Source organism: Malania oleifera, chromosome 10 (assembly GCF_029873635.1).
Source record: "Malania oleifera isolate guangnan ecotype guangnan chromosome 10, ASM2987363v1, whole genome shotgun sequence".
Taxonomy (NCBI): Eukaryota; Viridiplantae; Streptophyta; class Magnoliopsida; order Santalales; family Ximeniaceae; genus Malania; species Malania oleifera.
Genome location: NC_080426.1, coordinates 44,337,093 through 44,409,181, shown reverse-complemented (window position 1 = coordinate 44,409,181; position 72,089 = coordinate 44,337,093). Strand labels below are relative to the sequence as shown.

The following is a 72,089-nucleotide window of genomic DNA, read 5'->3' as shown; positions in this document are numbered from 1 at the left end:
ATCATACTATGGCATTGCATTTACAAAACCTTAGTTTGGGATGACATTTATTATGATTACATGAATCACATGATGTATCATTCATTTTACATGTAAGCTTTATTCTCATTCCCATTGCAGTGGCACGATCTAACGAAATCAAAGAATTAACCGTCTTCCATTTCTATGTCTAAGACCAATATTATTGGCTTCCTATTGTAAACATGGCTATAAGCTCTTACCAAAGTTTCTTAAAAATAAATGTGGATAGGCTTATATCATATAGAAATTTCTAATGACAAACTCTTAAGCCATTATGCTTCCTTATTAGTCGGGCCAATGTCACAAGCTTGACAGCCATTGTAGAATTGGTTATGCAAATGACTGATTTTTGGGATCACGACATCAAGCTTCCCCAATATGGCGTTAGTATTCAACAAGTGAATCAACCATCTTGATCACTAATTTAGCGAGCATCAATAAAACATTCTAGAACCCCCAGAAGAATTAATAGCCTTGCAAGGCTGATGGCCACACTCAAAACTTAATTCAATAACTCAGATTTTCTTCTTATTCCTATTCAAGAAAATCTTTAGGTTGATTTAGCATGTGATTAATTGCTCCAATATTAATGTTTTAACACTTCACTTCTGGTTGGGTCACAGACACAGCCTCAGTGAATTTTTTTGTTTCATTTCTTTTTATTTGTGAGGAATTGAACTTCTGTTACCCATAAGAAAGAGTCAAAACCTATACCACAATGAACTGAAATACTAATTGTGGATCGAAATACTCGTTGACATATTGAATGATGCGAGATAGTGGTATCTTACACTGAAAGAAATGGTTATTCATCGCTGAAGTAGGTTTCTAGTGAAGCCCATAAGCAAGTTTTAGGGTTGGGCAGATAATTAAGTACTGTGTTAAAATTATGACATCATTGAACAGCTCATTACGACCCATTACACAACTGCTAAGAAACCAACTCTTACAAACTACTGAAATCCAACAAATACAAGGAGGTAGTTGGCATCAATCCACCTTCAGCACTTACTTACAATTTTCCAGAGTGCTTGTTCGATCATTCCTGCTGAAGCAACTGCTGTTCCTCGAAACTGCAAAAGGAATATCTTTAATCTAACATTTACTGACTGCTAGGGCAGAGCATTTAGATGCAACCAAAAGAAGAAACAACTTCTAATGGCCGTTACAGTCCTGGAATATGTTTGGGAAGAGGAGAATGTACAATGTACGTAAATGAAAATTAAGTATATCACTAAAAAATGGAAATCAATTTCAAGTTGTAAAAAATTATCTGGACAGTATTTTTGAAAATTTAGACAGGTAGCTAGTTTCAATAATGACGATTAGTAACATCTTTTGACCTCGAATTTTCCAATCAAAAATCATGTTAGTGGTCATTAGAAATCATTTCAACTTTAACCTCCATCAAACCCAGCCTAGGTGCAAAAAAATAAAAATAAAATGGAAACCTCATATTGGTTTAAGTACTAACCTTAGAATTGAGGGTTAAATTGAGAATGTCATTGATGTTAGATGATTGAACTGAGTGAGCATCCAAGTGCAGATTGTTTATAGCATCCATTATATCAAGCAACAAATATTCTCTCCAAGGACATCTCATCTCAATCAGAACCTCCTGCTCTTTGATGCTGACTTTCATATCCAATGGCAGGCCATCAGCAGGAACAATTTTGTTGAGCTGTGGTTCTATTTCATCAATGTCACTAGCTTTCCTCTTGTTTACCCAATGCTTCTTGCTATTTTCAATCTTTCTGTCATCATAGTTATCCGATATCTGCTCTACCTGGTCAGAAAATTTCCTTCTCGATTTACCATCATACTCTGTCAAGTCCATGCAAGATTCCAACTCTTCCACTTTTGCCTCAAGTTCTTTCAAATATTCTATTGTGTCATGAAGGATGGAGGCTTTGTCAATCTGCATGCATACAAAATGAGTGTCTTACCATAGAAATTAGCAAAATTTTAATTTTAGTTGTCCAACTAAATTCAGGAATTTTCAAATACACAGTATAATTTGAAAAATGCAAGTCAGCCTTAGTGACTGAAGATAGCAAAATCTACAAGACACTGTCCAAAATTCAATATGGATTTTCCAACAATTGCACTTCCTAAGGTTATTTGCAATGTGTTTTAAATGCCCCAAGGTCAAGATGACTTGAACCCTGGACCATGGGAACTACCACAGCCTAAGTGGGGGTGGCTGACCACTAAGGTCAACCCTACTTGTTGCTTATCTGCAATACCACTGTTATTTGTGGCTCTTATACTTCTGTTTTGATAAGCGAAGAAGGAAGGAGGAAAAACATGAAGGGGCCAACACAGCAGGCCTCATCGCCGAAGGCCCTATGTTCGTTGACGAGGGACAACAGAGGTTCGTCGACGAAGGCTCTGAAGTTCGTCGATGAATAATTACCGAGAGCAAGAAATTTCAGACTTCTGGTATCGTCGACGAAAGTCTTGTGTTCGTAGATGAAAGTTCTTCTTGATCTCGTTGACGAAACCCTATGTTCATTGACGAGATGCAGCAGTTTCTTCAAAAATTTGAATTTTTAAATGTTGGGTGGTTGGGCAAACGGGGGGACACCTCCGAGGAACCTCTATATATGTCATCTGGGCATATTTTGAGAGTGAGAGTGATCATTTGAGAAATGTATTGTGTACATTTTGATTTCCATAGTGAAATTTGTGTGTCATTGCTTCCATGGACGTAGGCTTTGCCGAACCACGTAAATCTTCGTGTTGATCTTGTTATGGTTGTGTGTTATTTACATTTACTTGTTGTTTATTCCGTTGTGCATCTTCATTATTCAATCTATATCACAACAAATTAGTATCAGAGTGATTGTTGTTATGGCATCGGGATCGTCTTCTGCAAGATTTGACGTTGTCAAATTCGATGGAACCGGGAATTTCGGTTTATGGCAGAGGAGAGTGAAGGACATTCTTGTGCAACAAGTAATGGCTAAAGCTTTGCTTGATACTCAACCAAAAGGAATGGATGAGACAACATGGATAGATTTAAAAGCAAAGGCAGCGTCTACAATACGCTTGTGTTTAGCCGATGAAGTTCTCTATCGGGTGATGGAAGAGGATTCTCCAGCAGCTATCTGGCAAAAGTTAGAAAGCTGATACATGTCTAAATCCCTCAATAACAAACTTTTTCTTAAGCAGCATTTGTATTGGCTTAAGATGGTTGAAGGATCAAGTTTGGATCAACACATTAATGCCTTTAATCAAATTATAAGAGATTTGATGAGGGTTGATGTGAAGTTTGATGAGGATGATAAGGCTTTGATGCTGTTAAATTCTTTGCCCTCGACTCATACCTAAGAAAATCTTGTGACCACTCTTACGTGGGGAAAAGAAACTCTTGATCTGGAAAAGGTAACAAGTGCCTTAATAAATTTTCATCAAAGGTTGAAGATATGTGATGAAGGAAAAGGACTTGTGGTAAAGAGTAGCAATGAGCGAGGCAAAGGAAAGTTTAAGAATGGGTCTAATCAGAAATTCCGAAATCATTCTAAGAAGAAGAACGAAATCTGGTGTTATAAATACGATAAAAAGGGGATGAGGAGATGTCAAAATCTGTGAATATTGTTCAAGAAGAAGATTCAGCGGATGGTGACGTTCTATCAGTTTCAGCGGAGTCAGATAATCTAACGAACTCTTGGATACTTGATTCGGCATGTTCTTATCACATGACTCCGAACAATGAGTGGTTCAGCACTTACACGTTAGTGAATTCTAGATCAGTTCTTATGGGTAATGATTCTTCTTGCAAGATCGTTGGCATAGGAAATGTAAAGATAAAAATGTTTGATGGTGCTGTAAAAACATTATGTAATGTAAAACATATACCTGAGTTGAAAAAGAGTTTGATATCTCGTCGTACTTTGGATTGTAATGGCTTTAATTACAAGTATAAATGTGGAGTCTTGACTGTATGGAAAGGTAATCTGACAGTAATGAAAGGACAGAAACTGGATGGGAATATTTACACGTTGCAGGAAACTTACCATTGTAGGTGGAGTTGCAACTGTGGATGCTAAATTAGATGAGACCGTCTTATGGCATATGTTTCTTAGGCATATGGCAGAACATGGCATGAAAGAACTACACAAGAGGAAACTCTTAAAAGGCTTGAAATCATGTCAACTGGAATTTTACAGGATGTGTTCTTGGAAAATAGAACAGGGCAAAGTTTAGACCATCTATTCAGAACACAAGGGGTATTCTTGATTATGTACATTCAAATGTTTGGGACCCAGTTAGAGTTACATCAAAGGGTGGACATGTGTATTATGTGAGTTTCATGGATAATTACTCACGGAAGGTCTGGGTTTACTTCATGCGTCACAAATCAAGTACGTTTACCAAGTTTAAGATTTGGAAGGCTGAAGTGGAGAATCAGACGGGGAGGAGAATCAAATGTTTAAGGTCGGATAATGAGACCAAGTACGCTGATTCTCGGTTTATGGAGTTTTGTACGGAGCAAGGCATCAAGAGACATTTTACAGTTCGCCGGACACGTCAACAAAATGGTGTGGCAGAACGGATGAATCGGACTCTTGCTGATAGGGTTCAGTATCTCAGATTGAATGCAAAGCTACCAAAGAACTTCTGGGCCGAGACAGCTAGTATGGCTTGTTTTCTAGTAAACCGATCACCAAGGGTATCATAAGTAGGTAAAGTGGCGGAAGAAGTTTGGACGGAAAATGTAGTAGACTATTCCGAATTGAAAGTATTCGGATGTCCAGCCTATGTCCACGTGTCTAGTGAGGAGAGGTCTAAGCTTGACCCGAAGTCTCGTCATTGCATTTTTTTGGGATATCCAGAAGGTGTAAAGGGGTATAAGTTGTGGGACCCAGTGGCAAACAAGGTGGTGGTCAATAGGGATACAGTCTTTAATGAAAAGGCTATGGTGAAGCGTACTTAAAAATGTGATGAACATAAACAATAGCCAGAAAGCTGGGGCAATGATGAACATATCGTGCAGGTGGAGTTCGAAGCTCGGGGCAACGGAAATTATCATGGTCCTATGGTTGTAGGGAGCTCTAACTTGGAAAGCCAGCAAGTTGACGATATTCTGTTAAGAAGATCTAGATGCACTATTCGACCTCCGCCAAGGTATGGGTTTGAAGAGTTAGTGTCTTATGCTTTTTTTACTAGTTGCAACGATCCAACTACATTTTAAGAGGCAGTGCATGACCAGAAGAAAGATAGATGGATGGGAGCAATGATTGAGGAAATGAAGTCACTACGTAAAAATCAAACTTGGGAGTTAGTGGAGCTTCCAAATGGGAAAAGACCGATTGGGTGTAAATGGGTGTACAAGAAGAATGAAACAGTATCAGAAAAGGAAGGCAAGAAGTTCAAGGCACGGTTGGTGGCAAAAGGATACTCACAGAAGAAGGGAATAGATTATGATAAGATCTTTTCTCCAGTAGTCCGACATACTTCTATCAGAGTTGTGTTGGAGTTAGTAGCTCATTATAATTTTCATTTGGAACAAATGGATGTGAAGATGACATTTCTTCACGGTGACTTTGAAGAACAAATCTACATGGTTCAACTTGAGGGATTCATTGAACAGGGAAAAGAAAATTTTGTTTGCAGGTTGAAGAAATCTTTTTATGAGCTGAAACAGTCTCCAAGGCAATGGTATAAACGGTTTGATTCTTATATGATAAAAATTGGCTACAAACGATGTGAGTATGACTGCTGCGTATATGTGAATAAACTTGATGATGGCTCACTTATTTTCTTGTTATTGTATGTCAATGATATGTTGATAGTTGCAAGAGATTTAACCGAGGTGAATCAATTAAAGGACATGTTGTATAAGGAATTTCACATAAAGGATCTTGGTTCAGCCAAAAAAATACTTGGAATGGAGATTCGCCGAGATAGGACTGCAGGGAGATTATGGCTATCTCAGGGCGGTTATATGCAGAAGGTGTTGGAGAGGTTTAGCATGGCTGATGCAAGACCGATGTGTACACCTCTAGTGAATCATTTCAAGTTGTCTACTGCAAATTGCCCAAGTTCAGATGAGGAAATCCGGGACATGTCAAAGGTCCCCTATGCTAGTATTGTGGGGAGTTTATATGTCATGACATGTAAGAGATCAAATTTAGCTCATGCAGTGAGCGTGGTGAGCAAATTCCTCTCTAATCCAGGAAGAAAGCATTGGGAAGCTGTAAATGGATACTCAAATACTTGCAGGGTATAGCAGATTATAGCATCATGTTCGGCAAACAACAGGGTTGTCCTTCAGTTATGGGGTTTGTCGATGCAGATTATGCTGGAGATATGGATGACAGAAGGTCTACAACGGAATACGTGTTTACCCTTGTAGGAGGACTGGTATGTTGGATATCCATGGTACAATTTCTGGTAGCATGTCCACGACTGAGGCAGAATATATGGTAGTTGCCGAAGCTGCAAAGAAGGTCTTATGGCTTACTGGTTTAGTCAAAGAGCTAGGGTTACAGCAAGATGGTGTGATGTTGCATTGTGATAGTCAGAATGTCATTTACTTGGAGAAGAATCAGATATACCATGCTAGGACCAAGCACATTGATGTGAGGTTCCGTAGGGTTCGGGAATTGATTGCTTCCAGTGAACTTGTGTTGGAAAAAGTTCACACGTCTGAAAATGTAGCGGATATTCTGACGAAATCAGTTACTTTTGAAAAGTTCAAGCATCAAGCATTACTTAGACTTACTCCATGTCTCCAAGTGATAGAAGAGAGACAAGCCCAAACCTAGAGTTTTTCAAGTTTTTCAAGTTCAAGGTAAAGCAGATCATGTTTTTCGGGACTCTCCTAAGGGGCGTATAATCGCCAAGGTGGGGATTCTTATACTTCTATTTTGATAAGTAAAGAAGGAAGGAGGAAAAACATGAAGGGGACAACACAGCAGGCCTCGTCGACGAAGGCCCTGTGTTCGTCAACGAGGGGACAGCAGAGGTTCGTCGACGAAAGCTCTGAAGTTCGTCGAAGAATAATTACCGAGAGCAGGAAATTTTAGACTTTTGGTATCGTCGACGAAAGTCTTGTATTCATCAACGAAGGTTCTTCTTGGTCTCGTCGACGAAGCCCTGTGTTCGTCGACGAGATGCAGCAGTTTCTTCATAAATTTGAATTTTTAAACATTGGGTGGTTGGACAAACGGGAGGAAACCTTCGAGGAACCTCTATATATGTCATCTGAGCATATTTTGAGAGTGAGGGTGATCATTTGAGAAGTGTATTGTGTACATTTTGATTTTCATAGTGAAATTTGTGTGTCATTACTTCCATGGATGTAGGTTTTGCCGAACCACATAAATCTTCGTGTTGATCTTGTTTTGGTTGTGTGTATTATTTACATTTACTTGTTGTTTATTCCGCGGTGCATCTTCACTATTCAATCTATATCACAACAACCACCTATAGCTACAAAGACCTCTCAGCTTAATTTATTACATGGTATAAATACCAACTATGCAAGCTGTTGAAGCTGGTATAGCTCACAAACCCAAAATTGAAAAAGAAAACTGTCAATGAACAAAGCCTCAACATGATTCCAACTGCATGAGCATTAACAAAACATTTTTTAACATACTATAATTAATTTACCTTGCTGACAGATGGTACCATTGATTTAAGGACGAGAAATTTATCATTCTCATTCCCACAAAGGAAATCTTTTCCACCAGTTTCTTTTTGTGAACAAGGAGAGCCATCACGATGCATACGGGGGACAGAAAATAAAATCTTCTTTAGCACTGTTTGCCCCACATGTGGCCTATGACCATCAATTGTTCCTCCTTTCTTCCAACTTACAAAGCAGGATTTGCAATAGCTAGTGCAGAAACATGGGTGTTCAATCAATCCATTTGAACTTTTAAGAATGGTAGAAAGAGTTCTTCTGTAATGCAAGTCATCATTAGTTCCAAGATCCAAGGAGTTGAGTTTTGTATGATTGCACTCTTGAAGATCTTTCAATTGTAGGCTGTTTTGCTTCTCAACCTTAGGAGAAGATATGCCATTCTCTTGATTCACAAAAGCTTGGGATATGCAATCACTAGAATTTATGGAATCTTGAGCACCATTGCTGAAATCATCATCCATGAAATGCCAGCTCTGAACCTGAGAAGCCCCGCCATTAATACCTTCAAGCATGAAGGAATCCTCTGTCACATTATTTTGCTCACAGCCATTTGAACATTCATTAGGGGAACCCATATTGGGTTCATGAATATTCCCATGCAACTCATTAATCCTGTCCTGATCAAATTCAATTTCTTCTTCTGGGGAATAAAAATTCCCCAAAACCATTATGCTGGCTGTCTCATGATTGATGTTGGCATACATGGGGTCCTTATCATCATCTGTGTTACATGGACCAGAACAAGTTTTCTCAAAGCAAATGGGCTTTGAGAGCTCTAACAAGCAAGTTTTGATGTGTTGAATGAGAGTAGGATCTTCCAAGACCTTAAAATAACACCCGCCAAGAAAACAAACAAACAAAGACACAAATTTCAGATACGTTAAAATGAGATGCAGTAGGCAGATAAACTGGAAATGTGATAGGATTCTGGTTTCAGAAAGAAAGTTACCCGCTCAGTTACACCTAGCTCAATCACACCTCCCAGATGGGGAAAACACACCACAGTCTGTACATGCAAAACAATAGATATTAATCTGTACTGGATAAAATGGTTCACAGCAAAAAAAAGATTAGTATTGAAGAGTATAGATTTGCCAAAGTTTTTCTTGCTAGATGATTATTTATAAACGTAGGCACAGAATACAATTTTGATCCAGAAACGATGTTTTGGATTAGCAACCCATCAGGTGAAAGATTTCAAAATGGGGTGATTTGTTTTCAAGTATGAAATCATGAATGTCGCTTTTTATACTTTTGTAGTGACTCCTCTCCAAGCAGTTTTTAAACAGCAGCTAAGAAACCAGAAAATCAAATTAAATTTCTGGAAACTCTCATAAATTTTAGAGCAGTACAAATGTTTTTTTTAGCAGAAATGGAAAGATATTCATGCCTGTTGTGTACAGAGAGTATCCTGCTCCAGCCAACAGACACACTCGTTGAAATTTAATTTGGCTGTAGCCCCCGCTCCCTCCCCAAACCCAACATGCATACATGAAGGTCCATGAAAGAGGCAAATTCATGTTTTGATATCATGACATGAGACATATCCTTTTGCAGTAAGTCATCATATGTGCTTATGTTTTGAGGTTTTTTATTCCTTCATTTTCAAAAGAATTCTTCCTTTTGGTTGTGGGGGTAGGGAAAGGGGGGTGGTTAACACATCTGTTTTGTAATTTTGCAAATAGAAACCACAGCAGGTTCCAAGAAATTGAGTGTTCTCCTTCAATTGCATGGACAAAAGCCACAAAACAAAGTAGTATATCACTATCGCAAGGTAATGAACAAAATTTGATTATTACTATTTCATCTTGATTCCTGTGCTTTCTTTTGCTTTTGAAAGGCTCTGAAACAGTTAACTGTCTACTTAACTGTTATTCCCATTTTCAAATTTGTGAAAACAGAAACATGTTGGAGTATCACTTTTCCATCTTTATTTTTTTTTTGAGTGGAGGATCACAACAATCTTGGCTAATGATTCATATAGAACCCTATACACATATGTCATTGCACAATACATTCAATGGAGGAATTGCAATACCTGAATGGATGCACTCTGAGGGCAATGATTGTTGACCAGTCATTGAAATATCCCAAGCAAACGTGAAAGGGTCAGTTCAATAAGCCACTTGTAAATAGCTGACCTTTGAAATAGATCTCAACTGAGGGGAACTAACCTTTGCTAGCAAAGAACGAGAGAATACTTTGCTTTCAGCATATTGAGCATTGCATAACCAGATTGGTTGACAATTTGCTAATGCTTTTCCTGGCAAACTAAGCAACAATGTGAAGGAAAATTATCACAATGTCATGGTATTAGACAAATGTACGAATGAAACTGTTACATGATTACATCAATGAAAAGATACAAGGAAGAACATGAAATGCAGCAAATTGATCCAACACGTTTGAATTTTATCTATGCATACTGTTAAGAATTTCACATGTGAGTTTGTCACACATTGGAAAAATAAAGTGGAGGATGGATGCTTAGATATATAGTTGGGCCCAAGCCCTAATGGCTTAAGATTTTGGATCTAGTGCTCATCCATATATATCAAGCCTGCCCATGAGGGCTCCCTAGTCCTAACAAGTGATATTGAGCCGAGGTTCGAATTGGGTTTGAGTATTCATGCATGTGTTCCTGTGGATGTTGACCTCGTAGAAGAGAAGCGGTCCATGCTACAGATGCTAATCCTATAAATGAGTGTACTCCCATGGTTTCTCTCCCATGGTTGAGTAATGACTCCTAATTGGTTGCGTAACAAGTAATGGCTTCCATTTAAGGTGGAATGGTTGGAAGTCACAAGTGAGGGGGAGATTGTTGAGAATCCTACTTGTAAGTTTATCCCACATTGGAAAAATAAAATGGAGGATGGGTGTTTATATGCATAGTTGAGCACAAGACCTAATGGCTCAAGCTTTTGGGTCAAGTTGATGCTCATTCATGTATATCAAGCTTGCCCATGAGAACTCCTCCGGCCCTAACACATACTAGGTCAGATTCTAAAGGCAGGGTCCAGATCAGATTCAGATTTTGTCACAACCTGAATATCAGAATAAGATCCAGAGTCCACTGTACGCTTGCTACTGAAACTGTATTAAGACCTTTGGCTTTATTTAAAACTGATAACAAAAACCACCCTTCAAAAGCATTTAGATAGTGCAGATCACAGCAAACACTAATTGGTTTAACTGGGAGTTAGCAGCCAGTTGATGGGGTATATCTGAATCCTAGTACTAAGTTCCGAGTAAACATGAGTTTAAATTCAATTCATCAAAGAAAATACGGAAACAGATCCACATCTGGATTCTGGAAACACAATTATCTGTGCAAGATTTATTCAACCTAATTCAAGATAGGCATACAAGAAAATTCATGGAAAGATAATTTCCATGGACTTCATCAGATTAGTTCTTGGAGATTAGCATTTAAGTTGCCTTTGTGAGTTAAAAGGATCACTTGGGAGGTTGGGAACAGTGGAACTTGAAAGAGACATTTTTCTTAGAAGCTAGCCATACCCAACTGTTAAACTATAATAACTATTTTTGGAGGGAAAAAAAGTGGCCATGGATGCACCACTCCTCCAGAATTTGTCCATTCCATGAAAGTGGATTTGGTTCTTGTGCTCTACATGCAAACCTATCATTTCACTAAATTCTGGAGGACCCCCCATTATCATGATGACCCACATCCATAATGTCTTTGTTCTTACAATTGAAATTTTTTTTCTTAAAATGCTATAACCATGAAGTGCAAGTGCAACCAATATCAACAGTTCAGCTATGAGGCCACAGCTGTCTTCCCTCTAAAGCCTAAGCACTTCAGTAATTACAAAAACCTAGCTAATTAGAGTTCATATGCCATGACCAATGTTAGATCGAAAAAAAGAAAAAAGAATTCTGGTCAACAGAAAATAGATCAGTCTAGATAATTAGAGTTTATATGCCATGACAAATGTTAGATCGAAAAAAATAAAAAAGGATTCTGGTCCACAGAAAATAGATCAGTACCATTGCCCAGGATTGAACACGAAGGACATGCAAACCAAGTAATACCATTCTGCATCTGAAAGATCTTCTGGGGACAATGCAGCAGAAGGCCTCTTTGCTTGCTGATCGGTTTCGTCTTCCAAAAGAGACCCATAAAGCTCTCTCAATTGCTCACTTCTCTGTAGACCGATTTTATCAGCTTGAAGTTCCATGGCCTGAACTGTCTTCCTTGTCTTAATATCACCATTGTAGTATCCATCACCCCATTCAAGTATCCTAGGAATATTAATCACACAAATTTTGCCTTGGTAAGCAGTGAACAGCAATTATGCAAAGCATTAATTACTATTTCTAACTAATGGTGTTAGTGATATAAAAACGTAGGCATTTTCACTTTAAAACAGGGAAATTTCACTTCTCATTTTCCATTTTCTTTTCAAAATTACTTTTCAACAGAGGGGAATTAAGTTCTATTTATGTTCGGCAAAATGGCCTATATTTTCTGTAAAATGAAAACCAATTGCCCAAATTTGCGGGGGTGAAAAAGAGGGGGTTGGGGAAGGATATACGCAGTGTCCCTCAGCTTCTTCAATTCTACAAAGAACAAACATACCAGAATGAACAGTGACAGAGACAAATATGCTTTTTTATCTGAACGGGAAGTCCCAGAATCAGGGCAACATTTTTATTCATGGAGCACCATCACGGATGGCGGTCATTGTAGGCAAGTTTCCAGAAAATAATTGCAAAATCCAGTTGAAGAAGATTAATAGACCAGGAAGAAAATGTGTGTAGGGTGGGATAGAGAAAGATGAAATGCAGAGAGAGAGAGAGAGAGAGAGGAGAAATGTTTACCCTTGTTGGCTAGTTGACATTGACCAGAAGATTGCATAGCTCCATTGGATACTCCTCACTGCAACAGCAAGCCGCTCTTTAAAATTCTCTGGTATACCCTCTTGGTTTTGGACCCCATCAGCCATCATCCTACACATTACCTAAAAATTAACAAGCAAAAGTGAGAAAGAAAAAAAACCCATCACCCATACTCGGTGGAATTCTCAACTACCACCGTGAATTCATCTTTTAAGCAAAACCCGGATGAACTTGCAGCTTTAGCTGGCTGGAACTAGTTAAACACAGCTCAAAGCAACATGGTCTTGCTTCGGGTAAGCAACCCCCCCCCCCCCCTCCCCCCCTTCACCCTTGCACCTTTAAAATTAACTGCGTGTGCGTGAGTTTTGCACGGCGACTTTCGATCAACAATTTAAGAATTCAACCGTGGCTCTTGGAGACTAAATGGAGTGATCAGGAAAAAAAAAAAAAAACAACGCAGTGAGGAGATACCTAAAATAATCTGTTTTTGCCGGGCTTTCCTCCCAGACCTCTGTTTTTATCTTTTCTCTTCTCTTCCCTCTCCTCCTCCCTCTACTCCTGAGATGCTATATCCAACCTAGGATGAATAACAACTTTCTTGGAACCAAAAAGAAAAAAGAAAAGGAGACCATTTGCGTTTACGGTTGAAACTTGAAAGAGGGACTTGTAACTAGTAAGACAAACCATGAAACATTAGCAGCCTTGCAATTACTTTTTTTGTTCGGGCGTTCTTAAAGGTGAAGGCTTTACTCACAGCTGGTTCTTTGTGCACGCCCCTGACAAGATGTCCCCACAATGGGCCATAGTGTTCATTATTCAATGTCTACTTTTAATTTTCTTCCAATAGTGAAACATGGTTAGAGTAGACTGCCTCTTGGAAAGAGAAAAGTCAACAATTGAAATGGATAAGATTTCAGCACCAATTACGTTTTGACACATGTTTGTTCAAGCTCACACACAGCCTGAGGCCTATTCCATTTCCATTTCCATTTCCATTTCTTCTACATTTGGGTATGCCAGGTGAGATGGGCATGAATCACTTAACACCACATGCATGCCCATCGTCCTGTTTCAATTGTTGGTATTCAAGGGAAGAGATAGGTTCCGTTACATCACCGAAGCAGCAGCTTTAATGAGCACACACGAGTTAAAAAACAAGTGTTGAAGGGGAAGGAGCCGGAGAACATTATTGGAGGGGTCAGGTTGAAGATGATTGATTGTCGTGACTCATGATGAACTTGTCTGCGAGTTAGTATGCTGCAATGCTTCGCTTTGTCCTCTTACAGGTTGTTTGAGCCCGAAAGGTGAAAAATATGCGAGGTCACTGCTCAGTCCAAAAGACAGTTCACAGAGGACTAGTTAATCAATCAGAGACACATCGCCTCACATGTATATTCTTTTTTGGAGAGAGGGGTTCTTGAATTTTGATTTAGGCTCGCTCTCATGAGCATTGCCCAAACCATAGGAAGAAAAATTTACGGCAGTAAATGGAGGAATTGAGGGAGGACCTGCAAGTTTGTCAGTCAAGTTGGTGGGGGACGCTGCAGGAGCTTGATAGGTTGATTCCTCCCGTCATTGGAGATTGAAATTTTCTTCAGGGCATGGATCCTCTGTGGTGGCATCTATCTGGTTCAAGAGTCATCTTTTCACTGGAGCTTGAAATTTATGCACGAGAAATTGGTTTGAGTTGAGTTATCCCGACATTAGTTAATCTTCGTCCATTATTTCTTCCCAAAATACCCTAATTTTTTTTTTCTTGTTTAGGAGAAAATTTCCTATTTTTGCCTTTCTAATGTATTTGAATTTATACATTTTCTAAAAGAAAAAAAAAATCACATTGAAAAGTTAAAATAAAAAATAAAAAATTGAGTTGGGGAAGTGTCATATTCTTATTTGCTTAAAGAAAAGAAAAAAAATTAAATTGCGTTTCCTACTATCATAGATCTAAAATTGAAAGTATATATAATTATTCAAAAAGAAAAAGAATATAAAGTTGTGCAAAACTTTTAAATTATAAAAATTCATTTCTTGATTCTTTAATAGGTGTTATGTCACAATAATATTACAATAAAAGTAATAAAAATATATTTTTTTTCCTAATAATTTTGAAAATAAGGTGATATATATAATATACATTTAAAAAATCCCTTTTCTAATAATTCCTTATTAGAAAATATATATGTTTTTATTATTATTTACCAATATAATATTATTTATTTATTTTATTTATTTTTAATGATTCATAGCTCTAACCCTTCGGACCCACCTAAATGGCACCAAACTGAAGAGAGATTTTCTTAAAACCAAGTAAAGTGGGGCTCAAGCAATTTTCTTAAAACCAAAACACCTAGGGCTCAAGCAACTACAACTACCTAAAGTCTCTCCAATCCAAATCTGCCATGTGCGTGCCAAATCGACTCCAATAAAAAAATATTGTTCAAAATTCTTGAGGCAGCTTCTAAGGATTGGCTAGACTGTTCCTTATATATTATTTTTTCGGATAAATATATACTCCCAATTTTATATCTATTCTACTCGATAACTTAATTTATTTTTTTGTAACTTAATTTATTTTTTTTCCTTTCTTCTATAGAAGAAATAATATTGCTAGTTTTCAATGAATATTTTCTCACGCTTTATTGATGTAATAAAAGCTGACTTATATACACAGCTGGGAAAAACTATTTACAGCAATGTACATCAATTTTGCTAAAACTATGCAGTAGTTACAGATTTGTCTAAGTCAATGTTGCATTTACAAAAATATACAAAATTGATTTTGAATGATCTTGCTTGGCTGTAGGCTAGATGTGCTCTGTTCAATCTTGGCCTTGATTCGTGCAATCTGTCTTTATACGCTCCCGCAAGATTGAGCTTCCATCAACAAGCCCAATCTTGTTTCTCAAGATTTTAACTCTGTCTTGACAATGCCTTTATCAACAGGTCAGCCAATTGGTCTTGTGTATGAACATGTCTAACTTGGAGTGAACCACGTTGAACAAGGTCACAATCAAAATGGAGATCGATTTGTATATGTTTCATGTGTGAATGTTGGACTGGATTGAAATATAGATGTGTAGCACCAAGGTTATCACATAGTAATAAGGGAGCTGCTTTTAGTGGAAAGCCCAGCTCATGAAGAAGTCTAAGAAGTCATATTGTCTCGGATGCTGCATTTGCAAGTGCTCGCTATTCAACTTCAGTGGTAGATCTGGCAACTGATCTTTGTTTCTTTGAGATCCATGAAATAGGGTTTGGGCCTAAGAAGCTGATATAGGCAGATGTTGTAATACCCTAGAAAATTATATGCGTAGAAGTGTTAAAAAAATATTATTAATTAATTAATAATTATTAAATTAAATTAATTAATTAAATAAATAAAATAATTAATGGTATAAACTTATTAGTATATATATATATATATTATATTATTATAATACATATGCTATAACCTGAAGCTTCCAAGGAAGCTTCAGGACATTTGCAATTTCACTTGCAATTCACAAGACCCAGCGTGCTTCTCTCTCCTCTGTCCCTCCTTCTCTCTCTCCTTGATTTTCTCAGCCAAATGGGCATCGATCGAAAAACAAAAGATACCATTGGGTTCCATTCTCCGCCACTGACATTCCTACCGGAGTGGATTTGTCGTAGGAGCGACATAGGCACCACTCTTAGGGTAAGGTAAACCATTTTTCTTTTCTAAGTTTTTCCTTAAATCTTTAGCCAAATCGACGATCGGACACCATCATGAGGTCCTAGCCACGATCGTCGTCATTTTAATCAGAGTGGATTTTCAATTTGGATTTCCTAGGCACTACCTCAAAGTTAGGGTAAGGTTTAGAGAATTAAGCAAATTTGCTGTTTTTGGGAATTTTGTGAGCCTAGGAATATTGAGGAAATTATAATTTTGGGAGCTTATGGAACTGGGAAAATGTAGTTTCAAGATTTTTGAGCTTCGTAGCACCATGAGTTTGGTTTTAGGGTCTTCATAGGAAATATCTTAGTAAATAGGTAAGGGGATTAAATTAAGTCAGGTTTTTATTAAAGTTGAACTGGTTAAACTGCTTTATGTGTGTGTGTGTGTGTGTGTGTGTGTGTGTGTGTCTACTTGATTTCCAAGATTATTTCGAAAACCAACCGTTCAAAATGGATTTTTGCAAATATAGGATATATGGTACGGTATTTTGAATAATATGAACGGTGGAAAGCATGTTTATCATATGGAGTTAAAATACTGTGTTTCTTAATTTTTTATCGGGCTATGTTCAAATATGGAAATTGTGTTATAGGTGAATAATTGGTATGGTTTATGGTAGTAACCGGATATGGAAATGGTTGTGAAATAGTGGAGCTGTTTGAGGAACATACTAGAACTGCTTGTGTAAAATACTGAGTTTTTATATGACGGCTAAGAGTCAGGTTTTTATATGATGGCTAAGAGTCGGGTTCTTTATTGGCAACTAAGAGTCGGGATTGATATGACGGATTAATACTGGATTTTGAAACATATATTTATACTACTGTTTTATTTTTTAAAATTGCATGATATGGTTTTAAAAACCCTGAGGACTTGTTGTATAGTGAGCACGATACTATAGCTAGGGGAATATTTTACCATGTGCGCCCACACTGTAGTGGAAGTGTAGGGTGGTCTCAGTAGCCGATTAACCTACGTAAAGGTGGAGTTCTATAAGGCAATCGGACCTGCAACGGGGTTGCAGATGTCTGCAGACGCACTTGAAGATGGTTACTTTGAGTTAGTTTTGAGCTGATCACCCAGGCTAATTCCAGCCTCTAGGCCGCACAACCCGTCATGGAGGTTAAACATGTCGTTAGACCTAGGGAGTATTTTTATGTGTATATATATATATATATATGTTAATTTATGTGAATGGTGATATTTATTAAACTGATTTACAGGTGGTATCATGGAAGTGTATTTTTAACTGTGTAGGTGGGAGTATGATATACAAATGCTATGTTTATCAGATATAATAATTTGGGTAATATATAAATGTTTACTAAAATTCATGCTAGCCACACCCTGATATTATTTAATCCGTCTTACTAACACTCCAATATACAATTTATCATTTTTCAAGACCGTATCGAGATCGAGCTTAACCAGCTCCGGGGTGGGGTGATAGCTAGTTCATTTTGTGTGAATGTCTATAAGAACTCTGATGTATTTTAAAGTTTTGTTTGGAGCCCTAGTATGAATTATGGTCGTATAGATTAAGTTAGCTTTCTTTCTTGTGTTTAGGATGTAATATGGATATTAGGAGACTTCTATGTATGTTAGCAGTTTAGAACTCTAGTAATGTATTTGGAGGATGTATCAATTATTTCCGCTGCTTTTATATAATGAATATGGGATCAGGAACATAGATGTCACTAAAGTAGCTCCTCGGGCCCCACGTGGCAGGTCGGGGCCTTACAAATGTGGAGGTTTGGTCATCAACATTTCCAGCCCAATCGGCATCGGAATAGGTGATTAAAGTTGGAGGTCCAGATTTTGTGAGTTGTATACCATGGAAAGTGGTTTGCTTTAAGTACCGAAGAAGCCTTTTTGTTGCAGTGAAGTGAGTGGTGGTAGGCTTGTGCATGAATTGGGACAACTTGTTGACCGCGAATGAAATATCTGGACGCGACAAAGAAAGATACTGCAGGCTGCCAATAATTCTTCGAAATTCTGTGTTGTCCACATTTGTTGTGCCATCATGTAACTTGAGAGACTGAGTTGTGGAAAGAGGAGTTGAGACATCTTTCACACCACTCATGTTGGTATTTGAAAATAGCTCTTGAATGTACTTGTGTTGTGAGAGAAAAAGTCTTGCCTGAGTAGGTACAACTTCCACACCGAGGAAGAAATGAAGTAGACCCATATCATTAAGAGAAAAATGATCTCCCAGTTTCTTGATAATTGAAGCCACAAAAATTTTTTTATTTCCTGTAATCACAAGATCATCGACATACACCAAGAAATAACAGATTATAAAGTCCTTTCTATAAATAAATAAGGACGAATCAGCTCTAGAATTTTCAAACTCAAGCTCTAGCAGTACATTTTTCAGTGTAGTGTACCAAGCCCGACGGGCTTGTTTAAGTCCATATATTGCTTTTTGTAGCCTGCAAACATGATTGGGTTTAGAAGGATCTTTGAACCCCAGCGGTTCCATCATATACGCAGTCTCAAATAATGCACCATGTAAAAAGGCATTATTAACGTCCATTTGCCTTAACTCCCAACCATTCACAATAGAAATAGACAAAACTGTTCTAGTTGTGGAACTCCCAACCATTCACAATAGAAATAGACAAAACTGTTCTAGTTGTGGCTGGTTTAACTACTGGACTGAAGGTATCTTTGTAATCAAGATCGGGACGTTGATTATAACCCTTTGCAACTAACCGGGCTTTGAATCGATCCACTAATCCATCAGATTTTCACTTCACCCTGAACACCCACTTGCAGCCCACTAGATTATAGTTCAAAGGGATTGGCACTAAATCCCAAGTTCCATGTTTCATGAGGGTTGTAAGCTCATTTGACATAGCATCACGCCACTGTGGTTGAGTTAAAGCCTGACTCACACAGGTTGGTTCAATGGTCGTAGGGAGTGGATGTTTAGACACGGAATTGAGTTGTTTGGGTTTAAAATTTTGATTCAAAGACCGAGTGGTCATTTGGTGTAGTCGTTGAACGGGTGGGTTTGAGGGGATTTGAGCATTAGTGTGACGCCCTGATTTTTCTACGATTTTTTTTTCATTTGTATATATATCTATTGTTATTTGTGGCTCTTATACTTTTGTTTTGATAAGAAAAGAAGGAAGGAGGAAAAACATGAAGGGGGCGGTATAGTAGGACTCGTCGACGAAAGCTCTATATTCATCAACGAGGGAACATCAGAGGTTCGTCGACGAAGGCTCTGAAGTTCATTGACGAATAATTACCGTGAGTAGAAAATTTCAAACTTCTGGCATCATCGAAGGTTCTTTTTGGTCTCATCGACGAAGCCCTGTGTTCGTTGATAAGAGGCGCCTAGGCTACTGCAGTTTTTCTGAATTTTGAATTTTTGAACATTGGGTGGTTGGGAAAAAGGGGGGAAACCTCCAAGGAACCTCTATATATGTCATCTGGGCTTATTTTGAGAGTGAGAGTGATCATTAGAGAAGTGTATTGTGTACATTTTTATTTCCTTAATGAAATGTGTGTGCCATTGCTTCCGTGGATGTAGGCTTTGCCGAACCACATAAATCTTTGTATTGTTATTCTTATTGTTTGTGTTATTTATTTCTTGTTGTTTATTCTGGTGTGCATCTTCATTATACGATCCATATCATGACAAATTGGTATCAGAGCCTTTGTTGTTATGGCATCAGGATCGTCTTCTACAAGATTCGATGTAGTCAAATTTGATGGAACCAGAAACTTTGGTTTATGGCAGAAGAGAGTGAAGGACATTCTTGTGCAACAAGGAATGGCTAAGGCTTTGCTTGATACTCAATCGGAAGGAATGGATGAGGCAACATGGCTAGATTTGAAAGTAAAGGCAGCGTCGACAATACGTTTGTGTTTGGCCGACGAAGTTCTCTATTGGGTGATGGAGGAGGATTCTCCAGCGGCTATTTGGCGAAAGTTAGAAAGTTTGTACATGTTTAAATCTCTTAATAACAAACTTTTTCTTAAGAAGCGTTTATATTGGCTTAAGATGGTAGAAGGATCTAGTCTAGATCAACACATCAATGCATTTAATCAAATCATAAGTGATCATATGAGAGTTGATGTGAAATTTGATGAGGATAATAAGGCTTTGATGCTGTTAAATTCTTTGCCCTCTATGAAAATCTTGTGACCACTCTTACTTGGGGAAAAGAAACACTTGATTTGGAAAAGGTAACAAGAGCTTTGTAAAATTTTCATCAAAGGTTGAAAATATGTGATGTAGGAGAAGGACTTGTGGTAAAAGGTAGTAATGAGCGAGGCAAATGAAAGTTTAAAAATGGGTCTAATTAGAAATCTCAGAATCAATCCAAGAAGAAGAAGGAAATTCGGTGTTATAAATGCAGTAAAAAGGGGTATGTGAAACCGGAGTTTCCGAATTAGAAGAAGGGAAATGCTAATAAGCATGAGAGGAAATTTGTGAATGTTGTTCAAGAAGAAGATTCAGCGGATAGTGATGTTCTATTAGTTTCAGCGGAGTCGGATAATCTAACAGACTCTTGGATACTTGACTCGGCATGTTCTTATCACATGACTCCAAACAAGGAGTGGTTTAGCACTTACAGGTTAGTAAATTCTAGATCAGTTTTTATGGGTAATGATGCTTCTTGTAAGATCGTTGGCATAGGAAATGTAAAGACAAAAATGTTTGATGGTGCTATAAGAACATTGTGTAATGTAAGACATATACCTAAGTTGAGAAAGAGTTTAATATCTCTGGGCACTTTGGATTGTAATGGTTTTAATTACAAGTCCAAAGGTGGAGTCTTGACGGTATGGAAAGATAGTATGACTATAATGAAAGGGTAGAAACTAGATGGAAATATTTACACATTGCAAGGAACTACCGTTGTAGGTGGAGTTGCAGCCGTGGATGCTGAATTAGATGAGACCATATTGTGACATATGCGTCTTAGGCATATGGGAAAACATGGCATGAAAGAACTACACAAGAGAAAATTGTTGAAAGGTTTGAAAACGTGTAAGTTGGAATTTTGTAGGTTTTGTGTTCTTGGAAAACATAACAAGGCAAAATTCATATTAGCTACTCACAAGACGAAAGGAATTCTTGACTATGTACATTGAGATGTTTGAGGCCTAGTTAGAGTTGCATCAAAGGGTGGACAAGTGTATTATGTGAGTTTCATTGATGATTACTCATGGAAGGTATGGGTTTACTTCATGCATCACAAATCTAGTACGTTTGCCAAGTTTAAGATTTGGAAGGCTGAAGTGGAAAACCTGACAAGGAGGAAAATCAAATACTTAAGGTCGGATAATAGGACCGAGTACGCTCATTCTCGGTTTATGGAGTTTTGTGCAGAGTAGAGCATCAAGAGAAATTTTACAGTTTGCCAGACACCTCAGCAAAATAGTGTGGTAGAACTGATGAACCAGACTCTTGTTGATAGGACTCGGTGTCTCAGATTGAATGCAGGGCTACTGAAGAATTTCTGGGTCGAGGCAGTTAGTATGACTTGTTTCCATTGACGGGTGGAACAAAATCGATTACAACACTCCTTTATTAAGGCTAGAGCCTGCCTTCTCCAAACGATATTCCCTCGTTCGGTCACTCCTTACATAGGCTAGAGTCTGTCTCTCTAAGTAATATCCCCTTGCTTAGCCAACGATCCAAACACCTTGGAACGTCAATGAACTACAAGAAACATAAGATAAAATCTACGTACAAGTATACTCTCTCAAAGAGCAAGTTAGTATAATTTCAGCACTATATACTTAAATGTAAAATATCAATAGGAAATAGAATGAAGCTCAAGTGTAGAATTCACCAATATCCTTCTTAGAAGAGGATTAGCAGTAGGAATTCAAAGGAAGAAGGATCAACCCTTCAGAGTTCTCAGCAAAAGAATTTTTCAATGAGTGAGCAAGAGAACTTAGGAAGAACAAGAATACTTTCAACTTCTCAAAACAGATTTTTCAATTCTTAGTATTTTATTTGTTTTGCAAAACCATCTATTTATAGGCTTTCAAACTTGCAAAAGTTTTCTTAAAGAATTTCCCTATTTATTAGAATATTTAAGGTTCAAACGGCTATAATTTAAAACATTGGAATTTTAAAAATTTGCCCGTTGAACAATTTTTAAATGTCTGATAGCAGTGACCCCGTTTCAGTGTTTTGGCCATAACTTTTTCTGTATAACTCCAAATTAGGTGGTCTTAGTGTCAAAAGAAATCTAAGAGAAAATACTACAACTTTAATGTTTACCACTATTTAAAATAATGAGTTTTTGATAGAGAAAAATTCACCTCAATTCGGCTGTATAAAAACTAACAGCATTTGGGAAAAAAACTCTTTTTGGTGCTCTTTATTCCAAAAATGATTTTAACCTTCTTAAAATAATTTTTGACCTTATAAAAATATTATTCAGGTATTTTAAAAAGTATCTAGGTCTAAGAAGTTAACCTAATAGTTTCAAAATATTTCAAATGATATTTTAAACATTAAAGCACTTACATGAGACTTCTAAAATATTAACATTCTAAGTTCTTGAGTCTTCATGCTTTGTCCTTTGATTGAATCCATCTTTTCTTCAAACTTCCATATTCTTTAAGCTTTCTTACTTTACCTTTCTTTGGATCTTTTGACTTTAATATACCTTGGCTTTCAACAACTTATTCATGTCCTCATGTTCTTCAACAAGTAATTCATGTCTTGGCTCATATAAGCTTCATTTGATCATTGTGAGCACTTTGACCTTGCTTCCATCATATTTGATCCTTGTGGGCACTTTGACCTTACTTTCACATATATGAACCCTGAAATATCATTACTCACACAAATACATTAAATTTCATTTGTTTGTTAGCATCAAAACAAGATAACAAGATTTTAAGCCTTGTAAGGCCAACAACCCGGTGTAATAAAATTTGACTCTGAACCCTGGAAGTTGGAGAACCCTCTTTGAAAAGCCCAATTGAGTCCCGATGCTTTAAATCGAGTCCCGGTATTGTAAATTGAGTCACAGTATTTTTAATCGAGTCCCGGTATTTTTATTTGAGTCCTGGTATCTTTAATCAAGTCCTGGTGCTATAAGTTGAGTCCCGATGTTTTAAATTGAGTCCCGGTATTGTAAATTGAGTCCCAGTATTTTTAAATCGAGTCCCGGTATTTTTATTTGAGTCCCAATATTTTAATTAAGTCCTATTGAATTTTAATTAAGTCCCATACTTTTTAAAGCAATCAAGTTCGGGTCCTTCAATGTCCGGGAACTAAGTTTTAATTTTCACTTTGGGAAGAATAATATTGGACAAACGAAAAGCAAAAAAATAATAAACAAAAAATATACAAAAAGAAGAATGCAAATGTGTGGATACATATATATATATATATATATATATATGTGTTAGGTATGTATGTATTTTAGAAAAAAATTGTACACTTAAAACAATAGGTCACCCAAGACTACTCGGGGGTACATCCAAGGGGGAGGAAATCCAAAAAAAATAATAACAATAAAAAGGGAAAGATTCTTCAGTTAGGATTTTCTTTGGCCACGCGCAGGAGATATTCTTCGGTTCCAACAATTTTTGGCACAAAAGGCTTCGCTGGACTCTCCTTAAGGAGAGCCTCAGCACACTGGGGGGAGGGGGCACTATTCATCTTCTTCCTCACCCACTCTCATTCTCTCCTATGGGTAAGCAACTCCCTCATCTCCTTCTCAACCTCTCTCGCAGCATCATAGCAACCCTCATCACTCGAGCTCATCTCTATGGCCACCATTGCAGCCATCCTCCCCACCTTCACGAAAAAGCCGAATGACCTCACCTGAATACATTCTCCATTTCTCTCTTCTCACTGATCATCAACCTCTCCCGGCTTCCATCTTCATCTCCTCCATCTCCCTTCTCTCGGTCCTCCCATCTCGACCCTCTCAGTTTCACCTCAACACCAACCTTCCACCTCACCGTCCCACAGCAATCACCCCTCTGTAGCTCCATTTTCACTAGCCTTCCAAAAATCTGCAGAGCCTCCATCCTCTCCGACCACCATCTTCACAACCACGACCACACCAGAACATGATCCAACATCCCTCACTCACCCATAGCCCCCACGACTAGCATGAGCAGCCACTAGCTCCTCACCATCACCGGCTACTAATAGCCCCGTAAACTTACCATCACCACCACTCGAACCATTGTCTCCGCCCTCCTTGGAAACCCAACTCCTCCCTGACCCTCTCGGTTCCATCCAAGCACAAGCTACCCTCCAACAACCACCACGGTAAATATCTCTCAACTGAGTTCTCTCATTTTTTCCGTTCCCTAATCTTCTTTTCATTCACCTCCGACCTCAACATCATCGCCCATGTCCTATCTCTCGCTGGCCCAACCGTGAACACCACCACAGAGCTCCATAACTCCAGCCATTCCCCATCGCTCCGATTATCCTTCACGGCCATTAAAAATAAAATTAGAGTAGTCAAAGCCATTCCTACATACCCGACGTGGCCGAACCCAACCAGCCCTCTCTGCCAATCCCCTTCCTCTCCCTCACACCAGCGTGGCCAACCGTAGAGCATCTTCATCCACCCCACTGATAGTGTTCTCTTTTCTCCCAACCTCTCTCGACTTCCACCTTCATCTCCACCATCTCCTTGTTCACCCCGTGACCACCTGCAAGCTTCAATGCCACCAACTCGCAGTGCTAGAATCTATTCAACCAGCAGCTTGGCCAGGTTGTGTCTATTGGGGTTTGTAGGTATTTGAGCGCTTAACGATTGCTCGATTTTGGCTATATGAACCACAGCCACCCACGCACCAGTCGAGGGGGTCTTCATACACATAGATCCACAACCACCCACGCACCAGTCGAGGGGATCTCCATACGCACAGATCCTCAGCCACCCTCGGCACTTCCCATTTCTCTCTATCTCTCATCCATACACAGAGACTGCTCTCCTAGGTACGTTCTATTTGTTGACATCTGAGTGGGGGATGCATCTCTGATTTTAACCTTTGAACTTATCATCACGGGGCATGGTGGAATTTTTATGGGTTATGAGTATCTATTATGTGCTTAACTAGTGGATGGTCTTTCAAAAACTCTGTTTCTCTATGCATGTTCTTGGATTCCAAATGTCCACCAGCTGTTTGATAAAATACCCAAACCAAATCTTGTTAACCTTGCCACTTTTATAGGGCATCTTCATATATGTTATTAGGGCTCTCGCTGCTTAGGAGTTTTTGTGTTAATTCGTTGTGGCTATTTTTGTCGAAATGTCTACAAATGGTCATTGTTTTGTCGAGTGGAAAAAAGAATTTATCTCCTAGGAATGAGGCAATCTCGTGATTCACTATTTCTTGAAAGACTCCGCTAGGGATTCAACACTTGCATGTGTAGACACTGAGGGGAGTACATGTTGGCCTCTTGGCTGGGAATGATGCCAATCACGTTTGCACTTATGTATGTCGAAACCACTCTAAAGGACTTTTGTGCTGCAACACATGGATGGAATGAAGTTTTACAGCACATTGGGTTCTCATAGCAGTGGGTCTTGTGATATCCTAAAAGATGTTTGATGAAATGCCCTAATTGGATGTTGTAATAGGGAGTGCGTTTCGCACCAACTGTTACAAACACAACCCACACTAACCCTATGCACACACCTGCACACACACTGGTACACGTACTGATACACACACCACTAACACACATGAATTTACACCTACACACACCACTAACACACACACCAACACAAACCACTAACACACACCTACACACACACCTGCACACACAATGATACACACACCACTAACACACTAATTTAAAATCACCCACACCCACCAAAACACACACGAACCCACCTAAGCATGCATGCAACACACACATGCACACACGTACACACCCATGCATGCAACCCACTTCATACACAAGCATACACATCCATGCTTTCGACAACCGTGCTCAGGTTCATGGACCTACTCTAAGCCCAATGGTCTCGACCAAGACCTTAAACTGGTTTTCTCCTAGGCCAGCCAATGTTTGACCGGTTCATCCCCCGAATCGATTCACGCTGGTTTTCTCCATTTCACTTATTTATTATTTAAATATCTAGAAAATTCATAGAAAATCCATAAAACTTCAAAAAAAACTCTAAAAATTTCTATAAAAAAAAAAAAATGATCTTTAACTTCCATGGTTTTTGTCTTAATTTTATTTGTGTTATTTTGATGTTCGGGAAAAAATATTGAAAAAATCATAAAAAAAATGTTTTCACCCTAAGAAAAATCACAAAAATATTTTTTACACCCAGAAAATAATTTCCATCCTGAACAAATTTCAAAAACCTCCCGAAATAGTATTTTCCTACTTAGAAAAATCCTATTAGATTTCAAAATCCGAGAAGAGTATTTTGTACCTTACTTTCTTGATTTTTACATCCCGATGATTGTAATGGGAGGCAATGAGCTCTTTGGAGCATTATATGCCCCGGTTTTGAGAGAATATCTATATAGTATTTATTTTGTGCATTTTCTTTGATTTTTGAAATGGAGTAATCTTCTAAGGCTTATTAAATTTATTTTGGGATAATTTTTGATTAATTTGGTACCGTTCGTAAGAACAGGCGCGTAGGGGGTGCTACTACCTTCCCCTCACGTAATCATACTCCCGAGCTCGACTCTTGTAACACAGACCAATTCTACCCCGAATAGGGTACCAATCAAGTGTTCTAACCGCACTCCAAAAGGTTAGTGGTGACTCCATCACACAATATTTTTCACAAAAATATACTTTTTCAAAATTCACCCATGTTTTCGAGTTTGCAGCCGCACCTTATGGTGGCGACTCCATCACACCATAGCAATAGAGTGTTCTAACAGCAATCAAATGTTCTAACCACACTCCAAAGGTTAGTGGCATAATTCATAGCATAAAAATCATGAAATTCTTACACTGTTTAACATAATATTCTAAAATCATAGTTCCTATACTGTCTTAATGGTTTTTCCTGAAAACTATTATAACATGCTTATCCTAGAAAAAAAACATAATATTTAATATAACATAATTTTTATGGAAATATTATACTCATGCCACACAAATGTAAGTAGCCTTCTAAGCTCATAATTTGTTCTGAAATCATACTTTCTTATAAAATGTGTTAAAACCATTTCCCCGTTCAATAACAGTATTCCCAAACATAATTCTATAACATACATATTTTTTAAAAAATAAATGTTGCATGACAATAAATATGTTGGCCTTACAAGGCTTAAAATCTTGTTATCTTATTTTGATGCTAACAAACAAGTGAAATTTAATATATTTGTGTGAGTAATGATATTTCAGGGTTCATATATGTACAAGTAAGGTCAAAGTGCCCACAAGGATCAAATATGATGGAAGCAAGGTCAAAGTGCTCACAAGGATCAAATGAAACTTAAATGAGCCAAGACATGAATTACTTGTTGAAGAACATGAGGACATGAATAAGTTGTTGAAAGCCAAGGCATATTAAAGTCAAAAGATCCAAAGAAATGCAAAGTAAGAAAGCTTAAAGAATATGGAAGCTTGAAGAAAAGATAGATTCAATCAAAGGACAAAGCATGAAGACTCAAGAACTTAGAATGTTAATATTTTAGAAGTCTCATGTAAGTACTTTAATGTTTAAAATATCGTTTGAAATATTTTGAAACTCTTAGGTTAACTTCTTAGACCTAGATACTTTTTAAAATACCTGAATAATATATTTTATAAGGTCAAAAATTATTTTAAAAAGGTTAGAATCATTTTTGGAATAAAAAGCACCAAAAAAAATTTTTCCCAAATGCTGTCAGTTTTTATACAGCCACATTGAGTTGAATTTTTCTCTATCAAACACTCATTATTTTAAAGAGTGTTAAACATGGAAGTTGTAGGATTTTCTCTTAGATTTCTTTTGACACCAAGAACACCTAATTTGGAGTTATATAGAAAAAGTTATAGCCAAAACACTGAAATGGGGTCACTGCTATCAGACATTTAAACACTGTCAACAGGCAAATTTTTAAAATTCTAATGTTTTAAATTATAGCCGTTTGAACCTTAAATATTCTAACAAATAGGGAAACTCTTTAAGGAAACTTTTGCAAGTTTGAAAGCCTATAAATACATGGTTTTTCAAAACAAAATAAAAAAAAAAGAATTGAAAAATCTGTTTTGAGGAGCTGAAAGTACTCTTGTTCTTCCTAAGTTCTCTTGCTCACTCATTGAAAAATTCTTTTACTGAGAACTCTGAAGTGCTGATCCTTCTTCCTTTGAATTCCTACTGCTAATCCTCTTCTAAGAAGGATATTGGTGAATTCTACACTTGAGCTTCATTCTATTTCCTATTGATATTTTACATTGAAGTATATAGTGCTGAAATTGTACTAACTTGCTCTTTGAGAGAGTATACTTGTACGCATATTTTATCTTGTGTTTCTTGTAGTTCATTGACATTCCAAGGTGTTTGGATCGTTGGCTAAGCAAGGGGATATTGCTTAGAGAGGCAGACTCTAGCCTATGTAAGGAGTGACCGAACGAGGGAATATCGTTTGGAGAAGGCAGGCTCTAGCCTTAACCAAGGAATGTTGTAATCCGTTTTATTCCACCTGTCAATGGAACAGGTTTAGTGAATCCTTTGGTGGTTTGCCAAAGGCGAGGATGTAGGCTGGGTATAAGCCGAACCTTGTAAAAATCTTCGTCTCACTCTCTCTTTCCCTATTTTTTTATTTTCAGTACATATTTAAAATTGCGTGGATGATTTAAATTGAAAATCAAATATACTACATATATTTGGAAATCAAGTAAACTTAAAGATTAATTTTGATTTGGGTTGCAGAAACCGAAAGGGAGTACGTTGGTGAAACCATATCTTGCGGAAACCATACGGGAGTACGTTTCTTGGTTAAACACTCAAAGATAAATTAACTGAAAGTTTATTTGAGTTTTGAATATTTAGAAAGAGTGATTGAATGTTGTATTGAACATCATATTAAGCAAATCCATATATACAGGGCTTGATTAAAATTTATATCTAGGACTTACTACAAAAGCTTATTGTGTTTGTGAAAGGATTGTTGAATATTAAATTACATTCTTCACAAGGTTTTCAAATTCATAATCACGGGGCTTATATAAACAAACAAACAATCTCAAGATTTTATATTACCAAAGTGCTAAAAACTTTATATCTTGGTTTGGTTGTTTGATGTTTAACTTGTATTTGGCAATTAAATTGATTGTTTGGTTTGAAGATTGTGTTTAATTGATTGGTTGTTTAATTGTGTTATTGATTGGATAAAAGAACTAAGTTCTTGTGTGATTGGTGAAATTAAACAAACAAGTTAAAGAATTGGTTAAGTGTTTAAAGAAGTTAAGGATTCTTAAAAGAAGTTAAAAGAAATTTTTAAAAGCCAATTCACCCCCCCTCTTGGGAAGCTATTCCTAATTTCAAAATAGTTTCATAGAAAATACTGACTTAATTTATCCCCTTACCTAACTTATTAAGAGCTCACAATTAAACCCAAATCTACACCTGTGGTGTTTCCAACTCAACACCCTGAAATTTACATTTTTCACAACAAAACTTCAGTATTATTTCATCTACTACACTTCCCTTAGTCCAGAAATACCAAATACCTTTTAAAACTCAAAATAACCAACTTACCCAGATTTTGGGATGGTGCCCAAGTTGGCCTAACCAACGAACTACTTCAGCAGACTTGAAGAGAAGCTTCCCAGGAGTAGCGTAGTGGCTTTTGATCATCAAATCGGCAAAGATTGAAGCCAAAAATCTAGAGAGAAGGAGAGAGAGAGAGAGAGAGAGAGAGAGAGAGAGAGAGAGAGATGAGGTTTAGAGAGAGAAAGGGTTTCATGCAAAAATTCTCCCTAAAAAATTCAAGTTCATCCTATTTATAAGGTGCGGATTCGTCTACGAGACACGTCACCTCGTCGACGAGTCCATAAAGGGAGTTCGTCGATGAACTCATAACTCTCGTTAACGAAATTCAGGCTCTGCTAAATCCTCTCGATAAGTTCTCGTCAACAAGACCCTGCTGAGTCCCTTTTGAAAAATCCTTTTCTCTCCTTTCTTTTATTTACTTAATTTCTATAATTTTTCAAGTCTCTACATTCTCCCCTCCTTATAAAATTTCGTCCTCGAAATTTACTATCTGTATTGAACACTGTTCTTTGAGGAAAATAGGCTACTTATTTTATTATTTACCCTCATTTGTGGCGGAAGAATACCGTGGTTACATTCAGGGCTTTGGGAGATTACATAATATACGTAAGATAAAATTTCTCCCAAAACCAAAACACTACCTACTAATAGAAAATTATTATATGTACTAACTAACCTGCACAAAATAAACTTAACATACTTACTAGCATCTTTTCCTTATTACTGCTAGACCTCACAAAATAAGTGTGGGTATTTCTGTTGTATTTCTTCCTTAAGCTCCTATGAAACTTCTTCCACTGCATGATTCCTCCATAGGACTTTCACTAATGGAATTCTCTTATTACGCAATTCCTGTTCTTTCTCGTCTAAGATTTGCACTGGTATCTCCTCATAAGCCAGTGATTCTCTAAGCTCTATCTCTGCATAACTGACCATGTGGGAGTGATCTGGGACATATATCCTCAACATACAAATATGAAATACATTGCGTATTTTGAATAAAACTGGTGGTAAAGCTAGCCGTTAGGCAACTGACCCCACCCTCTCAAGTATCTCGAAAGGGCCAATATACCTAGGGTTCAGCTTACCCTTCCTCCCAAACCTCATAGTACCTTTCAGTGATGTTATTTTTAGAAATACATGGTCTCCCACTTTAAATTCCAATTTTTGGCGGTGATTATCTGCATAGCTTTTCTGCATACTCTCAGCTACACTGATTCTTTCTCAAATAAACCGGACTTTATTATACACCTGCTGCACTATTTCTGGTCCCAAAACTCGTCTCTCACCTACCTCATCCTAGTATAGAGGAGAACGACATCTCATACCATATAGCACCTCGTAAGGTGCCATATTGATGCTGGTCTGATAACTATTATTGTATGCAAACTCTACCAGTGGTAGATACTAGGTCCAACTACTCTCGAAATCCAGCACACATGCCTGTAGCACATCCTCTAATATCTAAATCGTCCTCTCTAATTGACCATTCGTATGAGGATGAAACATCGTGCTGAATGATAACTGAGACCCCAGATCCTCCTGTAGAGTCCTCCAAAATCGTGACGTGAAGCGTAGGTCTCGATCTGATACTATAGACACTGGCACACCATGTGATCGTACTATCTCTTAAATATATATTTCTGCCAGTCTATCCATGGAGTAGTTGAATTTAATAGGAATAAAGTGAGTGGTCTTCGTCAGTCGATCTATGACCACCTAAATAGCATTATGTCCCTACCACACTGGCGGTAAACCCATCACGAAGTTCATAGAAATGTGATGCAATTTCCACTTCGAAGTGTAAATTGGCTGTAGCTAGCCCGCCGTCCTCTTGTGCTCAGTCTTTACCTACTAGCACATCAAACATTGCTGCACAAATTTGGCAATCTCTCCCTTCATGCCGCTCCACCAGAAATACTCTCGCAGATCCCTATACATTTTAGTACTGCCTAGATGAACCGTATATAAGGATTTGTGAGCCTCCTCTAGGATTGTCCTTCTGATATCCACATCTGTAGGCACACACTACCTAGTAAGGAACCTCAGAGTTCCGTCATCTAAAATACTAAACTCCTCCCCCTATCCTTCCTGTACCTTCTCTATCAACTCCATCGACTCTGCGTCATTTTTCTGGGCTGCTTTAATCCTTTCCTGAAAGGTAGGTTGTGCCACCAGGTTGGCAATAAATACCTAGTGATCACTTCCTACTAACTCCACACCAAGCCTCTCCAAGTCCATTTGGATCGGGCGTTGAATTTCTGCTGCTAACAATGCTGCTATCATGGACTTTTGGCTCTGCGCATCAGCCACCACATTAGCTTTACTTGGATGGTAACTGATGGTGCAGTACAAAGCCTCGAATGGTGCCCTCCTGATACTAGCCTGGAAGCTATTATTATAAGCGAACTCTACTAGTGGCATAAACTATATCCAGCTACCACCGAAGTCCAATACACAAGCTTGTAACATATCCTCCAAGATCTGTATCGTCCTCTTCGACTGTCCATCAGTATGGGGGTGGAATGCTGTACTAAAAGTAAGCTTCGTCCCCAATGCCTCCTGCAAGCTCATCCAGAATCGAGAAGTAAATCTCGGGTCTTGATCTGACACAATGGACACCGGTGCTCCGTGCATTCTCACAATCTCATGCACATACAACTCTGCCAGCCTACATAAAGGATAGCCTATCTTCATCGGTATGAAATGAGCATATTTCGTCAATCTATCCACGACCACCCAGATAACATTCTGCCCATGAAGTGCTAGTGGCAATCCGGTCACAAAATCCAAGGAAATATGCTCCCATTTCCACACCGAAATAGGCAAAGGCTGCAACGGTCCTACCGGCCTCTGATGTTCAGCTTTCACCTGCTGACACGTCAAACATTGCTCCACGAATCGATCAATCTGCCTCTTCATACCAGACCACCAAAAGGTCTCGCGCAAGTCTTAATACATCTTTGTACTACCAGGATGTACCGTAAACAAAGAACAATGCGCTTCCTCCAGAATCATCCTTTTGATTCCATCATCGTTTGGAACACAAAGCCTAGTCCCAAACCTCAACACACCTCTGTCAGAGATGTTAAACTTTGTAGCTAGTCTCTGTTGTACCTTTTCCATAACCTCTTTCAACTCTACATCACTAGCCTGCGCGACTTTTATACGCTCAAACAAGGTCAGATGGACCACCAAACTAGCAAAGAAAACTTGATGATCACCACGCACCAACTCTATACCTGAACTCTCCAAATCCCATCTAATGTGACGCTGAGTTACAACCGTAGATACAGCCACAGGTCCCGACTTCCGACACAATGCATCAGCGACCACATTAGCTTTTCCCGAGTGATAACTGATGGTGCAATCATAGTCTTTAATCAACTCAAGCCACCGTATCTGCCTCATATTCAACTCCTTCTGCATGAAGAAATACCTGAGGCTCTTATGATCAGTGAAGATCTCACACTGCACACCATACAAATAGTGTCGCCAAATCTTCAATGCATATACAACAACAGCCAACTCCATATCATGCGTAGGATAATTTTTCTCGTACTCTTTCAATTGCCGAGAAGCATACGCTGCTACCTTACCCTGCCGCATAAGCACACACCCCAAAACCTTCAGAGGCGCGTCGCTATAAATCACAAATCCACTATCCCCCATAGGAATGGTCAAAACCGGAGCAATAACCTGCCGGTGCTTTAACTCTTGAAAGCATTGCTCGCAATCACTGGTTCACTCGAACTGCACTCCCTTCCTAGTCAATTAAGTTAGAGGCCCAAACAGTTTAGAGAACCCCTCCACGAATCAATGATAATAACCTGCCAGTCCTAGAAACTCTGAACCTCCTACACATTCTTCAGCCTCACCCAGTCAACCACAGCTTCAATCTTGCTAGGATCAATTGATATACCATCACCAGTAACCACATAGCTAAGAATGCAATATGACTCAACTAGAATTCACACTTCTTCAGTTTAGCATACAACTTCTTCTCCCGTAGAATCTGTAATACTAACCTCAAATGGTCCTCATGCTCTTTCGAACTCCTCGAGTATACTAGAATGTCATCGATGAACACCACTACGAACTGATCTAGGTACTCATGGAAAACTTTGTTCATCAGATCCATGAACACCACCGGAGCATTTGTCAATCCAAAAGGTATGACCAAAAACTTGTAGTGACCATATCTAGTTCGGAAAGTAGTCTTTGCTACATCCTCAGATCTGACACTCACCTGATGATATCCTAACCGCAAGTCGATCTTCGAAAAGACCCATGTCCCCTGCAACCGGTCAAAAAGATCATCTATACGAGGTAAAGGATAGCGATTCTTCACAGTTACCTTGTTAATCTCACGGTAATCAATGCACATTCGCATCGACCCGTCCTTCTTCTTCACAAACAATACTAGAGCTCCCCAAGGCAAAACATTAGGTCGAATGAAACCTCTGTCCAGTAATTCCTGCAACTGCTCATTCAACTCTCAAAGTTTAGCTGGAGCCATTCGATACGGAGCTTTTGAGATCGGTGCCTTTCCAGGTAACAACTCTATAGCAAACTCTACCTCTTGATCCAGAGGTAAATCGGGTAAATCATTTGGAAACACGTTAGGGAACTCACTGACTACCTGAATGTCCTTGAGCCTTAACTCATCCTGCAGTGGTTTCTTCACACAAGTTAGGTACCCCTGACACCTGTCCAAGAGTAACCTCCTCGCCTATAATGCCAACAGAATCAATGGTGCTGGACGCACACACGATCCCTCAAATTCATACTCCTACTCCCTAGGAGGTTTGAAAATTGCCACCTTCCTATGACAGTTTATCACAGCATAACTGGAGAATAGCCAATCCATCCCCAAAATGACATCGAAACTTAACATGTTGTATACCACAAGATTCGCTGGTAGCAGCTTCCCCTAAATTACCACTAGGCAGTCTACCAACATCTTCCTACAGAAAGATACACTCCCAGATGGCGTAGCAACAGATAACACCTCGTTCATGACTTGGGTCTCAACCCCACACCGTCCAACAAAATTCACAGATATAAAGGAATGGGTTGCACCCAAATCAAACAAAACAGAAGCCTTATTTGAAAGCAATAATAAGGTACCTGTCACTACGTTCCCTGCATGCTCAGTGTCCACTGGAGTAAGAGAGTATACTCTGGCCTGAGCTGTATTCATTTGAACGGTTCCTCGAGGTATCTAATTACGTCCCTGGTTCACACTAGATGAGAGTATGTCTCGCTTCGGTGCACGACAGTCACGAAATATGTGACCTAACTGGCCACAGTTGTAATAGTTACCCCTAAATGACCGGCACTCACCCTCGTGCCATTTGTGACATTTGGTACAATGTCCACTAGTTTGGCTCCCCTGAGAAACCTGGAACTCGGTATTGTGGTGGTAACCCGAGCCCTTGTTCCTTTTCTTCCACGACCCCTGACGAGATCCTGACTAAGAATCAGAAGGTGCTGTCCTCTTCCTCAATTCCTAATCCACCTCATCTTCTAGGATACCTGTAGTGACCCGAAGAATCATATTATTTTAATAATAAAGAGGGAGGAAAATGGAAACAAGAACAGAAGGAGGCAGTAGACTTCGTCGACGACATCGCATTTTGGAGATAATGAATAATAATAAAAATTGCAAGGAATTGCCAGGACTCGTCGACGAATGCAAGCATTCGTCAACGAGTGCATAAGGAATTTCGTCGACGAATACAGGGTTTCGTTGATGAAGGTCTTCAGGACCTCGTCGACGAAGGCAAGATTTCGTCGATGAGAAACTACCAAGCAAAGGATGGGCTGCTTTGAATTTCATCGACGAATACAGGGTTTTGTCGACGAATTTAATAAAGGACTCGTCGACGAGGTGACGTGTCTTGTCAACGAATCTGGCCCTATGAATAGCTAAAAACCATATTTTTATCCATTTTCAACGCCACTCTCTCTCTTCTCTCTCTCTCTCTCTCTCTACGTCTCTCTCTCACTTCTCTTTTCATTTCCAAGCCTATTCCTTACCGGATCGAAGATCTGAAGCTATCACGACGCTCCTAGCGAAGTTCTCTACAGGTCTGCTAGAGCGGATCGTTGGTGAAACGAAGTTGGATTTCATCCCAAATCCAGGGTAAGGCCTTTTAGTCTATTTTTGGCCTTATAACAGTTATAGGAAATGATGTAGACGAAGAAATACTGATATTTTGTTCTAGAAAATATTGTTTTCAGGGTGTTATGTAGAAGGGCCTGTAGGTGTTAGGCTAGTGTACCATAGGGGCTTTCTAGTAGTCAAGTAAGGGAAATATGCTATGCTAGGTATTTTTTTTAAAATATTATACAATTTATTAAATTATGAAAATTATGTATTAAAGCATGGTGTGGCTTGAGAATATGAAAATAGTACGGAGATATGTTTTACAAATTTCAGTATCATGATTTTATGAATTTCAGTACCATGATTATACGAATTTCAGTATTATGATTATGCAGTTCTCGGTATTATGATGTATGAATTACAGTTACAGTTTATGCAGCATCATGGTTATTACGGTTATTTCAGAATCATGGTGAATCAGATAGTTGTATATAGAAATACATTATATGGTATCAGACCCTGTTGGACTATGCAGTTACAGAGCACGGTACCGTTGCTACAGATATTACGTTATGTTATGAGTGTAACCACCTATTTAGATAATACATGGTAGTAGTTCGATCACCTAGGCCCTTGATGTGGATAGGCTCCCCGTCAGATATGGGTTGAGGTGGGCAGATCAGACCGATGGAGTATAGTGATTTATTCCTGGTTGGCCAGCCAGGGTAAATCCCGCCTACGGACCGCACAACCATGTCATGAGGGGTTAAATCATGATACACAGTTATCCACAGGGAAAGTTTTCAGTTACTATAACGTACATACAGATTTACAGAACAGGGAACATACTTATGTACTCTATAAGTATTTTGAATAGTAACCTACGATACTGATTTGTTAAGCAACATGGAAAGGGTGGTGTATTTTATCACTTGTACTGTATTTATGTATTCAATTATACATGATTATATGAAACAAATTTTCATGATATTGTAGCTCATTTGCCACACACTAGTAATAGCATATTTCGTCTTACTGAGCGTTGGCTCATCCCAATGTTGAATCATTTTTCAGGTGATCCAGGTAGGCGAGCAGACCAGGCTCGTAGATAGAGGGGCTTCAGTAGTGCCCTATCAGTGAAGTGAGTATTGTGGAGGATTTTTGTATATCTTAGTATAGTTGATGGTATTTTGGGAAACATGTTAGAACTCTGGTATTGTATTGTATGGTGTTGGTATTGTACGTATATATTTACATATGGTTATGTTTATTTGATTTATGCTTCTCGTTGCTTAGGTTAATGGTTAGGTTTTTCCCAGTATGGTATCAGAGCATGTAGTTTATCATAGTATAAAAAAAAAAAAAACCAGTTAATTAAGTAGGCAGGTCGTTACAATATCGATCTCAATCACCGTGACTTTATCTACCAACACTGAGAACTCATGGATCTGAAGCATACCCACTAGTCTACGGATATCCTTCCTCGGACCCTTCTTGAACCTCCAAGTCTTCTCGTACTTGCTCGAGATCAAACACGGCGCAAACTGGGACAGCTCTATGTACCGAGCGGTATACCCCTGCACCGTCAAACTCTCTTGAGTCAGAGTAGAAAACTCATCCTCCTTCGCATCACATACAGAAGCCGGGAAGTATCTATCAAAGAACACCTCCTTGAAACGGCTCCATGTCATCTCTACAAGACTGGCTCTCTGCTTCTCTAGCAGACTCACTGCAGTCCACCATCGACCCGCCTCCCCAGATAGTTAGAAGGTAGCATAGAGGACTCGCTGCTTATCCGTGCAGTGCAGGACCTCCAAGATCCTCTCAGGCTTCTCCACCTAGTCCTCTGCTCTCGTTGGGGCAAGTCCTCCAGAGAACGTCGGAGGATGCATGCGTGTGAACCCCTCAATGGTGCACCTCGCAGTAGTAGGAGAGCGCTTGCGTCTCCTCATACTCTGCCCGATCTCCCGTAACACCTGCCTCGTTAAACCTCGAGGCACAGAAGGGGACTCAACACTCGCCGTCTCCTCAGAGCCGCTTCCTAGGTCATTGTCCTTGGGCTCCACTCTGAAACACAATAGGAATCTATCAGTACCCCTATAACACGTACAGTTAAGACAATGATCGACAACTAATCGTGTTAACTATTCCTTGCCAGGTCTAGGTCTGTCCTATTACACCAACACGAAAGTCATCAATGATCTGCCCTACTTTTACTAGAATCGTCATCCCAGGAAAACACGGAATATCGTCAACAAGTCCCGGTCTAGTAACCGGACAACCCTCAACCAACTCTACGCATATCCACCATCCTATACTCTGGTATGTACTCATAACTAAACCTAACCAAGTTTACAAGACCTAAAATCCTGGTTAGCTCTGATACCAAGTTGTCACGCCCCAAACCCGGAAATGGGACTCAAGGGTGAAAATGTTAACTAACCAGTCCCTGTACCATACAAAACATCCAAAGATACAGGACAATGGATGAGGGTCCGACCCCGTGGGGTTACCAGGCGCCCTATATACATCCAAATATAACAGATCACACGCAGCGAAATAAGGTTTTACTATATACATATAGTACCATACCAAAGTCTATACAAGGACAGAATCAAGGTTCCATCAAACAACGTACAACCGGGTGCCCAACATATCTCAAAACAGCAACCCACAAAATACAAGTCCTAGTACTTACCCAAGCGTTACCCATAGTACACTAGCCACTACGCTCCCTATACGAGGACGCTAGTTCCGGTTACTTGAAAGACCTGTAAAAATGTACGTACAGTAGGGGTGAGACAACTCTCAGTAAGGAACAACATAGGTTATATTGGTGTGTAGCATTTGAGTGTTATCATGATGCAACATACACGCAGTTAAATGCAGTTCCAGTACCAATTTCATAACAGTGCATACACGCACGCACACACATGATCAGCAATCCCGGTGTCATCACACCCATCGGCCCAAAGCTGGCCCGCGACATACGGCATTGACCAGTAGCCAACCTGTGTAACACGGCGCCATCAGCACATGGCTAGTCCCCGACTCCCATGGCATCATACCGGTGCTAACTGGTGGATCCACACCCTTCTGCCTGATCTTTCGGAATAGGCTCACGCCCTCGAATATAGAGTCAAACACTCTGCTAATTTATGGCTAGCAATTTCATACGCCTTCGGATATAGAGTCGGACACTCTCAGTACTTTGAACAATTTCGGAACCACGTTCCTACTAGCATTTAAACCAATCACACACACACATGCATGGTCATATAACCAAACAAACCACACCCATTTGATAATCTAAAATCATGGTTTTCCAAACAAATATAGTTTAAAACAAGTCAAGGCACGACCATCCTTATAACACAGTATAAATCAACATATACGTTCGGTTTTCAACAAAACCAGGGATACAGCCCGTCACCTCCTTTTTCCCAAAATTGTAATCATGAAAAACCCATAGTTTTCCCCGTTAGATCCCCCGAAATGAGTACCCAAAACACACACAAGACCGTGAACCACAGTTCTACTGAGTTCAATTTCAAAAATAACCGATATAAACACAATTCCCCTTACCTTTTCCCCGAATAGCAAATCCCAAACTCTAAGGTCCCTAAATAGTGAACCGAGTTCCAAAACCTACAATCAACAGTACAGAAGATACTCACAACACTATTCTCTACTAAACTATTGGATTAGAATTGAGAACCGAGCCTTACCTCAATTTTACGCCAAAACCAGAAAAATCTCCGAAATGGGATTCCGATCCATAGAACTTGTGGAGAATCCTTCCACGATCCTTATGGTAACTTCAGATTCATGATTCTCGCGATGAATAGTGAAGAAATCTAGAGAGATGAAGAGTAGGGAGAGTTCTAGAGAGAGAAAGAGAAGATATTTGAGTTTTCTTAGTTTGGAAGTAATGAAACTTCTATTTATAGCCCTTTGATTCGGGCGTCCTCATCGACAAAATGGTGTCCTCATCGCCGAGGTCATATAGACAACTCGTCAACGAGACGATGGATTCATCGACGAATGCTGATATCACTGGTTTCCCGAAATCTCTCAGCTTCTCCTCATCGACAAACCTCTGAACTTCGTCGACGAACTCTGGCTTCGTTGACGAATCTTGCTAAATTCCCAATTTGCCCCTCTTTTATTTATTTAAACCCATATATCACGGTTCAGGTTCTTACAATTTACCTATCCTAAGTAACAATTTAAGTATGATATGTTTATATAAGATGATTTTCTAGTACAAGAATTTAGTATGTTAAACTATATTATGTTAAATCATGTTTTATTCAATTATGATACAACTGTTTATCCCTGATATGAATTATGTACTGTTTATATGTATATCATAGAAAATATTCATATTGTCACACACTGATATTAATTTGTCTCCCTTACTTAAAGGTGTCTTACCCCAGCATTACAAATATTTTAGAAAATCCAGGTGGGAGGGTAGATAGAGCCCTGTAGTAGTAGAAGTGAACTAAGCTACCCTGTCTGTAGGGTAAGTGGGTGAGCTAAGGTCAGATGGATTTTTGGACTGAGACCCTAGAAATACTTTTTGGTCTTTTTGTAGATGACTGCAAATATATATAAAATAGATTTAGTAGAACTCTGGTATGGTTTCTGGTGTTTTACGTATGTATGTGATTTTATGTTTTCCGTTGCTTAGGTATCAAAGTTATATGACAAATATATCCCTGGTACCCTTGGGTCCAGGTTGATCATGACTATGACATATTAGCAGGATTATTATGTATGTTATTATGTGTAAAAGGAAAAAAATATATATGGAAAAATAGGCAGGTCATTACAGACCATGACACTTGGTATCAGAGCCATGGCTCAATTGCTACGAGAGATCAATTACCTTTGTTGTGGGATTTGGAAAGCTTTGGTAAGTGACCATGGCACCAAATAATGTTGAGAGGATCAGTGTGCTGAAAACACAGGTTAAGGCAACAACCAATACTATGGCCACAAAGTTGGCCCAAATGAGAGAAATTGTTGATGAAGTGATGAGATCACAAAAGCATCAAACAAGTTTGCTAGGTGAGATGTTAGAAGACTTTCGCCATATAGTGGAAACTTTGCAATCTTGGATTGTGGATCTATATGCAAAGCTGAATCTGATGGTTCTTGCTATGAGGAACTCCAACACTCTAGGAGTTAGCAAGACCAAGGTACTAGAACCCAGGACGTATGGGGTTGCCCGTTATTCCAAGGAGTTAAAGAACTTCTTATTTGATGTGGAGTAGTACTTTCGCATTGTGAGGATGACCTCAAATCAGGCAAAGGTGGATACTGCGACCATGTACTTGGTTGGTGATGCTAAATTTGGTGGCGTACCAAGTTCAAAGATATAAAAAATGAGAGTTGTGTAATCGATAGTTGGGCAGACTTGAAGACAGAGCTCAAGGCCCAATTCTTTCCTGAGAATGTTGAGTATAATGCAAGGAGAAAGCTGAGAGATCTCAAGCATACAAGGTCCATTAGGGAATAAGTGAAATAATTTTCTACTTTGATGTTGGATATTCGAGATATGTCAGAGAAGGACAAGTTGTTCTATTTTCTAGAGGGGATGAAACCATGGGCAAGAACTGTACTTCATAGGCAAAGGGTTCAAGACTTGTCAACTGCACAAGCTGCTACAGAACGCTTAACTGACTATGCTAGTGATGATACTGTTTCGTCCAAACGGTTTGGCGGAGAGGGAAACAGTGGAAAGTCTTTCAAGAAAGGCAAACCCAAGAGTGGGGGAGCCGATTCTAAATCATCAACCTCAAAGAAAGCTTCGTCGTCTCAAGGGTTCAACACACCCAATGGAAAGGGGAAGAGTAAAATTTCATACTACTTGTGTGGAGGACCTCATAGAGTGAGTGAGTGTCAACACAAGGGATTACTCAATGCCTTACAAGCTTCCACTTCGGGAAAAGAGTTGGAAAGCAAGGAAGAAGAGGATGATGCCCCGAGGGTAGGTTCAGTGCGGCTAGTGAGCCCATTGGAAAAGCAAGCAAAAGCATCGAAAGTTACATGAGCAAAAGGGTTAATGTTTGTAGACTTGAGGATAAATGGGAAGAGTACCCGCACTATGGTGAATATGAGGGCTACTCATAATTTTGTTTCACAATTGGAAGCATGGAGACTCAACTTATCCTTAGAGTAGGATACATGACGCGTGAAAGCAGTTAATTTTGTAGCCCAACCTACTCTGGGAGTAGCCAAGCAAGTGACTGTGAAGCTTGGCAGTTGGAAGGTCATGTGAATCTCACAATAGTGCCATTGGATGACTTTCCAGTAATTCTTGGAATGGATGCTGATGGCTTCAATTGGTTCCCTATGTCTGATGGGAGATCACTCGTGTATGGTGCAATTCATTGCGATGAAAGGAGATGACGAGAAGTCCCTTTCAGCCATACAACTCAATGAGAGATTGGGTCAGGGTGAGAAGACACATCTAGCCACGATAGTGGTAGAAAAAGAAGTAGGCCAAGAGCTAGAGCCTATGCTAAGGGTCCTATTAGGGTTCTCCCTATCATGATGCTCATTCTTAGCCATGATGCTATGACTGTCAGATGATGATTCGAGTGATTCAAGTGAAACAGGTGCACTTGATGATGAGATTGATAAGTCTGTCCTAACCAATCTAAATGTGTTATCTTTAGCCCAACATGACATGCAAGCTCTGTAATAATGAACCAAAAAATAAATAAATTACAACAAAAAGAAAAATAAAAACAATAGGTTAAAGGAGAGGAAATGGATATCACCCAGACTGTGAAGACGTTCATAGCTCTATAAACACCCTCTCTATAATCAGAAAAATACTTTGATGACACCAATTGATCCCCGACAACGGCGCAAAAAACTTGATTTGTTCTGAGTTGTGCTTCCAAGTGTAGAAGTGTCAAGTTGTATCAAGGATGAGTCTACGATCGTATTCCACAGGGACCACTGAGTATCAAAGTATTTGTGAAAGTTTAGTGAAATCTTGTTGCTGTAAAATGTGGTGTGAAAATCTTTTTGGTTTTTTATGTTTTTGAAAACACTAAACAAAGTGGGAAGTGCTTGAGAAAAATGATAAAATGAGACTAAACTTTTATCAAATTTCCAAAAATATAAATCTCATTACATAGCCAAAACTAAACAGATTAACTAAAACAATTTACCAAACACTTTGGTTATGGGTTCAACATCTTTTTGCTTCCGCCGTTTACTAATTCCCTAGGTCTTACTCCTCTTCTTGTTAATCCAATCAAGGCATTAATAAGATGAAATTTTCGAACTAAAGCTCGAGTAAATTTACCACATCCAAACGGAAGGAAATAAAAGCTCTCATTACGCATCAACCGAACTTCATGTAAAAATTAATTGATGAAAATCTTAGATTAAATCAAGATTTTGATGTGCCTAACGTCAACATCAAAAGAAGAAGTAAGAGCCAGCAATTTATCAATGATGCTTTCAATTTTCGATTTTAGCCAAATAAAAGTTTAACAATAATATCGTAGGAGAACTAGTAAACCATGGAAAGCAACAAATATTGACCCACAACCCAAGTTATAGAACTTAGTCACTCATGCTTGCAATCCGAAATTTCCAAATGAAATTGATTCCACAATAGCTCATTGCAACAATAAAATAAAAGACAACAAAGTAAAACAACAAATTACTTCAACCTTGAAGCATTTAAAATAACAAACCTAAAGACAAGAAATTAATTAATCTAATAGACCACTGAAATAATAAAGTAAAAATTCATATTTAAATCCAACATTAGCTACTCAAACAATGGATTTAAACAACATTAAAATAAAGAGACAAAATAAGAGAGAGAGAGAGAGAGAGAGAGAGAGAGAGAGAGAGAGAGAGAGAGAGAGAGAGAGAGAGAAACCCAACAATACTTTAAAGATAAATATTCAATGCAATTAATAACTCAAACTAAACATTAAAATATCTATGGAGAATGACAAAGAAAAATAAATAATAAGTCAACAAAACTATTTAAATAAACAAGAAAAAAGAGAGAGAGTGAGAGAGGGAGAGAATGGTGAGAGAATGGAGAGGCCATCGGGCTTAGCTCCTCATAGCAGCAATAGCTGCTGTGTTCTCCTGTTTACTGCGACATAGAGACCAAGAAGAGCCCCCAGCTGCTGTGTTCTCCTATTTACTGCGACATAGAGACCAAGGAGAGCCCCCCCTTTTCCCACACGATACACACCCTACACTAAAACCCTTTTACTTTTATTCAATCCCCCTCAGCTCACTTTTCCCCAGCTAACACACCCCATTCGGGCCCTCCTCCAACGCCAACTCATGTTAAGACCAGTGCCTCACACGCCACTCCAAACACACACACACACAGGGGCATTTGTTCTTGCATGGTTGGGTCACATCAAAACTCAACCCACTTTTTTTTTTTTTTTTTCATTTTCTTCTCATACCTCATGGCCAGCCCAACTAACCCATTTTACTTCAGCGCGCACACACTCCACTACACGGGCTGCTCTTCACAAAGGCTTCTTTGCATGTTAAGCCCAGCACCTACTCTTCTTTTTGCATGCAGCCCACTTTTCTTTTTGTTTCCTTTCTCATAATATCCCACGGTCAGCAACCCATCAAGCCCACACGCACAACCGATTTTGCATGCATGCAAATACATGGACCCTCTTTGTACAATACATTTATATATACATATGTGTTATATATATATATATATACATATATATATATATATATATTCCTTTTTTATTTTTCTTTAAATGTTCGAGAGAGCCTTTGGCGCGTAAACCCATTTGATGCTCACAGACTTGCATGGCTCAGTGTTAATCTCCAAAAATTACCCTGCAATAATAAAACACAAATATTCGTAAATTTATGCCAAAAATATGATAACTATCTCAAACAAACTCAATGTTGAAATACCGAACATAACTAGGCATTTAATTAAAGTTGTGATCTTTAATGCATGATTTTAAACGCCTAATTACGCAACTTTGACGCGTAATCACTAAGACTCACCCCAAAACTATGCCGACTCAACTGCCTCCTCTATCTCTGAGCCGGCCCTGCATGCCTCTCTAAGTTACCTGAAATATTTATAATGCTGGGGGAGAGACACCTCTCAGTAAGGAGAAAACATGTTATTACCAATGTGTGACATATGAGTCTGTACATAAATTATAACCTTTAATTAAAACTGTAAATAGGATATCGTGTGAAAAGTATCAGTATAACAATTCACATCTATGTCATTTAAAATACATTATTTTCTTAGTCATCTATTCAATCGTAGTTTTATCTATAATAAGTAATCTCTGTTTTCCGTGGATGCTATAATACATACATAACTTTGAAAATCTCCCCTGGATGGTTGTATGTCATGATTTAACCCTTCATGACTAGGTTGTGCAACCCGTAGGCAGGGTTAGAAGCTAGTTGGCCCTCCAACGTCAGCCTAACTGTATGCATCCGTATATGCCTTTAGCATGAAAGGCCCCATTCCACCAAGTCCGGACACCAGGGAGTCCTCTACCCTACCTATGGCACAATCGGTTGTACCATACTCTATCTAAGACGTATGGTTGCACTGTCTATACTATATAATTAAGGTACCATGCTTTGTAAAAGCTCTATTCCATCAGGGTCAGATACTTATATAATACTGTTTTTATATAAGATCTAACTGTTTTACCATGATTCTATATCATCTGTATTAACCATGAAGTTGTAAATCTCTATAATTTTGTATAATCTGTATTTTTGTATAATCTGTATTTCTATACAATCTGTATTTTTGCATGTCATGGTTCTATGCTCTGTATATCATGGTTCTATAAAACATTATGTATAATCATGGTACTGTAAAACTCTGCATAAACATGTTTCTATAAAATACTGCATTACATGATTCTGTATAATGATGTATAAACATGGTCCTGTAAAATATTGTATATTGCAATTATGTATAACCATGTAAACTGTAATTTTAGAAAACTGTGTATAGTCGTAGTTCCGTAAATAAAATTGTATTTCATAACTCTCTAAAACTATATAATCATAAGTCTATAAATTTGTGTAAAATTTTGTAAATATTCCAGTATTTTCCTCATGCCACACAATTAAATAAAACTCTATAAATATCTACTGCAATACTGTATAGTTTCCATGCTTTATTTAGTTTAAAACCATACTCTGTAACTCATATTTAAATACTGTGCTATACTGATAAAATTTCTAAGTTATCTGGCAGAACATATTTTCCTATTACCTGTACAATTGAACTCGTTCACTAATTTTCTAACTCATACCACTGCGACATTCATAATTCCAAACCCTGAAATTACACACATATGAATATATTTCTGTCAATCAACTGAATATCCAAAACAACTATCATATTCATGTTTTCCCAAATACGCATATTTACAATTTTCTAAACCCTAAATTATTTATTATTCTACTTGGGTTCCTGAGAAAATACCCGCAAAAAATCCTTAGTCTGCCTGTGGTATCCTCACCAAACCCTGCATTTCACAAATTCCCAATTCCTCAGTTCAACTCCAAAACTACATTTATATTCACATTTCTAAGTCTATTCATCCCATAATTAAGATAAACAATCCATAAATACTTAGATAACACCCTTACCTCAGTTTTGGGATGGTGCCCCAAAACCCCAAATCGAAATTCCGCTTCGCCTACGTTGTAGAGAATCTTCCTAGGAACCCTATGGTGGTTCCTGATCAATGAAATAAGGCATAACAGAGCTAGAATGGAAGGTGGAAGAAAATGGGGCCATGGATTTCTTGAGAGAAAGAAGAGAGATTTTAATTTCCTAAATAAAATAAGGCTCGCGGGACTTTATAAGTTCAGCTCTGCAACTAAAAACCGTCCATAGTTTTCCTGACTTCTTAGAAAACCGTTGTCGATTTTCTCCCCACTTTACCAAAAATCTAATTTTCTCATTTTCCTTTTATTATTTTATTTCCTGGGTCTTTACATCACTTGTAATGACCCGACCCTTCATATGGACCCAGGTGTCACTCACTTATACCAAATATTTGTACCTGTTCAAGATACGTAAACAACCTGCCCTAAACAGGGACATACGGGTATAAACCATACATAACTTCGATGTAAATGTTGAGAAAACATAAACATCCATTGGGATTTCTATCAGTCTTATACCAGAGTTTACTAATACATTCACAATTACATAAAACCGGACATAGAATAAATCTTGTTATTACAACCCTCCAAAAAGGACTTTCATCTAGGTTTAATACAAGATTCAAATGCTTACGTAAGCTAACCAAAAATAATCTCCCCAATCCCTTTAGCTACTAGGACAAATGTACTGATGGACCTGAAAACAAATGTTGTATGATAGGGTGAGACACCTCTCATTAAGGAAGAAAGAGTTACAATAGTGTGTGACTACATATATGCACATTTTAATAAGAACTCATGCATTTGAAACATTTGTTTATAATATTATATCATATAACATTTATTTGCACATAAAGTATTTAAATTATGTATATGATTATTAGAACACCTCCAGCTTGGTATGACAATTTGCCTGTTTACCCCGTGGCACGAGTTGTGCACTGATTGCCTATGAGAGTGTCCTATTCGTGCAGACAAAGCCGAGCATCTTTTATGATCCGACCGCCCCTGGTTTATTTTTACCAACAGCTTACTAACTCATCGCAGGTTGACCATCTAATATACCCATATTGATATAACACATGTATGGTTGCACTGCCAGCATCGGTACCTAACCCTAGGAGTTTATTTCAACCCTCGAACTGGAGTATTTTTCAACTCCTTTTACTGAAGTTTCTTTCAACCTCTTTTGGTCACAAGCTGTGGTTCCAGTATAATATATACAATTTATAGCAAAACAGTAACCAATGCAATTCCAGTATTTTTTAAAAATTCCGATAATCACATTGGATTCAAACTGGTGCCTTTCCACTCAGTTTACCCCTCTTTATTTACTAATTCAACTCGGTGTATCACCGACCTCTGTTTTTTCACATTCACAGTATAACTAATTGGAACTCCGTTCCCATAATCTATATCAATAGTATAAAAATTCATACATTTCAATTTCAACATATTCAGAATAACAAATTGGAACTCCGTTCCCATAATCTATATCAATAGTATAGAAAATTCATACATTTCCATTTCAACATATATCACACAAGTTTAATTCCAAAACTCGCTAAATGATAGAAATTCCATAAACATCATTTAAATGAATAAGTAAAGGATTTGAGCATCTCCTACTATAGTATAAATACAAATAAATTATTTTTGTAAAGTTTGGAGATCATACGCCGAAATCCTAGTTTTTACCAAAAACCATAAAATTGTAAAACTGGTATTTCTACTTAGTAGAATTTAGCAAATAAGCTATTAAATCATACATAATAATATAAACTAACTTTTTAGCGGTTTGGTTTTTCCAAAAATATTGTTGTAATCAAATTCCCCTTACCTTAAGCTCGAAACGAAACGTTCGGAAACGATCCAAACCGACAACCCGGATTCCCGAAAACCTAAAATCACAGAACATAACCTTACTATATTTTCTACTACTTTCCAAATATCCAATCGAAACTAAGATCAGATCCCTACCTCAATTTTTGGGAAAGACCCGAAAATCTCCGAAACGACGATCCGATCCGCTAGAATTGTAGAGTTTCCTCTTCTGATCCACGTAATACCCTCCGTTTTTGGAAATGGATGATGAACGGAGAAGAATCTTAGAGAGAGAGAGAGATTCGCGAGTTAGAGAGAGAGAGAGCTTTTGGGTGAAACTTAGATCTTAAGAAACTCAAATTGGATATTTATAGGGCCTTTGACCAAGTCCAATTCGTCGACGAGGCGGCGTCTTCGTCGACGAATCTGCCACACAGCTCGTCGACGAGGCCATCCCTTTGTCACCGAGTTCAAGTTTCGGATATTTCTCTGACCCACTCGGTATTTGCTCGTCAACGAGGCTCTGAATTTTGTCGACAAGGCTTTGAAGGACTTCGTCGACGAACGTGACCCTTCGTCGACCAATCCATCTTATACAGGTTTGGGTCTCTACAACCTCCCCTCCTTATAAGAATTTCTTCGTCGAAATTTACTAACAATTATTAACATAACCTTTTCTTATAATTCTGCTTTATAAGAGAGTCGACCGTCGCCTACAAAGTGACTTTGGCCTAAATTCATTACATATACTCACATATGGCGGAGGAATACCGTGTTTACACACAGGATACTTCGGAAGCTTACATATATAAACGAGATTCTCCCAAAGATCATATTATTTAATCTATACCACCTACACTACTATATACCAACATACCATCAAATAAATGTGAGTATTTCCGGTGTATTTCAGACTCTAATTCCCATGAAGCTTCTTCCACTGCATGGTTACGCCATAATACCTTTACGAGAGGTATTTCCTTAGTCCGTAACTGCTGCACGTTCCGATCCAATATCTGCACTGGTACTTCCTCATACAATAAGGCATCACTGATCTCTAGAGGTTCGTAACTCAGTACGTGTGATGGATCTAGTATGTACTTCCTCAGTACAGACACGTGAAATACATCATGGACTTTAGATAATGCTGGAGGTAATGCCACTCAATAAGCAACCGAACCTATCCTTTCAAGGATTTCAAAAGGTCTGACATACCGAGGACTTAGCTTCCTCTTTTTCCCAAATCTCATCACCCTTTTCATCGGAGCGATTCTCAGGAATACCATATCTCCTACCTCGAATTCCAACTCTTGTCGATGAGTATCAGCATAACTCTTCTGTCGAATTTGAGCTGCTTTAATTCTTTCCCTGATCAATGCAACCTTTGCCTGTCTGCTGAACCATTTTTGGACCTAGTATCTGCCACTCACCTACTTGATCCTAGTACAACGGAGATCGACGCCGACGACCATACAAAGCCTTATAAGGTGTCATCTCTATGCTCACCTGGTAACTATTGTTATATGCAAATTCAACAAGCGGTAGATATCGTATCCAACTATCAGCAAAATCTAGTATACAAGCCCGCAACATATCCTCTAACGTCTGAATAGTCCTCTTCGACTGTCCATCCATCTGCAGGTGAAAAGATGTACTGAATGTCAATCGCGAACCCAAGGCATCCTGTAAACTCTTCCAGAAACGAGATGTAAAACGCAGATCCCGATCTGAAACATTAGATATAGGGACACCATGGAATCGTACCACCTCTTGCACATAAAGTTCTGCCAGCCTATTGGGAGAGAAGTTGACTCTGATTGGAATGAAATATGTAGTTTTCGTCAACCGATCTACTATAACCCATATGGTATTTTGCCCATGCACCTCCGCAGGTAAACCCGTCACAAAATCCATCGAGACGTGTTCCCACTTCCACTCAGGAACGTCAAGTGGCTGAAATAGTCCTGCCGGCCTCTAATGTTTCACTTTAATCCGCTAACATGTCAGGCACTGCTCTACAAATTAGGTGGTCTCTCTTTTCATGTTGGTCCACCAGAAAGATTCCCTTAAATCCCGGTACATTTTCATACTACCAGGATGCACAGTGTAAAGTGACTGGTGTGCCTCCTCTAGAATGACCCGTTTAATCACGGCATCATTCGATACACAAACCCTGCCACGAAATCTCAATACCCCATCACCAGCGATACTGAAATCCGGCTTTAACCCCTTCTGAACTCCTTCCATTACCTCAACCAACTCAGGATCCTCCTTTTGCGCCACACGAATCCTCTCCTATAAAGTCGGTTGTACCTCCAAGCTAGCAAGAACAACCTGATGTTTTCTTTCTACCACTTCCAAACTTAACCTTTCAAGGTCCATACAGATATGAGGTTGAACCTCCATTGTAGAAATAGACGCATCCACAGACCTTCGACTCAGAGCATCGGCTACCACATTAGCCTTTCCTGGGTGATAGCTAATAACACAGTCGTAGTCTTTAATCAACTCAAGCCATCTACGATGTCTCATATTGAGCTCCTTCTAGGTGAAAAAGTATTTAAGACTTTTATGGTCGGTAAAAATCTCACACCTTTCATCGTATAAGTAGTGCCTCCAAATTTTCAGTGCTAACACTACCACTGCTAATTCTAAATCATGCGTTGGGTAGTTCTTCTTATATTCTTTGAGTTGACGAGAAGCGTAAGCAACTACCTTACCCTGCTGCATTAGAACACAGCCAAGACCCTTTTTCAAAGCGTCACTATAAATAACAAAACCACCATCATTAGATGGAAGAGTCAGAACTGGAGTAGTGACCAGCCGCCGCTTCAGCTCCTGAAAACTCAGCTCACACTCATCCATCCAATCATATCTCACGTTCTTCCGCGTGAGTTTCGTCAAAGGACCTGCTAAACTGGAGAACCTTTCAACAAACCGACAGTAGTAACTTGCAAGACTCAGAAAACTTTTGACCTCCTAAACATTCTTTGGTCTCGCCCAGTCCACTACTGCTTCTATCTTACTCGGGTCTACCGATAATCCTTCTTTAGACACCATGTGCCCCAAAAATGCAATCTGTTCCAGCCAGAACTCGCACTTCTTCAGTTTAGCATACAATCTCTTATCCCAAAGCATTTGCAATACTAGCCTCAAATGAACTTCATGCTCTGCAGCACTCCTAGAATACACTAGGATATTATCAATAAATACCACGACAAACTGGTATAGATATTCGTGGAAGACCCTGTTCATCAAATCCATAAATGCTGCAAGTGTATTAGTCAAACCAAAAGGCATAACCATAAATTCAAAATGGTCATACCGAGTTCGAAATGCAGTTTTTGGGACGTCCTCCGCTTTTACCTTCAACTGGTGATACCCAGATTGTAGGTCAATCTTGGAGAAGACCTGCGTGCCCTAAAGTTGATCAAATAAATCATAGATCCTGGGTAGCGTGTATTTATTCTTTATTGTCACTTTATTCAGTTCTCGATAGTCAATGCACATCCTCATTGACCCATCCTTCTTCTTCACAAATAACACTGGTGCTCCCCAAGGAGAAACACTAGGTCGAATGTACCCCTTGTCAAGCAGCTCTTAAAGTTGTTCCTTTAACTCTCTTAGCTTAGATGGAGCCATACGATACAGAGCTTTTGATATCGGTGCCATATCTGGAGCTAATTCTATGGAAAATTCCACCTCACGGTCCGGAGGTAATCCTGGTAAGTCCTCTGGAAACATGTCAGGGAACTCGCGCACTACAGCAATCATCTCCAATTCCCATTCTTCTGCTGGCGTGTTTTTCACAAATGCCAGATATCCTTGGCACTCCCTAAGAAGTAGCCTCCTAGCTTGCATAGCAGAAAGGATACGTGGTGTAGAACGCACACACGATCCAAGGAACTAAAATTCCTATTTTCCTGGTTGTCTAAACAATACCTCCCTCTTGTGGCAATCAATACTGGCATAACTGGTAGACAACCAGTCCATCCCAATGATGATATCAAAGCCAAATATGTCGTACACCACAAAGTTAACTGGTAGTATCCTCCCCTGTATTTCAATCGGGAAGTCCTGAACTTCCTTGCTACACCCGACCATAGATCTAGACGGTGTAGCCACTACTAGTTCATAATCTAACAATTGCACTTCTAATCCACACAATTTAACAAAACCTCAGGAAATAAAAGAATATGTTGCCTCGGAATCAAATTATACTACAGCTTTATGAGAAAGCATGTAAATGATACCCGTGACTACGTCACCAGCGTTCTTAGTGTCACCAAGAGTCAGAGAATATACCCTAGCCTGGGCCGTACCCCCTGCTGACTGCCACACTGTGTCGGAGCATTCCCCTTGTATTGCTGCTGCGAGGCTCCATTATTCCTCTGCATCTGACAGTCTCTCATCTGATGTCCTTGTCTACCACACCGCATACAGGCTCTCGTAGACAACCAACACTGCCCATGGTGTTTCTTACCATATAAAGGGCAATGAGGAACACGCGCGGTATTTTGGGACGTACCACTACTGTTCTTCTTCCACTTACCCTGTCCTGCCTTAGACGAAGAATTAGGAGGCGCTGGCCTCTTCTTCGTAACCTGAACCTCTGCATCTTGTAGAAAACACTCCTCTGTCACCGTGGCTTTATCAACCAACGTAGCAAAGTCCTGCAACTGCAAGATCGCCGTCTGCTTACGGATCTCGCTCCTCAGACCCCTTTGAAACTTCCAGGCCTTCTTCGCTTCATCAGGAATCACGAATGGAGCAAATCGGGACAACTCCTAGAATTTGGCAGCGTATGCTGCACTGTTAACGATCCCTGCGTCAGATTCATGAATTCCTCCATTTTTCGTGTTTCTAATTGTGGCAAAAAAATAACGTTCAAAGAAGAGCTCTTTGAATCGGGCCCACGTCAACGCTATTGGTATCAGTCAGTACTCTTCCATCTGCTTTACAGACACCTACCACCTCTCAACCTCCCCTACCAACTTGAACGTGGCGAAGGTGACTTTCTGCCTCTCAGTTCAGTTCAACACATCAAGGATCTTCTCGATCTCCAAGATCCAATTCTCAGCACGAACTGGATCTGTACTACCCATAAAAGCCAAGGGCTTCAATCTGGTGAACTGCTTAATGGAGCAACCCAACTCAGTCGTAGGACGATCCTGCCCCCTATTTGTCCACACTACCTCAGCCATAAAGAGCTGTGCGAAGTCACGCAACACACTAGTAGAGTCATTACCAGCCTCGAGGCCAGCACCCTCACTACCACTGCCACCCACGTTGGCAGTGATATCTTTAGATTCTATCCTGAAAACATTTACGAGAATCCATTTGAAAATAATAGCCCACTCGTCACTACTACTATCATATTATAGACTTAATCCCTTAAATTCATATTCCCAATATTGATATACTCCATTAATTTAACAATATCATTCGAACTCGAATTTCACCCTTCTACTAGGAAACAAAACCGTCAATGGATTGTCGTGATTTTCTGAACCTTTGGACTTAGCCAGAAAAACACATAAGTCTATTGATGAATTTTCGTCTCTAGATATACAAAGCAAAATCCAAGGTCTTATCCTTGTCCTATACTCTGGTATATTCTAGGCTATCACAACTAGCAACTTCTAAGTTTAGCACATATCCCTAACTCGGCAACATGAATCAAATCATACTTTCGACTGGCTTTGGGCTCTGATACCAACTGTAACGACCCGTCCCTTCATATGGACCCAGGTGTCACTCACTTATACCAAATACTTGTACCTGTTCAAGATACATAAACAACCCGCCCTAAACAGGGACATACGAGTATAAACCATACATAACTTCGATGTAAATGTTGCGGAAAACATAAACATTCATTGGGATTTCTATCAGTCTTATACCAGAGTTTGCTAATACATCCATAATTACATAAAACCGGACATAGAATAATCTTGTTATTACAACCCTCCAAAAAGGACTTTCATCTAGGTTTAATACAAGATTCAAATGCTTACGTAAGCTAACCAAAAATAATCTCCCCAATCCCTTTAACTACTAGGACCGATGTACTAATGGATCTAAAAACAAAGGTTGTATGATAGGGTGAGACACCTCTCATTAAGGAAGAAAGAGTTACAATAGTGTGTGACTACATATATGCACATTTTAATAAGAACTCATGCATTTGAAACATTTGTTTATAATACTGTATCATATAACATTTATTTGCACATAAAGTATTTAAATTATGCATATGATTATTAGAACACCTCCATCTTGGTATGACAATTTGCCTGTTTACCACGTGGCACGAGTTGTGCACTGATTGCCTATGAGAGTGTCCTGTTCGTGCAAACAAAGCCGAGCATCTTTTATGATCAGACCGCCCCCTGGTTTATTTTTACCAGCAGCTTACTAACTCCTCGCAGGTCGACCATCTAATATACCCATACTGATTTTACACATGTATGGTTGCACTGCCAGCATCGGTACCTAGCCCTAGGAGTTTATTTCAACCCCCGAACTGGAGTATTTTTCAACCCCTTTTACTGAAGTTTCTTTCAACCTATTTTGGTCACAAGTTGTAGTTCTAGTATCATATATACAATTTATAGCAAAACAGTAACCTCTGCAATTCCAGTATTTTTCACAAATTTCGATAATCACATTGGGTTCAAACCGGCGCCTTTCCACTCAGTTTACCCCTCTTTGTTTACTGATTCAGTTCAGTGTATCACCGGCCTCCGTTTTTTCACATTCACAGTATAACTAATTGGAAGTCCGTTCCCATAATTTATATCAATAGTATAGAAAATTTATACATTTTCATTTCAACATATTCAGTATAACAAATTGGAACCTCGTTCCCATAATCTATATCAATAGTATCGAAAATTCATACATTTCCATTTCAACATATATCACATAAGTTTAATTCCAAAACTCGCTAAATGATAGAAATTCCATAAACATCATTTAAATGAATAAGTAAAGGATTCGAGCATCTCCTACTATAGTATAAATACAAATAAATGATTTTTGTAAAGTTTGGAGATCATACGCCAAAATCCTCGTTTTTACCAAAAATCGTAAAATCATAAAATCGGCATTTCTATTCGATAGAATTTAGCAAATAAGCAGTTAAATCATACATAATAACATAAACTAACTTTTTAGCGGTTTGGTTTTTCCAAAAATGTTGTTGTAATCAAATTCCCCTTACCTTAAGCTCGAAACAAAATTACGTTTGGAAACGATCCAAACCGACAACCCGGATTCCCGAAAACCTAAAACCACAGAACATAACCTTACTATATTTTCTACTACTATCCAAATATCCAATCGAAACTAAGATCAAATCCCTACCTCGATTTTTGGGAAAGACTCAAAAATCTCCGAAACGATGATTCGATCCGCTAGAATTGTAGAGTTTTCTCTTCTGATCCACGCGGTACCCTCCGTTTTTGGAAACGGACGACGAACAACGAAGAATCTTAGAGAGAGAGAGAGAGAGAGAGAGAGAGAGAGAGAGAGAGAGAGAGAGAGAGAGAGTGAGAGAGAGCTTTTGGGTGAAACTTAGCTCTTAAGAAACACAAATTGGATATTTATAGTGCCTTTGACCAAGTCCAATTTGTCAACGAGGCGGCGTCTTCGTCGACGAATTCGCCACATAGCTCGTTGATGAGGCCATCCCTTCGTCGCTGAGTTCAAGTTCTGGATATTTCTTTGACCCGCTCGGTATTTGCTTGTCGATGAGGCTTTGAAGGACTTCGTCGATGAACGTGACCCTTCGTCGACGAATCCAGCTTATACAGGTTTGGGTCTCTACATCACCTGTATTAACTCTGAGGGAGGATTTATCTTACAAGATTCCTTCATTTGGAGGGCTTATTAGATATTCCAAATCACACTGTGATGTTTTTTTATTTTCCTTTTAATTTATTTTATGTGTTTACTTTTATTTATTTTGTTTATTTTTTATTTATTTGTTTGCTTGTTTATTTTAAAGGAGTTAATTAAAGAACATCAAATTCAATTTAGAGGATAATTCATAATTAATTAGGTACCATTTATAGAACGGGTGTGTAGGAGGTGCTAGTACCTTCCCCTCGCATAATCAAACTTCCAATCCCAATTTTGGTAAAACAAACTGAGATTACTGGCTCCTTATCCTATGAATAGTCTAGAAACCAATCAATGAGTAGTAAATAGGTATTCTAATCGCACCAAGGTAAATAATAGGTTAGTGGTGGTTCCATTCAAATTTCAATATATGTTATTCCTCATCATTTTGGACCTTTCTTCGGATGTTGTGACAAGTAGTTATAGGGTAAATTTGATATAATTATAAGGATATTTTGAAATAATTATAGGTAATTAAAAGAGTATTTTACAATAATTATTGGGAATAAATTTAACATTTTCAAGAGAAGACACTAAAGGGGGAATCCCATATAGTATTAGAGATCTAGTAGATAAAGCACTAGAACTAGTTTCTCTAGTAGGAGAAGAAGGAGATCTAGTGCAAACAGTAGAAACTGAAATTCCTTCAGAAAGTAGGGATTGTCAGGAATGGAGGGTGCCTCGAGCCAGTTGGGCAGAAGCATACCAGACCTCATGGATACCTTACAAAGAGACTGAAAAGGTAATCAAGAAAGAGGTAACATCAGAAGTATCCAGTACGGATGCAGGAACATTTATAGTTCCATTACTCACCACACAAGAAGTCTAGAGAGCAATGGATAAAAGAGCAAAATATGTCCACTATGGAATTATCCAAGTAGGGATAGATCCATTGGTAAGGAAAGGGCAAGATCTTCCTATCCTTATTGTAGTTATGGATGGAAGTATTGGTAATTTTGGTAGGTCCTTACTAGGAGGAGCAAGGGCTAACTTACATTTAGGAGCAGCCTGGATAAGTCATACCAGATTTACACGTTGATCTTCAAGACAAAAGTGTGGAGAAAACTTTACAGATTAGAGTCAATACACGAGACTGGTAGAATATGTTAAAATGTAGCCCAGATAGGAGGTGCATCAGACTTATTGCTAGACTATATTTAAAGTTCTATAACATAGGGAAACCATCCCTCAGAAGGGGAGTTAGTAGATTCACTCAACTCCTCGAGACGAATCAAACCGACTCAGTCAGAGGATTACAACCAAAGGTCGTAAATCCAAGAGAACTAAGTTGGCCACAAATTTGGGTAACCCTAAGAACAGAAGAAAGATTGAAAAATCTTTTGCCAGAGTTAGTACAACAAGAGGCAAATAGATTAATCATAATTGAACCTTTGAGTGACTATACTCCTAGCAGAGCGAGTGTATCTAGAGAGGAAGATATTAATTCAGAAATTAGATTAGAAGGATCTGGACCGTCTAAATTAAGGAGAAATTCAAGTAATAGAAGGGTAGTTGGTCAGAGAACCATAAGAATCCCCATCTATGCAGACGAAGATGAAGACCAATCTCATATAGCATATATGGGAATATTCATTTTGAGTGCCAAAATCGAAGAATGGGCAACCTTAGTAAACATTTCTATTAGTAAGGTAGAATGTACAACCCTTATCGATATTGGATGTACATGGTCTTGTACGAAGATTATATTTCCAGAAGTGACTTGGGAATCAAGAAATCTTCGGGTTATACTTGGCAACAGTTCATTATTCCAGATAGGAGAAGTTGCCAAGAATATGAAAATTAGGATGAACGACAAAGATTATGAAGAGCATATTCTTTGCTTGATTTCAGAATTACCAGATGATTTCCTTTTGGGAAGTAGATTCCTCAGAAAATATCAGTCATTTATGATATTTTCAGATGAAATAATTCTAGATAATTATTTCATTTCGAAATCTTCAGCACTATTATAAAGAATTATATGATAGTTGAGGAAGGAAAATCAAAGTAATCTTGAAGAAATCAAGAAGATGTTTTTAGAAAATTGGTATCAAATCTATAATTACACGATTAACATTATAAAATTTTCATTATCACCATAATTAAAAAAAATTTATAAAAACTCAGGGTGCATTTAAAACTGGGATGCGGACAGGTGCAACCAATTATCACGGGTCTCTCTCCGTCCATCGTAAAAAAATGTTCGTTTAGCTCTCGATTGTCACTTCCGGGTAGTTCGATAGCACTCGAAAATGGTGATTTTCTCAAATCAGCTTGTTCCCCATGGCTGGAGGCCTCTCAGGGCTTCGTCTGCGCCGACCGTCGCTTCGACGTCGTCCTCACCCATGGCGCCACTTCCGCCACCTTTCCTCAGGGGAGTCTTTTCCTCCGTTTCTCGCTTGCCAAGCTCAGCGGAGCACAATTCGTGTCGCTTCAAGTTCGTTTCTTTGCGTTCAAGTGCGCACACTCGCTCCTCTGCCATGGTTCGCTACAAAGGGGAAACTACTGATTCTATGGATGCTGTCGATGACAGGGAGGTAAGATTGAAATCCTATACTTCTTAAGGATGATCAGATCAAAGAATGGCGGAGTGGGTGAGGAACTTATGATTGAGATTGATGAGTAGATGGGGGAGAATTTATTATTTCTATCTTTGATTGTTTTTTTTTTTCCTAAAACAATTTTATCTGGATGAGGAGATTGGAGCTGGTGTTTTGCACAGCGCAATATTAAAGTAGGAGTGGAGCGATAACACATTCATGAAACGAGCCCTGCACTAGTATTTACTTTGATTAAGTTTTGTTGCGATAACCCCATGAATATGTAGTGACACTTTCAAGATTAATTCCACGCATTTCACTTCCTATAAAATTGCATCATTATTTTTATAGCTTTTCAAGATTAACTCCATGGATATGCAACGATACTTCCTATAAAATAGCATCCTTGTTTTTATAGCTTGCCAGTTGGAATTTTATATCGCTTCTGATATTTTTCAGGCTGTAGATATGCCCCAAAAATTGAAGGAGCGTGATTTTGCTGGCACCCCATACGTTCCTGTGTATGTGATGCTACCTGTGAGTCTTTTCTCACTTCTGCTTATTACCCGTTTATCTGTATTTGCTACATTTATTTTTCCGCCTGGTCACTCAGTATAGGTGCGACTTCTTGTTGAGAACTTCCTTTTTCTAATGTACACCAATATGGGGGTGTGTTGCTTGGTTAAGTTCTTTTCTTTTTGGCACCGCCTTGATGTGCTCATCTAACTGTTGGTCATGACAAATGTTAGTACATTCTTATGTCTTAAGTTGGGGGCGAGTGGCAGCTGGGTGTCATCAATATGAAGTGTGAGCTTGTTGATCCAGAAGGGCTGCTAAATCAGCTGAGGATCTTGAAGTTAGTTAATGTTGATGGTATTATGGTTGACTGTTGGTGGGGAGTAGTGGAGGCACATTCCCCGCAGGTATATAATTGGAGTGGGTACAAAAAGCTTTTTCAGATTGTACGAGACCTGAATCTTAAGTTGCAGGTGAGTGTTATGTAAATCTTTTGTCTTTTAGACACGAACTGACACTGCATTCTACTTTCATTCCTCAAAGATCTCTCTGAGCATTGTAAATTTTGGGTGGGCTTGCTTGTTTTCTACTGGCTTATTTGGTTTTAAAATTTTACTTGATAAGCAGTTCTAAAAAATCTTTGTTGCTATGGTTGTTCTAGCAGTTATTTTATCTATGTTTTGTTGTATGTAACTGCATATAGCCTTTTTACCAAACTAATTTTCCCCTTTTTTAACCACAGCCACTGTATTGATCTAGTTGTGAAATTTGTCTTGAGAGATGTGATTGTTGTTGGGCATTCTTTCTACTGGCCTAATTCAATGACATTTGATACGCAAAGATAAAAGTTCAAGAATTACTAGATATACATAACTATAGGATTTCATTCAGTTGTTGAAAAGTAATTCTTGATTGAGATAAACGAGTTGAATAATTCATGCAAAAATACCAAATGGAAGTAGATTAATTTTTTATCCATTCCAGAATCCTGATGAAGTGCATATCTTACCTGCATCTTCTTCTAAAATCCCTTTGGGAACTTTGAGCTTAGACCCTTGATTTGGATTTGTGTGGATTTGAAAAATACATTACAAAAATGCTGTATAAAACTGTACTGAGTTTGTCCAAACCCAAGTTATGAAATCCATGCTTCCAAACACAACCTTTATGCATTTTGAAAGGATTTGATTAAGTCTAGAATTGAATTTGCATTATATAATTTCTAAATACATAATGAACAAACTATTCATAGTGATGATTACAAGTGGTCCAACTAAGAAGCATGTAGACAAGACACGACACAAATATAGCAATTTAATATAAAAAAAAAGAAGATATGACATCATAGGGACATGTTAATTAATTTATTAAGAAATATATTCTTGCATGGTCTGTACTAGTTATATAAAAATTATTGGCATTAATTTCTTATCCATTCTTTGAACAAATTTTTATCTATGTTCATTCATAATTTATCATTATAGATTCATAGTTCGATCAACTGATGCTGCAAGATGATGGAGGTTCCTGTAGATATTGGGGTTCTTGGGAGCGTATGCACACACAGGCACAGAGAGAGAGAGAAAGAGAGAGAGAGAGAGAGAGAGTTGCAGAGGTTACACATGACCAGCTCAAACTAGCTTTTCTTCCATTAGAAGTCCAGACTTTGGAACAAGGCAAAATGATCAAATGCAAAGGACTGAGGGATCCCCATTACACTGTTTTGCTGAAACAGGTGTCCTAACATGTTCCTTGTGTTTGCAAAGTGTCCATCATGTCCAAGATGTTGTGTAAAAAATATATATATATTTTAAAAAATTTCTTCCACATGTCAGAGACTACCAATGTTCAACTCACATCAGATTCTGACATTCATGGGGCCTGAAGTATCTGCTTCTTAGTTGCCTGATCTCCTAGTATAGCTGTGAATATTCAGGGGTTCAATGTGTCTAGATAAGCTATTAGTTGTCCTTGAGTCGAGTGTACTTTTAAATCTAATGGTGGATGAAATGTTCTTATATTCTTTGTTAAGGAAACCATCAGGAGCATGATATTAACTTGCCATATGATTCTACTGTTTGCTTGTTCTAATCTTTTCGAAAATCAATGCTAAATTTGATAGAATTTTATTTTGAATCCATATTGTCGTAGGTTGTTATGTCATTTCATGAATGTGGAGGCAATGTTGGGGATGATGTACATATTCCACTTCCTGAATGGGTGATGGAAATTGGTCAAAGAAATCCTGACATATTTTTCACAGATAGAGAAGGAAGACGAAATTTTGAATGCCTTACGTGGGGAATTGATAAGGAACGGGTTTTAAGAGGTCGAACAGCTGTTGAGGTATCATGTTCTTATGTGCTTATTAGGTTATTCTAGAAATGCTAAAACGATTCTTTTTCTTTTTACTAGCATTTGCCTTCTGCATGCATTTCTTTATGTTTTAAGAATTACTCTATTGGCTGCCCTCTGTGCTGCTCGTGGCCCTGTATAGCTAAAGATGCGTCTTTTATTAATAATAATAATAATGGTAGTAGAAGCTGTAACAGGGCTGTTTGTTTGGCTAGACAAGCTCCCTATCCAGCTAGCAATACTTTATCAATTTTAGAGGACTTATGTCCTTTACTTACATTTCATCTCGTTTCATTAAGTTTCTGTATAATTGATATTTTAAGATTGATTTTTTCTTGGTGGGTTCCTCACATGTTATGTGCTGCTGTTTCTGCAGCATGTTGAGCCGCAATCTTCAAGTGATTTGATTTGTTGTAAAATCAATGCAGGTTTACTTCGACTATATGAGAAGTTTCCGAGTAGAATTTGATGAATTCTTTGAGGATGGAATCATCTCTGAGATAGAAATTGGGCTAGGTCCATGTGGAGAGCTAAGATACCCCTCTTATCCTGCGAAGCATGGGTGGAGATATCCTGGTATTGGGGAATTCCAGGTAACTTTTTGAATATTTTAATTAGTGAAAAAAGCTGTATATGTCTATAAAAATTTAGAATAATGATTCTGTTGCTGAATGTGTGGCCAATCATCTTTCATTATATTCATTTACCAAGATCTATTCCCATTATCCCCTCAGACCTCATATTTGTCTAAACAGGAAGATTCTTGCTGGCATTGATGCAGCTTGTTTCTTTTGCAGTGTTATGATCAGTACCTGTTGAACAGTCTGAGAAAAGCAGCTCATGCCAGGGGTCACACATTTTGGGGTAGAGGACCAGATAATGCAGGTTCTTATAATTCCCCACCGCATGAAACAGGATTCTTTTGTGATGGAGGTGATTATGATAGCTATTATGGCAGATTTTTCCTCAATTGGTACTCCCAGGTCTTGGTGGACCATGGTGATCGTGTACTTGCTCTGGCCAATTTAGCTTTCGAAGACACTTCCATTGCAGCAAAGGTGAGCCAGTTCTGCAGGGATCTTGTTCTTCAGAAGAGAAATATTTTTTCCCCCGAGGAATAAAGGATTCAGTCTTAATTTTATTTTTTTCTTATGATTACTTTAAGCTGTCGTTTCTGTATTTTCACTGTTAAGCAGCTATCAGGTATACACTGGTGGTACAAGACGGCTAGCCATGCTGCTGAGTTGACTGCTGGGTTTTACAACCCATGCAATCGTGATGGCTATGCTGCAATTGCTGCAATGCTAAAGAAGCATATGACTGCTTTAAATTTCACATGTGTTGAGTTACGCACATTAGACCAGCATGAGGACTTTCCGGAGGCCCTGGCAGACCCTGAGGGATTAGTTTGGCAGGTAAGCATCTAGTTTTCTAAATTGTTTACAATATGTGTGATTTTATCATTACATGGAGTGGGTTGATGCCAAATTCCATCCTATCTTGGTTGTTTTGGACCAGATTCACCTTATCAGTCAAAACCTTGACCTCTAATTTGGGCAAGGTAGATTGATGAATCTAAATGGAATTTTGGTGTCTTATTCATATAAATACTTTTTTTTCCCGATGAATGACTCTTGTGAATCACTTAAAAGTTGAAATGTCATCAAGTTTTCTAAATTGTTTACAATATGCGTGATTTTATCATTACATGGAGTGGGTTGATGCCAAATTCCATCCTATCTCGGTTGTTTTGGACCAGATTCACCTTACCAGTCAAAACCTTGGCCTCTAATTTGGGCAAGGTAGATTGATGAATCTAAATGGAATTTTGGTGTCTTATTCATATAAATACCTTTTTTTTTAGCTGTTGTATGGGTTAATCCTGATGAATGACTCTTTTTAATCACTTAAAATTGAAATGTAAACAGTCTGAGTTCAGTTTTTGATTTAATATGGTGCCCCTCTCAGACCCTGATATTGTTAATAATCTATGTGATGAACCTGAATTACACCATCAAAGTTCAAGTCAATTCTGAGTTGTGGAATCCAGAAGTAGATTTGTATTTGACAATTCAAAGTTGATGAAATTTAATTACGAATGATCTATTTTTATTTCAGGTGCTGAATGCAGCATGGGATGTTTCCATCCCAGTGGCTAGTGAGAATGCTTTACCATGCCATGATAGAGAAGGATATAACAAGATACTGGAAAATGCGAAGCCCTTCAATGATCCAGATGGGAGGCATCTATCTGCTTTCACATACCTCAGGCTCAACCGAATCCTCATGGAGACCCACAACTTCATTGAGTTTGAACGATTTGTGAAGAGAATGCATGGTAAGAAAGGCTCATGCTTCCTTCTTATTTGTGTTTTTATGAAATTTTTGTTATTTATCAACTTTCTTTGGTGATATTTGATGATGATTGTTGAGTGAAACTAAGATATTATTCTGAGTAAGGTGTCCCCTACTTTTAGCACCATGCTACTTTCATACCTAGTTAAGTCAATTTACCCCATAATGCCTCTGCTCATCCTTGATTGTTACTTTTTGTTCTTCTCTTTATTTAATTAGTATTCTGAACTTTTATCAACTGTTGCCAAGTGGCATGCCCTTTTAACTTTCTCTACATGCGACTGTCTTCTGGCAGTCGAGGAAATGCACCATGCTGCAGGCAATGGCTCTTTCTAAATCTGGCTTTATAGAAATGTATATGTACGATCATACTTGCAAACCAGTAAAAGACATTCTAATAAAATTTGAGCTACAAGTAGTTCATCCACTGCCATGAGTACTTTTCAGCTAAATATTTTGCATGCATGCAATTTAAAATTTTCTGTATGATTCATTTCTTTTTTCATTAGTTTACCAGTTATTCTCCATTCAAGGTCATCAAAAAGAGCATTCTGCATGCATTTTCTACTGGAACATGTTTTTTTAAAGGTGATGAGCTGAATGTTGTTGACCTAGCGTCCAGGGGAAGCAGCCCATGTGCAAACTTATTTTTAAATAATTTAGTAAAACAAATTTTTCATATGTTGATGGGCTGAAAATTGTTATTGATGTTTTCATCACCCTTGATTGCAGGGGAATCAGTCTCAGATCTAGATCTGTCACCAGAATGAGGTCTGTTGGTGATGGATGGCTCACAGCCTTGGAGAAACCTATTGCTGAGCTTTGGATCCATGTTCATCAACTGTAAGACATTACAACTTTACCATCCTATGGTGGGGAGATATATTATCTTTGTAACTCTGGTGTTTGATCGCAGTGAGGTTAATTACTGGTGCAGAAACATTAAGGTATTTGACAAGCTTCTTTTCATATTGATTGAAGAGAACAGAAGAAAAAGTTAACTGGAAATGATGAACTCTAGTATCTTAAAGATGAGATGGTATTTTAAATTGCCAGCTTCAATGCTCCAAGAATGATGATTCCATCTGTTTCAGTAGAAATTTTTGTTAAACAAGCTCTACATTCAAGTGAATGCATAGCCAGCTCTGGAAATTATGGTTTGTTCCATTGCAAGCTTTTCTCATACTTCAAACTCATTGTCAATCTAAAGGAAAATTAAATTTAAGAGTTGAGTGAAATATATTGCCATTTATTCTTGTTTGACTAAAAGAGAACTCATGTAATTTCGTGTATGTTTTGGTGCTTTTTGTATTCCATTTTTTCGGAGACATCTGAACAGATGCTTTTGCTGCCATTTCTACTCCAAAAATGATTGTTGTACCCGCTTGTTTAACAAGACTCAATGTTTACATGTGGCTTGGGAATTTTAGCATTGTGGGGAATTTGCCATTCAATTAGAGCATTAATATCCTCTAAATGCTATATATATGGCATTAGAGAATATATCACTTAGAGATTCATTGCCTTGAAATCCAAATGTTTTGTCATATATATTATTTACTTGGTTGTTCGATTGTGTCTCTGAGAAGAGCATAACCCAGCTTCAGTCCTGTCTCATCCATACCATCCTTAAGCCATTACATTGATATATTTATTTATTAAATTATATCTTCCAATGACATGACCTCTGTGGAAGACTAGGATGGGAATGTGATAGGTCTAGCTAGCCAGCTTGCCTCCTTATTTGTGCCAAAGCCAATTGTTGTGGAAATCAATGCGTAGCGTGGGGAAACCGATCATGCGATGCAGCAACCAACGATGAACAATACGAGAACACAATCACATAGATTATAAATAAAGCAATAAAACAATAACACAAAGGATTAATGTGGTTTGGCATGTACATACCCACGGGAGCAAGCGGTTGAAATTCACTATCATTAAAACTAGGGTTACCGCATTATATACATGCTAACCCTTAACATACAGAGTAGTTAGAAAGTTCCCAAAATACTCACGTATCAACCCTCTGGAGGTTCCCTCCGAAACCCCAACCTATTCAACTTCCCAATTCAAAATTCAAAAATAGCACCGAGCAAAACCGATTTTAGATAAACCGTCGATGGTTTCTTATGGAGATTGAAACTGTTGACGGTTTATTCCTAAAACCAAACCATCGTTGTAAATATTGATGATCTCTGCCAAACCGTCGACGGTTTCTTCCTGAGCCTGACTCTGTCAATGCAACTTTGCAAACTATTGACGGTTTCTTCTGCAAACCAGTTTCTCTGTTTTTTCCAAATCATGTTTTCTTTGTACATGTGTTCCACTCAATATATGAGCCACATATTACAACAATCTCCACCTTGGCAAATATACACCCCTTAGGAGAAAAACGAAAACATAACCCGTAGTTGCACCTGAATAATAGGTTGGGACGCCTCCCATCTAGCATTTGGAGATGTTAATCAAGGCCAAGCAATGCTTGAACATGTCCATGGTAACAGGTTTTGTCAACATATTTGTTGCATTCTCAGAAGTGTGAACTTTCTCAAGCAAGAATTTACCAGAAGAAACCAATTCCCTAATCCTGTGAAACCTCACATCTATGTACTTGGTCCTCGCATGATACACCTGGTTCTTCGCCAAATAAGTGACACTTTGACTGACACAATGCAGTTGAACTCCACCTTGCTAAATATCCAATTCCTTGACCAATCCTGTAAGCCACAATGCTTCCTTGGCAGCTTCGATTACTGCCATATACTCCTATTCAGTTGTAGATAGTGCAACTAGAGACTGAACCATGAACCTTCAACAAATAGGCCTTCCCACAAGGGTGAACACATACCCTGTTGTAGACCTCCTGTCATCCAAGTCCCCTGCATAGTTTGCATCCACATATCCCACAACTGAAGGATCACTCTATTGCTTGCCGAACATGATGCTTTAGTCTGTTGTACCCCTAAAGTATCTGAAAATCTACTTGACTGCATCCCGATGCTGTTGATTCGGATTTGAAAGAAACTTGCTCATCATACTGACAACTTGTGCTAGATTCGGTCTTGTACATACCATAGCATACATCAAGCACCCTACTGCACTGGCTTATGGGACCTTTGACATGTCACGAATATCATCATCTGTCTTTGGGCACTGAGTGGTAGACAATTTAAAATGATTTGCCAATGGTGTATTCATCGGTTTTGCATGATCCATGCTAAACTTCTCCAACACCCTCTCAACATAGTTACCATGAGACAATCACAATCTCTTTGAAGCTCTGTCCCTGCGAATCTCCATCCCAAGAATCTTCTTGGCCCTTTATGTCAAACTCTTTGCTCAACAGAGTTTTCAACTGATTAACCTCAGTCATAGTCTTCGCAGTAATCAACATGTCATCCACATAAAGTAATAGAAAAATCACCCATTTGCATCCTATCGCTCTCTTCTCTTTTGGAAGCTCCACCAACTCCCACGTCTGTTTCTTATGTAGAAATTCCATCTCCTTTGCTATAGCATCCATCCATCTACTTTTCTCTTGGCTGTGCACCGCCTATTGAAAAGTAGTAGGATCCTTGCTACTAGTAATGAATTCATAAGAAACCAGATCATCAAATCCATACATGGGGGGGTGGCCTGATAGTGCGTTTGGACCTGTCTATAGCTATACTGCGATGTTGCTGGTCTCCCGAGGTAGAACTCTCCGTATTGTCATCTCTGTCCTGAGTCTCCAACTCTACCTGCACCACATGATCATTGTTGCTGCAGTTTTCTGGTACTTGTTTCTCTTCTTCTACTTGAGTACGCTGCACCATGGCTTTCTCATAAAAAACGTCTCTACTAATCACCTTGTTGTTTGCCTTTGGATCCCACAGTTTGAACCCACCTTTCTGATACCCTAGGAAGATGCTTCTAAACTTTGCATCAAGTTTCGATCTCTCCTCACTAGAAACATGCACATAGGTTGGACATCCAAACACTCTCAAGTTAGAGTAGTCTACTGCGTTACCTGTCCACACCTCCTCTGCAACTCTCCCATCTAGTGATGCCTTTGGTGATCTGTTAATTAGGAAACATGTCATACTCACTGTCTCTGCCCAGAAGTTCTTTGCAAGTCCTGCATTCAACCTGAGGCACCGAGCTCTTTCAGTTATTGTTCTGTTCACCCTTTCTGCCACACCATTCTGTTGTGGTTTCTTGCGTACTGTGAAGTGTCTACTTATGTCATGCTGCTCGCACAACTCCATGAACCTTGAATTAGCATACTCAGTTCCATTGTCTAGCCTAAGGCATTTGATCTTCTTCCCAATCTGGTTTTCTATTTCAAATCTCCACAAATTGAACCTGGCAAACGTCTCTAACTTGTGCCGCATGAAGTACATCTAGACCTTTCGTGAGTAATCATCGATAAAATTCACGAAGTACATATGTTCACCCTGTGATGCTACCCTTACCGGCCCCCCAAACATCTGAATGAATATAATCAAGAATTCCCTCCATCTTGTGTGTGACTCTCTTGAATTGTACTCTACTCCGTTTCCCAAGAACACAGTACCTGTAGAAATTCAGCTTGCATGTTTTGACACTCTTCAAAAGATTTCTCTTATGAAGCTCCATCATCCCACGCTCACTCTATGCCCTAACCGCATATGCCACAAGACAGTATTATCTGACTCAGATTCTGCAGCTGCAGCTCCACCTACAACTGTGGTACCCAGCAGTATATAGATTTTCTCTGCTAATTTTTGTCCCTGCATCACCATTAAGACGCCTTTACTCACCTTCATTTCCACACTTACAGATTTGTAACTAAACCCGTTACAATCTAAAGTGCCCAATGAAATCAAATTCTTTTGTAGATCCAGTATATGCCTAACATCACATAACGTTTTCACAACACCATCAAACATTTTAATTCCGATATTCCCTATTCCAACAATTTTGCATGAAGCATCATTTCCCATCAGAATAGAACCAGAATTTACTGACTTGTAGGTGTTGAACCAATCTTTATTTGGTGTCATGTTATAAGAGCACACTGAATCCAGGATCCAAGAATCTATTAGACAATTTGAACCCGATGAAACAGAAAGCATATCCTCGTCACCGCTCTCAGAGTCTCATTCTTCCACTACATTCGTAGATTTTGATGAACTCTCTTGATTTTCTGCATTCCCCTTCTTCTTATCTAGATAATATGGTTTTATATGCTCCTTTTTCCCGCACTTAAAACGACATATGTCCTTCTTCTTGGACTGGGACCGAGATTTATTGTCACTCGATCCGCTCTGGAACTTACTTCTCCCACGTTCTTGGTTACCCTCCACCACAAGTCCTTCACCTTGTGAAATCTCATCGCTAACTTTCTTCCTCTGATGAAAACCTAACAGAGTGCTTGTGGTCTCCTCCAAATTCAGGGTTTCTTTTCCCTATGTTAGAGTTGTAACCAGATTCTCATACGTATGAGATGCAGGTAGGGAATTCAGTAACATCAACGCCTTGTCTTTTTCCTCGAATCTCACATCAACCCGCATCAAATAACTGATGATATGATTGAATACATTGATGTGTTGGTTCAAATTCGAACCCTTTGCCATCTTAAGCCAATATAGTTTCTGCTTAAGATACAACTTTTTCGTCAATGACTTGGACATATACCGACTTTCTAGTTTTTGCCAAATTGTCGTCAGAGATTCCTCATCCATGACGTGATACATCACGTCATCGGCCAAAAAAATCTTGATAGTTGCCACAGCCTTCACTTTCAATTCCTTCCAACTTGTTTAGTCCATGCCTTTTGGTTGACTTTCATACAACGTCTTCATCATACCCTGTTGTACTAACAAATCCTTAACCTTCCTCTTCCATAGTCCGAAATTTTTCGATCCGTCGAACTTGACAACGTCGAACTTTGCAGAAGAAATCCCAACTATTGTAACCTTGCTTTCTTGTCTTATAGTTTAGGTGCTTTATCTATATTTGGTTTCACTGCTTGTTGCTTTGTTTGGTTCAATAATACTGCTTATCCTAGTGAGTTTTACGAGCCCACTAGACCAAAAGCTTCTCAAGTTCAAGCATTTGCTTTTCTAATTTGAGACCAGCATCTTGGGGCTAACGTAGGATCCGCTCAAGGACCTACCAATGTGCAAATCAATGTGCAGCATGTAGAAACCAATGGTGCAATGTAGCAACCAACGATGAACAATACGGAAACACATTCACACAGATTATAAAGAAAGCAATAAAACAATAATACAAAGGATTAACGTGGTTTGGCAATGTGCCTACGTCCACGGGAGCAAGCGGCTGAAATTCACCATCATTAAAATCAGGGTTATCACATTGTATATGTTGTGCAAAGGTACCAATGTGCAGCGGAAACTCAAATTGAATCGGATCGAGCAATGCAGCAATCAACGATGAATAATGCGGAAACAATCAATTACACAGATAATACGGGAAAGCAAATAATCAAGACACAAGAGATTACGTGGTTCGGCAATGTGCCTACATCCATGGGAGCAAGCAGTTGAATTTTCACTATCTTGTCAAACAAAGGTTACAATATTGTTATATGTTAACCCTACATGTACAAAAGTCTTAGAAAGTTCCTAAAGTACCTCTGTAACAATCCCCGGAGGAAAATCCTCCGAAATCCCCAATCTACTGATCTTCCTAATTCAAAATTCAAAATCAGTGCCGAAAAAGACCGTCGACGGTCATCTCTCGAGGGTAAACCGTTGACCAAACCATCGACCAAACTGTCGATGGTTTCTTCCTGCAACCTAGCTTCCTTGTTCTTGCTTCACCATGTTTTTCCCGTGCATGTATTCCACTCAATGTGAGCCATACACTCCAACAATCTCCACCTTGGCCAATATTCACCCCTTAGGAGAAATACGAAAGCATAACCCGCATCTCCACCAGGGAGAGTAGATTAGGACGCCTCCCATCTAGCACCTGGAGATGTTAATCAAGTCCAAGCAATGTTTGAACTTGTCCGTTGTAACAGACTTTGTCAACAATTCTGCTGCATTCTCAGACATGTGAACTTTCTTAAGTAGTAGTTCACTAGAAGCAACCAACTCCCTGATTCTGTGAAACCGCATATCTATGTGTTTAGTCCTTGCATGATACACTTGGTTCTTCGCTAAATAGATGACACTCTAACTATCATAATGCAGCTGAACTCCACCTTGTCGGATACCCAGCTCCTTGACCAATCCTGTAAGCCATAATGCTTCCTTGGCAACCTCAGCCATTGTCATGTACTCTGATTCAGTAGTAGATAAAGTAACAAGTGACTGCATCATGGATCTCCAACAAATAGGCTCTCCCACAAGGGTGAACACGTACCCTGTGGTAGATCTCTTGTCATCCAAATCCCCTACATAGTCTGCGTCCACATAACCTACCACTGAAGGATCACCTTGTTGTCTGCTGAATATAATGTCATAACCTATTGTACCCCTCAAGTATCCGAGAATCCACTTGACTGCATCCCAATGCTGTCGACCTGGATTTGAAAAGAACTTGGTTACCACACGGATAGCTTGTGCCAGGTCTAGCATACATCAGACACCCTACTGCACTGGCATAGGATACCTTTGACATGTCACGAATGTCATCATCCGTCTTTGGGCACTGGGTGGTAGACAGACACTAGATCATCAAATCTGTTCTTGGGCGGCGGCCTAATAGTGCGTATGGGTTTGTCTACAGCTATACTGCGTTGCTGGTGGTCTTCTGAACTTGAACTCCCTGCACTCTGAACAATGTCAGTTGTACCTAGAGTCTCTAACTCCACCCGCACCACATGCTTATTGCCGCTGCAGTTTTCTGGTATTTGTTT

At 38.7% G+C, this 72,089-nt stretch overlaps 2 protein-coding genes across 6 annotated transcripts; one reads left to right on the top strand and one right to left on the bottom strand.

The window, feature by feature from the left end:
* Nucleotides 1-761: 761 nt before the first annotated feature.
* LOC131166428 (transcription factor EGL1-like) lies at nt 762-13,305 on the bottom strand. 3 transcript variants are annotated; one of them, XM_058124966.1, is made up of 9 exons: nt 13,013-13,300; nt 12,524-12,652; nt 11,690-11,944; nt 9,853-9,949; nt 9,717-9,731; nt 8,628-8,684; nt 7,645-8,502; nt 1,496-1,939; nt 762-1,094 (listed from the first exon to the last, which is right to left on the bottom strand). In XM_058124966.1, the coding sequence occupies exons 2-9, from the start codon at nt 12,649-12,651 to the stop codon at nt 1,023-1,025; spliced, it is 1,926 nt and encodes a 641-aa protein (XP_057980949.1). In that variant the 5' UTR covers nt 12,652; nt 13,013-13,300; the 3' UTR covers nt 762-1,022. The 3 variants fall into 3 exon arrangements, with proteins under 3 accessions (XP_057980949.1, XP_057980948.1, XP_057980950.1); XM_058124965.1 differs by having other exon boundaries at nt 12,524-12,663; nt 13,013-13,292; XM_058124967.1 differs by lacking the exon at nt 9,717-9,731 and having other exon boundaries at nt 12,524-12,663; nt 13,013-13,305.
* Nucleotides 13,306-23,773: 10,468 nt separating this feature from the next.
* On the top strand, nt 23,774-65,503 carry LOC131166372 (beta-amylase 2, chloroplastic-like). 3 transcript variants are annotated; one of them, XM_058124859.1, is made up of 10 exons: nt 23,774-25,188; nt 37,119-37,185; nt 59,468-59,545; nt 59,794-59,997; nt 61,676-61,870; nt 62,308-62,472; nt 62,677-62,937; nt 63,076-63,294; nt 63,998-64,217; nt 64,967-65,503. In XM_058124859.1, the coding sequence occupies exons 3-10, from the start codon at nt 59,477-59,479 to the stop codon at nt 65,002-65,004; spliced, it is 1,371 nt and encodes a 456-aa protein (XP_057980842.1). In that variant the 5' UTR covers nt 23,774-25,188; nt 37,119-37,185; nt 59,468-59,476; the 3' UTR covers nt 65,005-65,503. The 3 variants fall into 3 exon arrangements, 2 of the variants coding, with proteins under 2 accessions (XP_057980842.1, XP_057980841.1); XR_009139809.1 differs by lacking the exons at nt 23,774-25,188; nt 37,119-37,185 and adding an exon at nt 58,616-59,005 and having other exon boundaries at nt 64,967-65,077; nt 65,151-65,503; XM_058124858.1 differs by lacking the exons at nt 23,774-25,188; nt 37,119-37,185 and adding an exon at nt 58,609-59,005.
* Nucleotides 65,504-72,089: the final 6,586 nt, after the last annotated feature.

Excerpts from the sequence above, each read along its gene's own strand:
- LOC131166428 (XM_058124965.1), bottom strand. The coding sequence starts at position 12,660 with ATGTGTAGGATGATGGCTGATGGGGTCCAAAACCAAGAGGGTATACCA. Across the intron at positions 9,950-11,689 it reads GTGTTCAATCCTGGGCAATG|TTTGCCAGGAAAAGCATTAG; the intron begins GTACTGATCTAT and ends ATTGTTGCTTAG. Across the intron at positions 1,940-7,644 it reads TGGTACCATCTGTCAGCAAG|ATTGACAAAGCCTCCATCCT; the intron begins GTAAATTAATTA and ends GTATGCATGCAG.
- LOC131166372 (XM_058124858.1), top strand. The coding sequence starts at position 58,721 with ATGGTGATTTTCTCAAATCAGCTTGTTCCCCATGGCTGGAGGCCTCTC. Across the intron at positions 62,938-63,075 it reads ACACTTCCATTGCAGCAAAG|CTATCAGGTATACACTGGTG; the intron begins GTGAGCCAGTTC and ends ACTGTTAAGCAG. Across the intron at positions 63,295-63,997 it reads CTGAGGGATTAGTTTGGCAG|GTGCTGAATGCAGCATGGGA; the intron begins GTAAGCATCTAG and ends TTTTTATTTCAG.